At 35.7% G+C, this 72,089-nt stretch overlaps 4 protein-coding genes and 2 non-coding genes across 9 annotated transcripts; 2 read left to right on the forward strand and 4 right to left on the reverse strand.

Moving 5' to 3' along the window:
* Positions 1 to 599: 599 nt before the first annotated feature.
* On the reverse strand, positions 600 to 671 carry TRNAT-CGU (transfer RNA threonine (anticodon CGU)). Its single transcript has one exon. It is a non-coding gene; the product is annotated as a tRNA-Thr (tRNA).
* On the forward strand, positions 659 to 4,301 carry LOC145041251 (Asparagine synthase family protein). Its single transcript, XM_078989256.1, has 13 exons — positions 659 to 909; positions 1,194 to 1,476; positions 1,577 to 1,761; positions 1,872 to 2,199; positions 2,276 to 2,352; positions 2,451 to 2,538; positions 2,634 to 2,739; positions 2,829 to 2,922; positions 3,011 to 3,198; positions 3,297 to 3,396; positions 3,508 to 3,624; positions 3,766 to 3,822; positions 3,933 to 4,301. Exons 1-13 carry the CDS (start codon positions 748 to 750, stop codon positions 4,032 to 4,034), a joined length of 1,887 nt encoding a protein of 628 aa, XP_078845382.1. The 5' UTR covers positions 659 to 747; the 3' UTR covers positions 4,035 to 4,301.
* A 2,179-nt stretch (positions 4,302 to 6,480) lies between these two features.
* CDC48B (cell division cycle 48B) lies at positions 6,481 to 9,796 on the forward strand. 2 transcript variants are annotated; one of them, XM_078989257.1, is made up of 12 exons: positions 6,481 to 6,703; positions 6,780 to 6,824; positions 7,080 to 7,135; positions 7,234 to 7,383; positions 7,490 to 7,594; positions 7,779 to 7,878; positions 7,965 to 8,249; positions 8,335 to 8,504; positions 8,584 to 8,712; positions 8,797 to 8,884; positions 8,967 to 9,044; positions 9,117 to 9,796. In XM_078989257.1, the coding sequence occupies exons 1-12, from the start codon at positions 6,557 to 6,559 to the stop codon at positions 9,603 to 9,605; spliced, it is 1,842 nt and encodes a 613-aa protein (XP_078845383.1). In that variant the 5' UTR covers positions 6,481 to 6,556; the 3' UTR covers positions 9,606 to 9,796. The 2 variants fall into 2 exon arrangements, with proteins under 2 accessions (XP_078845383.1, XP_078845384.1); XM_078989258.1 differs by having other exon boundaries at positions 7,493 to 7,594.
* A 5,290-nt stretch (positions 9,797 to 15,086) lies between these two features.
* On the reverse strand, positions 15,087 to 21,391 carry LOC145041253 (DNA binding protein). Of its 3 annotated transcripts, none has more exons than XM_078989260.1 (15): positions 21,174 to 21,391; positions 20,162 to 20,269; positions 19,924 to 20,058; positions 19,246 to 19,800; positions 18,995 to 19,145; positions 18,794 to 18,883; positions 18,399 to 18,716; positions 17,916 to 18,317; positions 16,698 to 17,077; positions 16,528 to 16,595; positions 16,204 to 16,422; positions 15,979 to 16,107; positions 15,597 to 15,887; positions 15,413 to 15,525; positions 15,087 to 15,334 (listed from the first exon to the last, which is right to left on the reverse strand). In XM_078989260.1, exons 1-15 carry the CDS (start codon positions 21,276 to 21,278, stop codon positions 15,240 to 15,242), a joined length of 3,159 nt encoding a protein of 1,052 aa, XP_078845386.1. In that variant the 5' UTR covers positions 21,279 to 21,391; the 3' UTR covers positions 15,087 to 15,239. The 3 variants fall into 3 exon arrangements, with proteins under 3 accessions (XP_078845386.1, XP_078845385.1, XP_078845387.1); XM_078989259.1 differs by having other exon boundaries at positions 15,413 to 15,528; XM_078989261.1 differs by lacking the exons at positions 15,087 to 15,334; positions 15,413 to 15,525 and having other exon boundaries at positions 15,829 to 15,912.
* A 90-nt stretch (positions 21,392 to 21,481) lies between these two features.
* TRNAD-GUC (transfer RNA aspartic acid (anticodon GUC)) lies at positions 21,482 to 21,553 on the reverse strand. Its single transcript has one exon. It is a non-coding gene; the product is annotated as a tRNA-Asp (tRNA).
* An 18,399-nt stretch (positions 21,554 to 39,952) lies between these two features.
* On the reverse strand, positions 39,953 to 41,343 carry LOC145041255 (protein BIG GRAIN 1-like E). The gene has a single exon (XM_078989262.1). The coding sequence runs from the start codon at positions 41,183 to 41,185 to the stop codon at positions 40,199 to 40,201; it is 987 nt and encodes a 328-aa protein (XP_078845388.1). The 5' UTR covers positions 41,186 to 41,343; the 3' UTR covers positions 39,953 to 40,198.
* Between the last annotated feature and the right edge of the window lie 30,746 nt (positions 41,344 to 72,089).

Below are 72,089 nucleotides of genomic sequence, written 5' to 3' on the forward strand. Positions count from 1 at the left end.
GTAACTTTAAAAATCAAATCATTTTGAAACAAAATTCATTATTATGAATTCAAACAATTTGTTAGTTTGTTTGATACGCTAGAATCAGTTCAACATACTTTTTTATTAAATAAATATAAATTCAAGAGTCAAACAATAGGATTATATATCGAGACATATACAATAGATATTTTAAGATGATACGTATAACTCTTTGAATTTAACTGTCAAATGCAAAATTTTGTATAAATTCATCAAATTCCATCACAAAGTTCTGGTAAGAGGGTGTTTGGATTAATTTATTAGCTTATTAGCTTATTTATTAAAATTAATTTATTTAGTTTATTTTTAACACAATAAACTGGTTTTTAAAATTTTTATCAAAACACTTAAACTTAACTTATTGTTATGGAAAAAACAATAAACACTTTTTGTTTCGATCCAAGCACCCGTAAATTTAATATAGATCTGTCATTAATATTTTTGTTTAGCGACGGAAACGCGTTCAAAAATATATTAATTGTGAATCTTGGTTTCTCTTTTGTGTCCGCCACTAACACCCTTTCTCGGAGACTCTTGATATTTTTTCTCTATTACGAGAAAAATAAAATTACTATTATAGCCCCCGGCGAGGATCGAACTCGCGACCTTTCGCTTACGAAGCGAACGCACTACCACTATGCTACGGAGGCCTAGGACGCTCTGAATCAAGAATCAAGGAATGTATACTGAATATATAAATACAACAGAATTAGAACGACTGTTGTCATGTCAAAACCCCCATCTTCATCCCTAGGGTTTAGACAAAGACGCAAAGAGCACCAAGATATGTGTGGAATATTGATAATTATCTCTGGTGTTCGTATCGATTTATCGTCTCTTCTTCCAGATTCAACCATTTGCTCATCTCTTTCTGGAGAAACTGCAAATGTAAGCAATTTGTAAACATTAACTGTTTTTTTATGATTCAAGTTCAAGGGTGTAATAAATTGGGTTTTTTTTTTTTTTTTTTTTTTGTGATTTGATAAATGCACGAAAAAAGCATATTTGATTGTTGGTCGTCGTAGACTATATCCCAGATAGTTTGCTATATTTTCATATCAGTATTTCAAGAACACTTTGCAGAATTGTAAATACGACCACATGGTTCTGACAAGTTTCATTTGATCGAAATGTAAATACATTCTTATTTGAGTTCACTGGTGGAGCTCCAGTTTTTATTTTCTGTAGATGATATCAAAGCAGCTCTGAGGAGAAGGGGCCCTGATAGCTTAGGTAGCAAATCGATATTCCTTCATGCAGATGAGGAAAGGACTCTTCAATCTTCAGTAGAAGAAGAAAATGCAATTGAAGAATCCCACTTTATAGACATTCCTGTATTGAATAATACTTCATTTGGAAAACTTATATTTGTTGGTGCTACATTGCAATTACGAGGAGTATATCCCATCACTCAACCTTTGGTGGACAAATCTGGCAATATCCTTATCTATAATGGTGCGCTTTCTTATGATCTTATCATCTACTACATGATCATCTAATTTCTTGGTTATTCAAATTATATTGATGATTGTCAATTACTTATTGTACCTCATAGGTGAAGTGTTTGGAGGAATTGAGCTCAATAGTGATACCAATGACACTGAAGTTCTCATGAAGTCTCTTAAGGAATGCTGCAATTGCCTTTCTCATGAACATGAAGACACATGTAGGAATGGGAAATATTCTGTTCCAGAATTTCTTTCAAAAATCAAGGGCCCATGGGCTTTAATCTACTGGCAGGTAACTTTTGAGTGGTAAGTTCCATTTGTGTTAATTAGTACTGAAAGATGTAGTTTATGCCTTCATCTGACTAATACTTCATAAATTCTTTCTTGAATTTTCGCATCCAGGAAAACTCAAAGACAATATGGTTTGGTAGAGATGCATTTGGAAGGCGAAGTCTTCTTGTTCATTGGCCTAGTATAAAAGACTTGCGGTTCATGCTTTCTTCTGTTTCACCACCTTCTGCCATTGATGAACTTAACTTTTGGGAAGAGCTGCCATGTGGGGTCTACAGTATGGCCATGAGTGCTTCAAAAATGGATGGAAATCTAGTGGGTGAAGTGAAAAGACATAATTGGACTGATCCCTTGCTGGAAGAACTGATTGAATGGGAGAGAACTTTTGTTGAACCCAAACCTGAAGATTTAACTAAAATGTTTTCTAGTGAACAACGAGGTAAAAAGTAGATTTATTTATTTTCATTTTTTACATTGAAAATGCTTCCAAACTTGAGTCAGTATCATTGCAACAGGGCATCTGCATCAGAAAGTTCTTGCTGCACTTAAAGAATCTGTGAGGCGACGAACAATATTTTCAGAAATTCATCTGGTTTGTCTATGAATATAGCTTTTTTATGTATATATTCTGGCTCACTAGGTTATTATTATGTTTCTTTTTTGTTTTTTCAATTTGCTTTTGATTTGCAGAGTAGTTCACCAGTGGCTGTGCTTTTTTCTGGTGGATTAGATTCTATGATACTTGCAGCTCTATTGGATCAGTGCCTAGATTCAAAATGTAAGTGTGATTAGCTTTCTGTTCAGTATGAAAAGAACTGTTCTTTTTATATTTTATTCACCATGCTTGATATCTTATGATACCTCTTTTGGCAGTTGAAATTGATCTGTTGAATGTAAGTTTTGATGGTGAATTAGCTCCTGATAGAATTTCTGCTATGGCTGGTGTGAAAGAGCTGAGAAAAATCGTCCCTTTGAGAAGGTAATTGGCATTTTTGACTTTTTTTCTATTACCCTCTGACTTTGACTTTCTTGTAGTTCCTTCATAATACAAACAGCTTATGAATGCAGATGGAATCTAGTAGAGATAGATGCAGAATTGTCGAAATTGACCACGGAGACAAAACGTGTTTTGTCACTTATTTATCCTTCAAACACATACATGGTACACTGATCTGTTAATTTCACACTTTTTTAGTTTAATATTATTGTAAGGTTTCATGAAAGTGTTTAACTTATTTTTGGTGTTACAGGACCTTAATATTGGGATTGCCTTGTGGTTGGCAGCTGGTGGTGATGGGTGTGTGAGTGAAGAAATAAATGGAAATAATCATTCAAAGATTAAATACAAGTCTGATTCAAGGATCCTATTGGTTGGTTCTGGTGCAGATGAGCAATGTGGTGGCTATGGGCGCCATAGAACTAAGTTCAGAGAAAGCAGGTTACTTCTTAGTTCCTATCAGTATCTCATACTGTAAAACAAGCTAGGTAGATAAAATAGTGAAGTAAGTTTTGATGATTATTTGTTGATGTGTTTAGTTGGGGTGGACTGAATGAGGAAATGAAGTTAGATATGCAGAGAATATGGAAGAGAAACCTAGGTAGAGATGATAGATGCATTGCTGATAATGGCAAAGAGGTACCACTTGCTTCTTTGTTAAGTCGTTGAGTTGTTTATGTATCAAGTCAAAAAGAAACACATTTACTTGAAACTGAATTTGAATGGACATGTTTGGTTTGTGGACTTCAGGCTAGATTTCCTTTTCTGGATGAAAATGTAATAAGGATACTGCTTGATATTCCATTATGGGAGATTGCAGACCTTCGCCAACCAAGTGGAGTTGGTGATAAGAAGATATTGAGAGAGGTATAAGTGTTTTGCTAATTTAATCAGAGATCTTATGGAGTCAAGTCTATAATGTGTTTATATTCTCATTTCATGTAAAATAAAAGTCTTGTAAAGTTCCCTATTTCTGAACCATTAACTTGTTTGTTTTGTTTCATGAAGGTTGCAAGAATGCTCCATTTGAATACAGCAGCTGTTCTACCTAAAAGAGCTATTCAGGTAGGTTGTGCTGTGTTGTGTTTGACAGATTAGTTGAAAAGCTATCTATCTATCTCAAACAGCTGGTGCTAGATTCTAAGATACTTAATGATATTGTGTTTGCTTTATAGTTTGGGTCGAGAATTGCACGGGAATCGAACCGCAAGAATTATGGAAGTAATCGTGCTGCAAATCAAGCTTCAGCTGGAAGTGCATTCATTCACCCCATCTGAACTCTCATGTTTGTGGTTTTTTAATATTATTAAACATGGCCATCATGCATTTTGGAGGTTTCAAGATTCAAAACTTTTTGTATACATGTATAATTTATTCCATCCTATCTTATACATTATTAATATTTTTCAGCAAAGCTCGAATCGAGTTTGATTTATTGATTTTAGTTTTGTATATTTTGGTTGTTTGAGTCTGGAACTTGAGTCAAACTGAGGTCGACCTTACATTGTCACATTATCAAATTAATTCTATTGGTTTCTTTGTCAGCATCATATGAAAAGGATGTTAATTCGTTTGTTGGTTGAAATCCTATAACTTTGGAGGAAGTTCGGTCAAGTTTGCACTTTTAGGGAGCTAAGCTCATGGTATCCAAGAGTGCTCCATTGTCTCAACCAAGTGGGGATGAATGTTTTGAGTCTCGTCGTATGTTTGTCCGAAAAGAAGGAATGAAAAGTCAATATCTCATGGTAAAAGGCGAAACATGTGATATGTTTTTCCCCATGTTTTGAAAACCGGATTGGACCGGCCGGTTTGACTGGTTTAACCGGGAACCGGTCCCGGATCCGGTTCATAAAGGTCAAAAAACCGGTATTTGTTTGAACCGGTGAAAACCAGTCGAATCGGTAAAAACCGGTCCGGTTGAGCTGGTAAAACCGGTCAAAATTGGAAATTTTAAAAAATATTTATCTTTTTCATTTTTTGTATTTTTTATATAATTTACTATAATTAGGATATCATCCGGTTTTTCCGGTTTTTAAGACCGGTCTTGAACCATCGAATCACTCGTAAGGAGACAAAAAATAATAATAATACAAAGAGAAAGAAATTAAAAATGTGTTGGGTATTTAGAAATCAAGTAATTGCACTATAATTTGACCAACTAATAATACCAAGGTTCTCTTTCTTTGCGTGGATCCATAAATGAGATGGGATTTGAACTTCTCCGACTAAAGATGCATGATTCTTATCGTCTAAGGTCGGTGGGTACAGCCTAAACCGCACACTACAATGGTTGATGCGGCGTCGTAGTGTGCGGTGCATACTATCAAGGGTCTTACACTTTATGTTACATCCTACTAATATTTATTTTATGTCACCTTTTACACATTACATCCTACCAACACTTTACAATAATTAATCTACCGACAATAATAACAACAAATCCCCCCCCCCCCCCCCCCACACACACACACACACAATTGCCATTTGGCCATCTCACCACAAGCCCTTACCACCCTTCTTTTGTTCCGTTTTGTAACCGTTGGCCAGTTGTGACCAATTAGAAAAAAAAATGGAGTAAAGGTGTGGTATAATACCCACCAATTTTGTGGAGTGATAGAAAAAAATAACGTGACACTGTAAGAGTTTGGTAACTATGACATGACACCCTATGACCTAATGTGTGGATCTTTCGGTTCCAAAACTTTCATATGACCCAAGGGACTACCGCCATAATTGTTTCGTGAGTTTTGGACAATTTTTTGTTGCCATTAATCCATGACTTGCAATTAAGTATGGCAAAACTAGCCATGGGAAGAACAAGTGTCTAAAGAACAAGCGACATAAGAACTCCTATGAAATTCGCATGACCCCCCGACAGCCGTTGACATTTCACCGCCACCGACACCAGAAGTCACTGACTACAACTTACCATCAAAATCACCACACACTCTCTCTCTCTCTCTCTCCTATCCTATCTCTAAACTCTGCCACCTCCCTCTCTTTCGGCACTATCGCTTATCACCGATAGCACCTTCTAAATCTTGTAATCAACACCAAAACCTCAAAGTGAAAATCGATCATGAAACATGTGTTGGATTGGTACTATTATGATCCAAAATTTGAATGATAATAGTATTAATAAAAATAAATTTCTTATTATAATAATAGTACTAATTAATATCACCATAAATTTGGATTTTACTATGCTAACTATTTTAAAGAAAAGAGTAAATTTCACGAAAGGTCCCTATGGTTTAGGGTAATTTGCATGTTTGGTCACTAACTTACTTTTTTAACTCGAAAGGTCTTTGTTGTTTGTTTTTGTTAAGCGTTTGGTCTTTGTATTACTTAAAAAGACTATTTTACCCTTAATTTTTTAATTTATTTTAATAAACAAACCCCAACCCCACCCCCTTAATTTATCTTACTTATCCTACCAGTTTTCTCTATTTAAATAATAGTCTTTTTATGTAAGATATGGACTAAGTGTGTAACAAAAACAAACAACATGGACCAAGTGCGTAACAAAAACAAACAATATAGATCTCCGGGGTTAAAAAATTAGTTAGGGATCAAGCATGTAAATTGCCCAAACAACAGGGATCATTCGTGTAATTTACTCTAAAGAAAATGGTATTTTATGTCAATTTCTCAAAGACACTGGATCTTATACAAAATATTTAAAAAGTTTGTTCTTAAAGTATAAACCCTCGCTCCGTCGACCTTGTGAACTTAACTCTCTCGCGCGCTCTATCTCTGCCACCGTCCGTAGTTTCTCCACTGCCTCAGTCTCCGGTGGATGGAGAGTAGTTGTAGCACTAACGATGTCGGAGAGTGGAAGGCGGAAGAGGCCATAGCTGGTAATGCTGAAGCTCTTCAAGCTCTTCGAGAACTCATAACATATCCTCTTCTCTACTCTCGCGAATCCAAACAGCTTGGCCTTAAGGTATATCTATACTCTACAAACACACTTACACGAAGTTCTTCCTATCTATGATCACTGTTTATTCTCTTTCATGTAGTGGCCTCGCGGTTTGCTGCTTTACGGTCCTCCTGGCACTGGAAAGGTATTCAAAATTCTGTACTATGAGAGTTTTTAGGGTTATTTTTCTACAAATTGATTTATGATCGATCCTCCTTCTTTAAGTGCACAATAATTTTCTATCAAACAGCTAATTAACAATTTCAGAAGATAACAATCCTAACATTTTCAATGAACACTACGTCAAAATCTACAACAAATAAGGAAGCCTACTTCCGTCAAATTGGAAGGAGGTAGCTTTTTATTTTCATTGATTTGCGATTTTTTTTGTTGATGCAAGACTAGCTTAGTTCGAGCAGTTGTTCGTGAATGTGATGCACACCTGATAGTTCTCAGGTATTTCCGTTGACATATATAGAATCATGTTCTGAGACCATAGGATAAGATGTGTTTGATTAAACTTATACACCTTTTGGTTGTGAAATTTATTGCAGTCCACACTCTGTTCATAGAGCCCATGCTGGTGAAAGTGAGAAAATTTTGAGGGATGCTTTTGCAGAAGCATCTTCACATATCAAATTGAGAAAACCTTCTGTTATTTTCATAGATGAAATTGATGCTATCTGTCCTCGTCGTGATTCTAGGTACATCAGTAGTTTTATACTTCTTGTGTCCCACAAGAATTTCAACTTTTTGTTTCTTGATTATCCCTCAAGAATCACAACTTTTCTTTTTTGTCTCAAAACACAGAAGACAGCAAGATATCCGTATATCATCTCAGCTTATCATGCTTATGGACTCAAGTGCCACATCATCATCAGGGACAAAAGTTGTAGTGGTGGCATCAACCAACAGGTGATAGCCTTCATCAACTCACTTGCTTTCTTTTAGTGGTTCCATTGAGTTTTCAACATATCAAAATCTTGTACTCTTAAACTCTTCTTTCTTTCTTTCTTTCTTTCTTTCTTTCACATAAACAGTTTTAGAAAACACCTTTTTTTAACACACATGATCATTTATACAAACCAATATCTGCCAGGGTGGATGCAGTTGACCCTGCACTAAGAAGGTCAGGTCGATTTGATGCTGAAATCGAAGTCACAACTCCAAGTGAACAAGAACGACTTCAAATTCTCAGGGTAATAATGTAAATATGTAATATAAACACTACTTTTGTTATCTTGTTGTGAGATATTAAGAAAATGGTGTTCATTTGTATCTTCAGCTATATACAAAGAAAGTTCCCCTGGATCCCAGTGTCAAATTGGAAACAATAGCATCATTATGCAATGGCTATGTAGGAGCTGATTTAGAAGCATTATGTCGCGAGGCTACAATGTGTGCACTAAAAAGATCTTCAAATGGGATCAATGAAGATAATGTTTGTAGCTTATTAATGGATGATTGGAAGGCTGCTAGATCCATTGTGGGCCCCAGCATAACACGAGGGGTAACTGTGGAAATTCCCAAAGTTTCTTGGGATGATATTGGTGGACTAAACGATTTAAAGGTCTGTATTCTGTAAAGATACTACACTGCCATAACTGTGTTTTGCCGATTATTAACAAATAACAATGCCTTGTTGCATTCATCAGAAAAAACTGAAACAAGCTGTGGAATGGCCTTTGAAACATTCTGATGCCTTTTCAAGATTGGGTGTGTCGCCAATGCGTGGGATTCTTCTTCATGGACCTCCAGGATGCTCTAAAACTACTCTTGCTAAAGCTGCAGCTCATGCTGCTCAAGCCTCTTTCTTTTCTTTAAGGTTTGACCGTGTTTTATTCAAAACATTGACCATTCTTACAATTTAATTTAATTACTTATTTTTTTTTATTATGTTTCAGTGGAGCAGAATTATTTTCAATGTATGTTGGAGAAGGTGAAGCTTTGTTACGTAATACGTTTCGTAGGGCCCGCCTTGTTGCACCAAGCATCATCTTCTTCGATGAAGCCGATGTCATTGCAGCTAAACGGTAACTTTTTAAAAGAAATAAAAAATAATAAAACTAAACACTGAAAAATTGTTTTATTTTTTAAAAAAATTGTGAAATAAACAGAGGAACGGGTTCGAGCGGGAGTACAACAGTTGGAGAGAGACTTCTATCTACTTTACTCACTGAAATGGATGGTTTAGAAGAGGCTAAAGTATGTCGTTATTTTTGTTTCATAAATATTTATCAACAGCATTTGAATAATTTTTGCTTTTTTTGTTCTTCCCATTTTACAGGGAATACTCGTTTTGGCTGCCACGAATCGACCACATGCGATCGATGCTGCCCTCATGCGACCTGGACGATTCGATCTCGTAAGTCTGTCACTGTCACTGTCACTGTCAGTCTGTTACTGTCAGTGTTAAAATTAACTTTTAAGTTTAAAGGTTTTATATGTACCGCCACCGGACGTGGAAGCGCGATACGAGATCCTCCGCGTGCATACACGTGGTATGAAAGTTGGGAATGATGTTGAATTAAGACAAATAGCAGAAGAAACCGAAAACTTCACAGGAGCAGAATTAGAGGGTCTATGTAGAGAAGCCGGGATTGTAGCCCTAAGAGAAAACATAACTGCCACCACCATACATGATCGGCATTTTCAAACTGTTAAAAGCTCGTTAAAGCCAGCATTGAGTAAAGAAGAAATAGATTCATATGCATCTTATATGAAAAAACAAACACGGAGGTCTAAATCTGATCACCCGCGTGCATCCACAGGTGATAAAAACCACAAGCACATGAACAGCTGGTTGTTAGGGTTGTTAGTTTCTGTTACGATTGGTGTCATGGGCATCACTGTACTTTCGGGTCCGAGAGATTATCTTACACATTTCTTGCAAATCCTGCCTTCCGAGACATTGGTGAGCACATAACATTACTTTCAAGTGAAAGCGATATGTTTTTTTTTTTTTATATTATTAAATTTTGTTTCATTAAATTGTTTAGGTTTGATGAAGTATTGATTAGATACCATTCATAATTCATGTCACCAAATTTATGCTTTTTTAACGTTGTTTACTACTGTAAAATGTGCATGTTTGTTCCCATCATTTCATACGCATAATTCATGTCATCAAATCACAAATATAAAAAACTTCACATACATTGGGTTAATACTTAATAGCTCTTGATCATTACAATGGATGGTATTGTTGATCCTGAATCATCATCAACACACCAACTTTCAGGAGCTCATTGATGTCTTCTGTTTCACGGGGCTCTCAAGTATATGCTCGGTCTTCTGGTTTATTAATGGAAAAAAAAAATATCAATTTTTTTACACAGGAATTCTCTACTTATTGGTCATCATGCCACTATACTTCCTCCCATCAGTCACAACACTCAAACGCATCTTCTTTTATAATGCATCTTTGTCATTTTACAGTTTATTTGTATAACCTCCAACATAAATCTTGTACACACGAGTGTTTATTTTGGGGTCCACGTTCATGATCATTGGTGTTACGGGTATTTCTCTTTTTGTGATAATCGTTTACGGGCGGAGGAAGTGGTATCAAGGGCATTATGGTAATGTTTTGTTCGTGGATCGGATGGTTATGGGTATTTTAAATGTTTTATGTATTATTTTGGTCGATGGATACACAATGTTGTGTGAGTGGTGTCTAAAACAAGCGAGACATGTTTGGCGAATATTGGGTATTGTGCTTATTGGAGTTTAAGGTTTTTCGACCACAATATGTTGCATTTCGCAACTCATTGTGAGGTGGCAAGGGTATCATAAAAGCCAGGTTCGTGTACAAGCAATAACCAACTCAATTGAAGCAGCTTGATTTTAGGAGCAAGTAGCAAAATTTTGGGACATGGAATTCAAGATTCTTTCCTAAAAGTTTCTTAAAAAAAAAGAGTGCATGCATCAATACATTTATCATCGACGGGAACGAGACTCCGTCAAACCGATGTGGAACTATAATATGTTCTTGAGACAGATGTTCAATGAATGAGGCTAGATTGGTATTAATTCAGGAGACTGGACTAAATTGGTATGATTAAGGTGGAAACCTGAATCTTCACTTTTAGTCGGATTTGTGTTTGCAACAATATTAATAAACTTTAAATTTTAAATTAACCAATATTTGGTATTTTACATTATATAAGTCTTATATCACAAGTTTGTTTGGATAAAGGGTGTCTATCATTAGTTATATTAGTTATAGGACATGGTAACGTAATTGTGTAATGTTGTATTGTAAACAAGACTAATGAGGTTTGGAATTTGCTTATTTAGAACAACTTATCTTTTTTTAACAAAAATGTTTAATAGTTTATCCGGTGCCAAAACAGAGTTTTATAGATCAATCATCCTTACTATGTGAACTTGTGTCTTCATTTGCTTCACTATTGCTATCACATCCTTAATATCAAACGTCAATTTGAAAATTAAGATTTGTGTTACGCCTTGTCATATGTTTCGTCAAAACTACCTAATATAATTATGAATCGACATTGATGCTAACACAATCTACAATTGTGTCTTGTGGGTGCAATTTACATGTCATATATTTTAATATCGTCCACCTAGCATTTCATACTCTAAAACTCCATTCAATAACATTTATTAATGATAAGTGATAATAGTTGGATATCTCTTTTACTCCATTGGGAGCATCGTACAATATAAACTCATTAAACATATTATGATCCCAAATAGTTTTTTTTTTTGGATCCGAGGAGAAATATCATTAAAAAAGGCAGATGCCTAGCTAGGATCTAGACACCGAAAAAGCAAAGATAAAAATATATGCAAAGATAAAAATATATACAACTGAAAGGGAAAATGTTTGTGATTTTAGTATCATCAGGTCATTTTTTGTAATTGAAACTTACATGTAATCTAAGGAGATTCATAATTTGTACTCTAATATATATTTGGGTATATGCGGAGTGCATGCATTTATAAGATCGAATTGAAAACCGATTCAACGACAGATCGGGGTCTGAGGGCAGCGCCCCTGGGTCCGGGGTTTCCAAAAGGGCAACGCCCCTTTGGCAAGGTCTAGGGGCAGCACCCCTAGCGGGGTCCCACTTATCATTTTCTATATAAACGACTCTCCTTTTGAGGGTGATTATGATAAAACTGACTAAGATCATGAATTTTGGAAACCATTGATTTCCTCATTAGTTCTGGATTCCATTGACTTGTTTCCAAAGCAACCCATGATGGTCAACCCTACTTATCGTTTTCTATATAAACAACTCTCCTCTTGAGGAGAAGACACGACCTTTTTAGCTCTCGTTTCTTCATACGAACTCAAAATCTTTTAGCAATTAAGTTTATGTTTTTTGTGCCTAGATTCGTAAGTGTTCCCTTAGGATTATCTTAGACTAAGTTTCTTGTAACCCGATCATAGGGTAGAAATATCAGTTCAGAAAGTGTTTACACGATCCAAAGAATAACCAAATCTTCACTATAACACTACCCAGTTTTCTAAAAGGAGATACACAATCTATCCGAGTTAATGTTTTCATTCATCCCCTTATGCTTCATCCACATGAACACCAAAGAAATTTTGTTGTAAAAAATCATCGAGGGGAGGGGGTGTATTCTTTTAAAAACAGAATCGTTTCTCGCCTTCCAAATACTCCAAAATACACCATAACAAATTGCCTTCAGAGTTTTCCTCTAAAATTTTTTAGGACATCTACCCAAGTAAATATGGAACAGTAAGAAACAAAATATGCATGTGGCCAAAATTGAATCAAAATTGTTCGTGTGAAAGTCATCACTATGAAAAAAAAGTGTTTACGAAAGTTATTTATAATTTAAACAAGAATTTACAAAAGTTTATTTAACAATTTACAAGTGTTTACAAAAATAAAAAAATTATAACGCCATAATTTCTTAAGATAAAATTATAATAAAGTTATGTTGGAAAATAATAAAAATTAATTGAATTTAACTTTTAATACTTTTACACTATCACTGTTATTGAATTTATATAAATAAAAGTACGTAACCTATAATTATATTACGTTATTTAACTCCTTAAAGTAATGAAAAAAATATCCTTCTAAAGAAATGTAAATCAACCTAGGAAAAAAACTATATTTTGTTAGAAACAGTTCATTTTATTTAGGTGGCAAACAAAAGATTTGTTCATTTCACGATACTTTGCAATTCCATTGGAATTTTGGCATATTTTTTCTTTTATTTAGCTAGTTTAGATTTTTTTTATTGGAATTGGTTAATATATTATAAAAGAAAAACCACCCAAACTTAGCTAGTTCAGAATTGATTTATATTTCTTAAAAAATTACTAGAAGCTCGATACGAGATACTCAGTGACACGTACGAGGCATGAAAGTTGACAATGATCTTGACTTAGAGACAGACAGCACAGAAAAACAAATCTTCACATGGGCGTAATCAGAGGGTTAAACCTAGGGATGAGCAAAAACCAAACCGAAAACCGAAAAACCGAAAAAAACCGACATAACCGAAACCGAAAAACCGAAACCAAAGCAATAAACGACGGTTTAGGTTTGAATTTTACAAAAACCGAAAAATAACGGTTTGGTTCGGTTTTGACGTATAAAACCGCCCATAAAAACCGAACCGACCCACATATATATTATTTATATTATGATTTAAACTTTTAGTTTTAGATTTTAAACTTTATCTATTTAATACTTTATATTTATTTTCAACAAACTGTTAATGGTGTTAAACTTTGATCTTTTGAACACTTTTATGCTTTTATAATATTATAATTCATACTCTTTATTTTAGTATATTTAAAGTGATACAATACTATTTATCGCAATGTATTTTCACAAGGTTTGAACCCAAAAACTAGAAAAACAAACAGGAGCTCATAAACCCACGGTTTAAAACCGAAAACCCATAAACCCAACCCGTAAAACCGAAAAACCGACCCATGTAAAACCGAACCTATATGGTTTTAAAAACGAAAAAACCGAATTTCTACGGTTTGGTTTGGTTTTAGCAAAAAACCGACCCAAATCGAACCATGCTCATCCCTAGTTAAACTTAAACCAGTAGATAATTTATTTTTGTTAATTAAAATGTTAATGTAATTTCATTAATGTGTTTAGGATAATTAAACCAGTACGTAGATACCATCTATAATTCATGTCACCAGATTTATGCTCTTTTAACGCCATTCATTTCCTTATGCATGATTGATTCATGGTACAAATATCTTATACCAAATAAGCACACAGCAAATTAAGAACTTCATATATATACATATGATTTAGTTAATAATATATATCTCGTAGCTAATTAATTACAATGAATGATACTAATGTTGATGCCGGATCATCCTCGTCAGAAACAAACTTGAAAGAGCTGGTTGATGTGTTTTGTTTCACAGGGCTTTCAAACGTAAACTCAGCCGTTTGGTTTATTTATGGCAGAAAATACCAATTCTTATACATAGGAAACCTCTATCTATTCGGCAGCTTCTGGTTCATCATGCGACTATACTCCTTACCACTGACCACACTACTCGAATTCCTGTTTGTTGTTTTACAAAAAATCTATGTAACCTCCAACATAAACCTTGTACCATTACCCATGTTTATTTTGGGCTCCGTATTCATCATCATTGGTGTTATGGGTATTTCTGTCATTTACGTGTGGAAACGTGGTAAGATTTTTGTCCCCGATGATGAGGGTGAGATGATGTTTAAGGAGATTTTACATTTTTTATGCATAATTTTGGTGAATGGGTACACGATGTTGTGCAAGGGGTTTTTAAAAGAAGCAAACTATGTATGGCAAATATCGGGTGTTGTGCTTATTGGGGTTTTAGGGATTGTGGCTATAATATGTTGTATTTCACAACTCCTTGGGCGATGGAAAGAATATCGAAGGAATCAGGTTCGTGTAGTAGCCATGAGTGAAGTGGCTTCTTCATGATTTTGGAATTCTGGATTTTCTTTCCATACAAAAAAAGAGTATATAGACTCTTAACATACATTGAAATGAAACTGTATCGAGATGATATATTGTATTAGTTGGTTTGTTTGGTGTGTCGTGCTTTGTAACGCATGTACTTTGTAATTTCGTCTATCATCTTTTTAGTTTTTTTAATATATTTGCCTTTCAAAAAAAATTAGCTGATATATATAATGTATTTTCAAAAAGTATACCTAGAAACCAAACTTGAAACTGCAAAAAAAAAAAAAATGATTTATAATAGTCGTTATACAATCTAGTATAACGATCAATCTTATACGAACTATATCTATAATAAAGAATAATCTGGTTCATGCAATTTAGTATGATATTCAACTAATTCAATTTTTTTAATATTTTTCATCATATCTATGCTTTATCATTCGTCTGATATCCCAACAGATGTCGGGTGTTGTTTGATTATATACATTTATTTATGATTCTTGACGACACATTAATCCAGGAGCAAAGGCAAAGGACTGTGACCACTGAATTTTGCTTCGTTTAAGCATCATATCTTACAAGGACAAAATATTCTACTCCATATATTTTGGTTTTTATTTTCTCATGTTCCAAGAGCATATACCTGCAGCTGGCTCCCATCCACAGCCACTGCAAATACACCAGAATCATCCCCCACCAAACATGACACTGTGGCTCCTGATTCCACAAACATTAAAAAAGATATTTATAGAAATATTTCAGTTAGTTATTAGGCAAAAAAGGAAATATACATACCTGTGCAATGGGTGAGATAACCAAGCTTAGCACCTGAAGACAATTCCCATATGTACACAGAGCCCTCACATGTACACATGATTCCATACCCTGCTGATACACCTGCTACGGTGCTACTGCACACCACACAATTACTTACATCTCATTCTTACTAATCAAAACAACTTGTTACACAAAAATGTACCTTGCATCCAAATCATTCAGCAGAATCAGCTTGTTTTTGGCCAGCAATGCTAGACTCCAGCATCTACAATCTTTTAATGCTTTTTCGCCATTAACATGCTGATTTGAGACGGATGAAACAAGAAGAACGAGTGACACATCTTCGTTATCATGATTGTCTGTATGTGTTTCCTCCTGTTTCTTTTTACAACCACTTTTTTTTGGACACCTGAATGTATTAATTGGAAGGAAAGAAAGAAATGAAGTTCCTGGAGCTGAAAACTTTGATACCAGGATTTTTCTTGTTAGATCCCTGTAAAATCAAAAAATCAAAATGTCTGGTTCGATTCAACTTCATTTCAGGGAAGGAAAATAACACGTTAAAATTGAAGCTGCTTGCTTACCACAAGCAAAAATCTCCAAATGCAGTATGACCAACAGCCAGACCTGGGAAATTTGGTATTTTTTTCATAGAAACTACACAACTAGACATGCAATCAGATGTTGGTAAATACCCGTGTTCTGTTGCTGCACTAGAAGAGTGAAAAAAACACCAAAACAAATATGCAAATCATTCCTTGAATTTATATTTGTAAGTCATATCTAAAATATCATATAAAGAAACATACCTCCATGTTGAGTTCATGGTCCATAAATTCATTCTTCCAGTTTCTTCAGCAACAAGGAGGTAATTAGGTTCACAAACTAACATGCAGCATACATTGTTACTTGTTTTCAGTTTGCATACTACATGAACATAGCCTAGTTTTACTTGCACGATTTTAACTGCATTCTTCTCAAAGCTATCTGGTATACAGGCTGAAAACTGACACTTCACACCACCCTCCCTAAGAGTATTATTTATTATATTTAAAATAATATATATATTTTTTTTATGTCAGTTACCAATCATCAAACAATTGAAATATGTACATGAGCAATATCTAGCAAACCTGCAGTAAGGAGATGTGATGTTGTTCAGTAAAACAAGGCATTTGCCATCTGGAGTAAACTGCATGATCTAATGAGAGAAAAAAAAAAAAAAAAAAAAAACTTGTTATATTGGTGAATTGAAAATGAATCTACTCTAGACTATAGATATGGAAGGAATAGTTTGACTTACTTGGTCACCAGATGCGTTTCTTGAAATTGGTGAGATAATTCTTGTGTGACCAATGAAAGAAGGGTGTCCTTTCTTTTGGCCTTTAATAGATGCCTTGTAAACAAAAAGTGTCCTGTCTTTTTCCATCAGATACCCACATAAAACACATATCAAGACCTCATTCCCTTTTCTTCTCAACATTACCATTGAGATTGGGGTTGGATGCATATAGCAACCTACAACCTCAAATACATTCTGTAGTTCATCATCATTGTGAAACTTATTTAAGCATGACTCATCTTTCACTTCTGCTTCATTATCCACCATTTTAGTCATCTCGCACTGAGTTGAAATCGAACTCAGTGGCCGTGTGGACTTAGCATCAACTGCAGTGGCCGTTCCTGAAACAATTCATTAAAATAATGGATGCTTTACATGGTTGTACTGTACCTTACAGAAAGTATGATGGTGAATAAGGATGTCATGCTTTATGATGCATTCCATCAACAACATAACTTCCCAACTGAACACACACAAACACAAACAAACCTTGAAAGTCTCAAACTTGGAACTTAGATCAGATTCGGAGGAAATTTACAATTCTTGGAAAGAATCTAACAACATTTCAGGCATACTTCTCAACTCCAATAGCAATTTGTACAAAAAATGATATCTTGAAGGATTAATTAGGGCTTCTAAGTATTAATATGCTTGTTGGATTTTTGTATTGGAAACTGCTAAGGATATCAGAAGATGATTTATAAAGATCGTTCCTGTTGTGAGATGATGATGATGATGATTCTAAGACCTTTGACTTTGGTTTGTGTAATATATTAAAGAAACGTGAATAAGATGACGAAATTGGTTCAAGATACGTTTACTGTTGATGACTATAAGTTGGACTTGATAGAATGGAACCAAAATGTCAACAACTTCGAAGTACATTGGTTAAATAGTAACTTGTCAAACTAAGTTTATGCAAATAATGATGAAAAAGTTGATGGAGCCCATTAAGTTGGTTAATTGTCAAAACAAATTTGGATGAAGATTTGAAGAGCATATGAATGTCGACATTTTGGTAAATAGTCAACTTCCTATTATGGTACCAAATGTAAAAAATGTTAAAGATTTGCCATGAGAAAAACATTAAGTTAAAGGATATATATATATATATATATATATATATATATATATATATATATATATATATATATATAAGAATTGGCTCCAGAACACTACCTTCTATGTGACAAGGAGAGATTTTGACATCTGTTATCTTGGGATCCTTCCTGCTTGGAGATATGTTGCCCAAATCATAAGTATCCATGATTCTGCCACCCCTTTGCAGACTCTTCTCCAAAACCAACTCTACATCTTCATCAGACTTAGTTTTTCTGGTAGTTTCCTCAACATGACATGTATCTTCACTATTAGAAGAAACACGGTGCCCTTCATGGATGCATGATAAATCTACACCAGAAGTACTTTCATTTCCATCAGCTCTATCAGCATCTTGAAATTGTCTGGCCTGAGAGGACTCCATGGGTTCACATTGATGATTCTCAAAACTATCAGGTGCAATAGCTGTTGAATCTTCTACACCTTGATGATTCTCCAGTTGAAGTTCCTCAAAAGATTTGGCTGCCAATTAAGTAAAAAAAATCTTGATAAACTGACACTACATGTAAGTTAAAATTTTAATTGTGCAGATGTAATGCTGACCTGGAGGTTCATCTTTCGGGCATTGATTAGTTCCCTTTCTTTCCTCTTGGGACATTTTATAAAGATTTTTCTTTTTCTTTCTTGAATAAGTCTTAAGCAGAGGAAGAGCCCGCGGAAGCAGTAAAGTCATCATTGAATTGGTTATCTCATGTCCAACTGAATCTGAATCACTCTTGTAAGAATTATCACTCCCAATACCAATACCAATAACCATCTCATCTTTTGCCTCTGACTCTGTTACACCTTTTTCAGAAACTAAAATCCAGGCACCATTTAACTTTTCATTTATAGAACAGTTGGTTTCTTCAGGGATCACCTCTGCATAGAAAATTCTTGTCATCTACTACACAAACAGCCAAAAATATGGTAATAAGATTGTCAATGTATGTCAATACCTAAGGCTGAATCCAAAGTATCAGGTGCACGGAGGTCCACATCATCTAACATCTGTGAATCTTTTTTAGCTGGTGGGTCACCCTTTTCATCTGTGGTTTTCATAATGTTGTTATTTACTAGACAAGGCTTAAGAATAAGCATTCGATTAAAACACCAACAGCCAAATATATGGTAACAAAATTAGCAAAGAATATAAATACCTAAGGCTGGATCCAAAGTATCAGGTGCATAGAGGTCCACATTATCCATCATCTGTGAGTGTGAGCCTTTATGAACTGGTGGGTCTCCCTTTTCATCTGCTGTTTTCGAGGAAGTGAGCTCTCTTTTACAGGTAGATATCAATACATCAAGCTGTGAAAAAGCATTTCTGTGCAACATTAACTAACTACCAGTGAAATTATGTGTAATCCACCAAATTAGAGCAGAGATAACTGGTTAGGATGACACTTACATTTTCCTGCTTTTTGAACAAGTTGATACCTTCTTTGGAACCAATAGAATTGCTTGCTTCTAGGACAGCAGGACACTTCTCTTTTTCAAGATTTTCAGAAGAAATAGAGGAATCGAGCTGCAGTCCATCTTCTGTTGATATTAAATGAGATTTATTATCTCCTTTGCAATCCATCTTTTCCAGGCCTGGTTTATTTTCATTTGAATTCAACAAATGCAAAGGAATCCTATTGTTATGATTCTCATGGCCAGTTTGTGTCAGATCTTGAGGTCGCTCTCTTTTATGTTGGGTCCCACTGACTGATTTCAAATGAGCTTCTTTACGTTTCTTACTTCTTTTCTCTTTACCCTCGGTTTTAACCAAGTTGATTTGCAAATCAGGGTCTTTACATGTCTCTGCAGAATGCACAGTGCCTTGAGTATGATGTTCATGTGTTCCTTCAGACTGCTCATTGCCAAAGCAAGAAGATGGTAAACTTTTCTCAACAATTGGGCTGGCATTTGCCTTCAATCCCCTCAGTAACCTTGCAACAAGTGGGTTTTTGAATCCAAAAAGCTGCATTGTTAGAAGAAAGGAATTGCAGTTAGCACAATATGATTAATCACTTAAGAAGAATATATACCAAAGTTAGCACTATGATATACACTACACTAGAAGAAACCAGAATAGTTAAACTACCTCTGCACCATCTATCTTGCATGAAAATCTCTTCCCTCGCCAAAATTTGATGCGAACACAGCTCTTCTTTTGAAAGCCCTCCCATGCAATATCTGGAGTTTGCCCAGAGCAAGATTCCCCATCCGTAGAACTAATCTGCAAAGTTATCTTACTTATAGATTTCATTCTTGCTTCTTTTCAGTGATGAGTGAAATTAAGGATCCTAGAAGCTGGAAATATTAATGATTTATCCACTCACCGCAAATTCAGGTCCTTTAAGTCCCTCAAGAATTGCCATCTTATAGGTATTCCCATTACACATGCGATGAGCTACATATCCAACTGGATATGGATGTCGATCTTTGCCCTGAGAATACAAGAGAGTATATATAAAATAGTGATGAAAAATACACCCCATCTCCCCAAAAACTGAACCATTTGTTAAATTAAAACATCTGTAATATGAGGAAGAGTGGAATTAACTATCTTTGTTCGTTCCAAATCCTTCTTTCTATAATATTGTACTCATTTTAGCCACTCTGATAACTTAATATAACTTTTTTTACAAAGATAACCTTTCGATATGAATGTTTTATGTCCTCTAATAGACTGCTACCTAAGAACATATTCATCAATAAAACTACTTTGAGTTAACTGTAACACTATGCAAGTTCATGCTGATTAAAACTGATTGCCCTTAGTGTTAACCATCTTTCTAAGCTCAATATGAATCAGATCCTCTAAGTTGGATATTACTAGCTCAAAATACAAGTTATACCATCATAGTTAGCACTATAGCTTATCCAACTCTCCTTGTTTACCAAAAACGGAAGAAAGAAGACCTATTCCCTTAAGGACAATATGCAAACAGTGAATCAGACATTCAATACATATACTTGCCTCTGAATCTAACTCTATCTTGTATCCAGTCATGTGATGTGGCACGAATTAGTCTGCATTCCAACAGATCATAGTCAGGGGTGGTTCGCTAGAAACTGTATTTGGTCTTCGGTTAAAATAAATCAACTATTAATAGCTTAAGATACGGTAAATTTTCATTCAGATGTACTAGATATATCTCTACTTTGTCTACATTTGCCCTAACCTAATCCAATTTGCAGCGGATTCTGCCTTAGGTCAAAATCAAATCCATTCTACGGCTTAATCATGATCGATAGCTCCAAATACAAGTCATATAATTAGCATACAACTCGCTCATAAGTAACCATACATATGAAGCGGTGAAAACGTGAAAGATGGAATTAACAAACCCTGGATGAACTCCAATACTTCTTCTCCCATGGACCTTGATATAACTTTCCGATTGAAACAATATCCAGATCGTCTGATTTCTCGTCGACGACCTGCTCCGCCATTGTATTGTGCCAAGCGAATTACTGTGTATGTTGCTCGTGCGTGTGCGTGTGTGTGTGTGTGAGAGAGAGAGAGAGAGAGAGAGAGAGAGAGAGAGTGTGTGTGTGTGTAAATGTAGCGGGAAATAAAAAGGTAAAAAATGGTGTTCGCGTTTCCCTCCCAAATAGACGAGATGGTCACACACTCACACGTGCAAAAAAAAAAACGCCGTTGCCGGGGATCGAACCCGGGTCACCCGCGTGACAGGCGGGAATACTTACCACTATACTACAACGACTTTGTTGAAAGTAAAGATATATATTTCGTAATGTTTGATAATACTTTTTATTATGGTTTTTAGTAGTCTTAACATATAGGATATACCTTAATTATATAAATATATTAAAACACATGGACTATTTCAACATGAATATTTTTGGTTTTAGAGTTTGACCACATAATTTTCAATCTTTGATAATTTTATTGTTTATTGTTTTTCAATTTCTCATATAATTTTCACTGCCTTTTCTAAAAAGAACTCTTTCAACAGAAATATTTTTTTTAGAGTTTGACCACATAATTTCAAGTTTTGATAACTTTAGGCCCCATTGTTTATTGCTTCTCAATCTCGTCACAAAACTTTCACCGTCTTTTTCTAAAAAGAATGACCTCGTATGTTGCACGAACCTTTTCCTAATTGGAATTAATTTAAAGTGATATTAAATTGCAATGATTATTCCGCATTTACTACATCCATAGTTTTAGGTTTTCTTTATAAAGAGTACTTAAGTAATATCATGTATTGTGTATATATATATATATATATATATATATATATATATATATATATATATATATATATATATATATATATATATATATATATATATATATTGTGAACAAACAACTTTTATAAACACATGAGTCTGGCAATTCACTAGATTAGAAAACAACAAGATTACATTGGTTTTCTAACCGATCGATCCAATTAACACAGCAGTTAAACATTCTAAAATAATAACAAGGATAAGAAAAAAGAATAATATTATCTATAATATTGTTCTTCCTCATACTACATTTGTCAAACAAGATTTCATTCCTAAAAAGCCATACATCCAACACGTAACAATACACACCACTTCCAATTTGGACTTCTTCCAATTAACCAAATTGATGTCATCCACCCAAGAGAGCTAATCATAGATTGACCAAACTTTGGGCACCAAAATGGCACACCATTTCTCAAATAGAATTCTACACCTCAACCGCAACAAAGCAAAGTATATATACATGATTTTACATGTATATATAATGAATGTATACATACATGATTTTATTTATGTATGTATTTTTAGAACATTCATACATTTTCTAATCTACTCTTAAGTTGCATTATTATTTCAGATGAGATTCAACCCTCGGTCATTTTGTCTTAATAACATAACACAAAATATATCACTCTCTGTAAGCATTTTGTTATTTATTTATGTAACACTCTAATTCTAGTATAAGTTACGCCCAAAATTTTATTGTATTTCATATAGTATATATATATATATATATATATATATATATATATATATATATATATATATATATATATATGGTGTATATTAGACTAACAAATGATAATGTCATATCAACAAACACTACAAAATTATATTGTTTCTCCAATAAGTGTTATATAACTATAATATCATGTGTAAGCATCTATCTTTTATGTTTTTATGTGATCTCAAAGGCAACTAACTCGTGCTACTAATATATGTACCTAGAATTATTAAACATAACAACAATGATAAGCTACAAATAGCTTAATTAGTGAGTAACATATAAAGATTATATATAATTGTTTATAAATATCTTAACAAATCAACATATGATAGCATAAACATAAACATATAAAGAGTAAAATACTTTGTACATACAGTCAACCTCGTTATGATTAATGCTTATACTAAGTCTTATGTAATCATCTCCAAATAAATCAATACGAGTACATCCCCATGTGGAGTTAATATAAGTACATCCTCATTTGGGAACAATAAAAGTGCAACAATGCATCTCTCTTTGGGACTAATAAAATGCATCCACATTTTTTGACCAATGGTAATGGTAGTATGTGACAACTATATGAATTAGGTTGTCGTTAAACGAATAGTGTTAGTCTAATCATTGTTGTAGTAGACTTAATGTGTGATAAATATATGGTTTTGTTGTTGGTGGGGAATTTTACTTTGAAATACAGAAAAAATATCAATCAAGTATTGGATTGATATGAATCCCTAATAAACGAACAATGTCATTATACATAAGGAACGGGTTAATGCATATGATTGAAAGAAATATATATGTATTAGACATTATTATGTGGTATCAATAGGCTCATCACCCAACCCATAAAAATAGGAAAAATTTAATGTAAATAACGTTAAAAACGGAGTTCGTATGCAAAACATATGATCATTTCAAGAAAACGAATAATCGGGTAACAACTCACCGCCTGATAGGTGTTGAAACACGAACTTCAAATGAAAAACGAGACATCTTAGCAAATGACTTTTCATTCCCAGGAAATTTTTCTATGGGTCTCATTTAGTTTAGGAATTTATCATGTTTCTAACTTATCATCCTGAAAATACCCCAAGTTGTTGTGGATAGGGGTGAATGGCTAAGGTCACCTTCTTCCCCAAGTAAACTTCGGATGATCTATAGACTCATTTCCAAGTTTCGTATCAAAAAGTTAGTTATATATTATAGATCAGGTTTTGATGTAGTGTTTGATTTAAGAGCTAACTTTTTCGTCTCGCGTCGTACCAACTCTTTTACGAAGTTAAAGTTCGCAATTGTAATTGGATAATGCCCAAAAATGACATTCAAACGCTTTGTTAGGATAGCTACGATATCAATCAATGACTAGAAATCAAACCGTTTTTTCTTAGTAAAACATCTATTATTTGATTTCGTAAATGTAGCACCTGATTCCTGGGACGCATTTAATTTGAACATTTCTGTATTTTCTATGGGACCTGACGAGTTGGTGGCCCAACTCGCCGAGTAGGGTCGCGATTCGCGGGCATTTTAAGTGAGCTACTCGACGAGTCGGGAGACTGACTCGGTGAGTAGGTTTTATATGAGGGAAACCCTAAATATGAGGGTTTGCACCTTATTTAAACGCCTTATTGCAGCCTCCCTTGTCCCTTATGCTCCCTGAACACCTCTTATCGAAACCCTAGCCGATTTGAGTGATCTAAGGCCATTTTTGGTGCATATGGGTGGATTGTGAAGCTTGAAAAGAGGAAGGAAGCTTGGGAGTTCGAGTTGGGGCTTGTAGATCCAGAGATCTTATTCCATCTTCAGCTCAAGCGAGGTAAATGCCCCTGTTTTGGTCTTTCTTTTGGTTGTTCATCTTTAGGGCTTAGATTTTGGGTGCATTTAGGGCTTTCTAAGCCATTTTCGGATTTGTGAAGTGATTCATGGAGTTCTACTTTCAAACATGAGTTGTTGGAGGGGTCTCATGGCAAAAAGGTGCCAACTTTATGGCCATGAGAGCCCCATTCACATTGTAGAGCACCTTTTTATGATTTTTTTTGAGCTAAAAACCCCATGCATGTGCACCAAGTTTGGATCATTACGTATAAAATGGACATTAGGAGGCCAGATATATGGTTTTGATGTGTTAAGACCATTTAAATCGACTGTATAGTAATGGTCAAGGATGGACTCGTCGAGTTGTTCTTGGGACTCGGCAAGTCGAGGCGTAATAACCGCCAAATCCATTATGCGAATGGACCAGTTGTTAGGGAGGGAAGTCCCGTGGATGTTTAGACGCGTAAAGGACCTAAGAACCATGGGTCTCGACGAGTGTATGAACAGACTCGGCGAGTCCAAGGCAATCTCCCAACCCTTGAAGATGGACTCGACGAGTTGTTCTACAACTTAGCGATTCATAGATTGGACATGTTCTTATAAAGGAGATGAACTCGCCGAGTTCAAGGAAGAACTCGGAGAGTTGGATGAAGATGGTCCTGATAGTTTGCAAGAAGAAGAACCCGTCGAGTTCTTGCTAGACTCGACGAGCGGAGGCGGCCCAACTCGGCGAGTCAGGTCAACTGGATATTGACTTTGACTGGTTATGGTATTGACCCTGGTTAGGGTCATATGGTATGTTTGATGACTTGAGAATTGTCGTGTAGGGATTGAGGAGTCGAGGGGAGCCGACCTTCATGCGGGGGGCAATTCAGACGCTACATGACATCGAGGTGAGTTAGCTTCGAGTAAGGGTGGGTCTAAGGCCACAATGTCGACCCACCAACAAGAATATTTAGTAAGTAATTGTCTTTGTGATAATTATCTGAGTTTGGATGTGTGACTTGGTCTTGAGATATGCTTACGTAATATGAACGTTGTGTTAGTGGTAGTGTCAGGGAATAATCTTTCTCTGGCATAGGTCGTTAGGACCAATGGGTAGGTCAGTACCCTGATATGTATGATTGTATGTTTATACCTTGTTACTGTATGCTAGTGGTAGGGGTGAAATAGTCCCCAGTTACCTGTTGAAAGATACCGATGGTAGTTACCGGTAGAAAGATACCGATGGCGGATACCGGTCGAAAGATACCGATGACAATTACCGGTTGAAAGATACTAACGATATGATATGGTATGCGGTATGATGGGGGAACTCGCTAAGCCTTGTGCTTACAGTTTTTAGTTGTGGTTTCAGGTACCTCTTCGTCAAAGGAGAAGGAGTCGGCGGTGTAGCAGCACATCACACACATGATTTCCGCATGGAGTTTTCTAGGATTGTACTCTGATTTGTATTACTTTCAATGATATGGTTTTCAGACACGTTGTTATGGTTTTTTTATAAATTGATATGACATTGGCAATGTTTGGTAAATTATGTTATGAATTATTTAATTTAAAATGAAATTTTTGGCCTCGATTTTTAGGATGTTACAGTAAATAAATACATTGCCACTTGAAATTTCCCGCCTACTGCTAGCCTCTGCCTCGTCAAAAAAGCGAGAACTGCAAGAACAGTCGGCTGTCGTCTCTTTTTGTAACATCCTAAAAACTCAGATTGAATTATCGCTTTTAAAATAATATAACATCTATTTTTAATAAGGTTACATTCAAAATAATCATTTGTTCATAAACCATTATTCATAAAATCAGAGTAATGACAAAGACAATATGAAATATCAAATCATAAAGCTGTTGATGTGTGTGTACAGTCACACATTCGCAATCCGATGAATACCTGCAAAATATTTAATCCATAATTGTAATCACAAAACTTAGTGAGTTCCCCAAATACCGCATATAACACAACATAACAATCAACTACGGGTTATCAGCAACCCTAGGGGCTATTTACGATGTTGTCATATTTATATTTAGGCATTATTTTAATACATTTTAAGATATATTTTGGTAAAATGAAAAGATATTTGGTACTGATTATGTTAAAATTGTATTTTTCAGCAAAAAAAAAAGATATTTTGAAAGATAAAGGACTAAAATCAACAAGACTTGGATACTTTAAGGACCGGAGTTGAACTTGGAGTTTAAAAGAAAAAAAAAGATCATGCAAAAACAAGTCCTGTGTCGTAGTCTTATAAATACCATGGCTTGGCTTAAGAAATATCTCAATTCTATACATAACAATAGGGTTCAGGACGTGACACGTTCTTTTTCACATCGTGACCACAAATTGTCCAGAAGTTTCCTACGTGGAGTACAAGTTTCCTTGTCGAATGCAGATAATCACTGAGCAACAAGTGCTGACACATGTCACAATCCGGGTGGTGAGTTAGGCGCGTCGCACAAATTATCGAGGCGCAAGTCTGCATGCAATGTATGAGCTCCGTTTACAACATGTTTTATATCCATGCAATGTATCGATGAGATGCAACTTTCGTTTAGACTCCGTTGGCTAAATTTGACTTTATTTTTAAAATTATATATTTTCACAGGCTTAGACTGTTAAAGTTCGTGAAAAAAAATAACAATTTTCTCATAAGATATCTATTCTCGGTTGTCTTTATATCGACGAATAGGTATAAACGAGATATTCGACTCTTGTTTAGATTGTTTTTCCTAATAATCGATTGATCTTAAATTAAGTCAACCCGTGCTGAAATTAATGGTCAAAGTCAAAGTCAACGGCCAACCATACTAACATATGACCCTCATGTCATGAACAGACCTTGGTCGCGTAATGAGAATGCACCACTACTTGAACCCTCCTTGGTCACGCCGTGAACACAATAGGACAAGATAGTCACATGATCATCCATCGTCATGTTGTGACACTCTCCAGGTCATGATGTGACTACTATCTGAAGCAAAATCCAAATGGTTTGAGTACTTAATTTACTATATCATTGAATCTAACTTTCTAGAAGGCTTTACCTAACCTAAATGACCATAAAAATAGTAGCTTACTAGTCATGCATGTCCAATGCATAACTTGAACACTAACAACGTTCAAATAAAGTAAAATGAGGCCAAACCCCATGATTGGAGTCTAAACCACCACTAATCCTCGGATGCGAGGCATATGCTAAATAAAAGGTCTCAATGATCCATAAAGTTGTTAACCTTATGGATCCCACGCATGCTACCCAAACCAATCATGAATAAAAGTGCATAAAACTTAGATTTAGCATGCTTAAGTGAGAAAGGAAATAACTTTAGGACTTATAAATGTAACATACCAAAAATATAGTCTAAAAATTTCGTTTTAAAAATCATTTAAGAAAACCATAACCTATCAAACATCACGATAAAATCATAAGTTATGTATCTTAAATCATCATACAAAATGTTGTATCAAAATCATGTCTCAAAATATCAGATTCTAAACATCCCAGGCTGCAAGAATGGTGTGTGCACTACAATCATCTCGAGCTATTCCCTTTACTACCGGTAGTACCTGAAACCAAAACTGAAAACTGTAAGCACGAAGCTTAGTGAGTCTCCCCAAACTACCACATACCATACACATAAACACATAATAACATGCATTGGGCCTTACCCACTACATCGGGCCCCGCTCGACATCTGACGAATTCGACATCAGGCCCCACCTGGTATCAAGCCCCACCGGCATCGGATCGAAGTCCGGTATACATATAACATATCAAGAAACATATAACATAAACACTTAACATAAACATATAAGCTAAACCTTCCTCGCGCTTGCCCCGATATCGGACTTAACATACCAAAAATATAGTCCCTGGTTCAGGTGGATGCGAGCCTTAATTACTTTGAGAGGCCGATCACGATCCTAGATCGGAAGGTGAAGGTTCTGAGGAACAAGGAAGTTCCCCTGGTTCAGGTCCAGTGGCAGCATCGAAAGGGGTCCAATTTGACTTAGGAACAGGAGTCGGAGATGCGGGAGCAGTACCCAGAGTTATTTGCAGAGCAAGACTATGAGGGCGAAGTTTGATTCTAGTAGGGGAGAATTGTAACATACATAAATTTAGGTATATCTCTTTGATCATCTTCTTTCCTCAAGTTGTCAAAAGTAGTCCTTGAAAGAAATGTTTGGCTTTTGAGTACGTTGGGCGTAAGAGAGAGTACGTTGCGCATACTCATGAGCATATTCTTGACGCAGAGTCTACCCAGTACGCTAGGCATACCATAGTGTACGATAGGTGTACTAGGTTCAGATGGAAATCCTAATTATGGGGGTGAGCTTTATATAAGGAACATTATGGCCTCACTTTTAGCCACCATTTCCAGAGAGCAAACCCTAAGAGTGCCCTAACCTTCGTTATATAGCTTGTGTGAGTGTGGTTGAGCTTGAAAGTGTTCTTGTGTGCTTTTAAATAGAAGGAGGTGTCATTGAAGGAGCTAGAGTTGGAGGGCAAGCTTTGGATCTGAACTTTCTAAGGTTGGAGCATCATTTGGAGGTAAAAAGCTTGGACTTCTCTCAATCTTTTTGATTTGTGCATTATGGACCATTTCTAAGGTTCTGGTCCCAAAGGTGGAGACTTTATGAGTAAAGGAGCTCCATAGACCTTGATATGTCCATATTCAGTGTATAAAGTGTTATAGATCCATAAAAATCCAATCTTGGATGTTAGGAGTGAGCCATGCATGAGATATGAGCTCTTTAGTGAAGGGAGTGGTGAGTTTTGGGTGATGATAACCTTTACAACCATGCAAAGGTGTAAAGTCTTCGACTTTATGTATTAGGAGGTTGTAGGGGGTCCAGATCTGTATTATGAGCCAAGGTCTTAACTGTTTAAGACCAAAAGTGAGATGATAGTAAAACTGGGACATACGTTGAGTGTAAATCCTAGTACGCGGGGCATGGGGCTCAAACAGCCCGATATCATCATAGTGGTCGAGTATGCCCAACGTAGGGATCTGGTACGCGCCGCATACTCCTCATGTTTGGCTTTTGTTGACTTTTAGGGTTTAGTCAACAATTGGACTTTTGGACCATTGAAGGGGTAGAATGGCCTTTTACCCTTCTGAGAGAGCATAGGAAGGGACTAGTCTAGCTTTTGAGAGCCTTTATTAAGTAGAGATATTTTTGTATGTGATTAGGTGGAGGCTAGATCAGTGTTTCGAGTTTGAGATCTTTCGAGTTACCCGAGGTGAGTCTTCTCACTATACTTTTCTTAGAGTGGTAGTTATGTGTGACCAGAGGGTCTTATGTGCTTGTTGAGTTATACATGATTGTGTGATATGTATTGTATGCTATATTGTTGTTGCTTAGACCGGACCGAAGGGTCCAACGTACTATGAGGCCAAAGAGTCCTCAATTAGGCCGGACCGAAGGGTCCAACGAGCTAGACCAGACCAAAGGGTCCAACGAGCTACGGGACTGGAGGGTCCCGTTGACACACACAGGTTGGAAGACCCTACGTAATATAGCCTCGAATGGAAAATTTGTTGTATGTGGTATTTTGGGGAACTCACTAAGCATTCATGCTTACCGTGTTATGTGTTATGTGTTTCAGGTACTTCTGAGGATAGCGAGAAGACACCAGCATGATTGTACACACACTCTGTACATTGAGCTATGATTGTGGAACTTGGATTTGATATAATGTTTTGAAAAGTTTGTTGACTTGGTTCCCATTTCGTTGCGTGGGAACAAGGTTACTATAGGCATGGATTGGTTGAGCCCTAATGGGGTGGTGATCGATTAGGCACAACAATTGGTTCGATTCAGGACCCCAAGTGGGGAAGAGCTGGTGATTTAGGGCGAGAAACCAGAGTGAGGACTAGTCCTTTGCTTAGCAACGAGGGCTATGTGCTACCTACAACAGGGTTGCACAGGGTATGTTGCCTACGTTATGGATACCCGGGAGGAGGGTAAGGCGACTGTAAGTGATGTGCTAGTGGTGCAAGAGTACCGATATGTATTTCCATAAGATTTTCCTGGGATACCTCCGGAGAGGAAGGTAGAGTTCATAATCAACCTAGTCCCTGGTGCGGCTCCAATAGCCAAGGTACCATATCGTTTGGCTCCTCCCGAGATGTAGGAGTTGTCTACACAGTTGCAGGGGCTGTTAGACAAGGGATTCATTAGACTGAGCAGTTCACCCTGGGGATCCCCGATCCTGTTTGTGAAGAAGTAAGACGGGTCGCATCAGATGTGTATAAACTATCGGAAGCTGAACAAGGTAATGGTGAAGAACCATTACCCACTCCCGAGATTGATGATCTCTTCGACCAGCTTCAGGGGGCGTCTTGGTTTTCCAAGATAGATTTGCGGTCAGGCTACCATCATATGAGGGTCAAGGACGAAGATGTGCAGAAGACTGCGTTTCGGACTCGCTCTGGCCACTACTAGTTTGTGGTGATGCCCTTCGGGCTCACCAATGCTCCTACCGCATTCATGGACCTCAGGAATCGTGTATGTAGGTTGATGCTGGATCGGTCTATGATAGTTTTCATTGATGTCATCTTGGTTTACTCTAAGGCGCATAAGCAACATGAGGAGCATCTGTGAGAGGTTTTGGATACCTTGAGGAGGGAGCGCTTGTATTTCAAGTTCTCCAAGTGTCAGTTATGGTTGTGTGAGGTGTAGTTTCTTGGGTACCTTGTCAACCAGAATGATATATTCGTCAACCCGGCCAAAGTGGAGGTCGTGATGAGGTGGGAGGTTCTGAAGTCTCCATCTAAGATTCAGATTTTCCTGCGATTGGCAGGCTACTACCGGAGGTTCATTCAGGACTTCTCCAAGATAGTCGTGCCCTTGACCCCGTTGACGAAGAAAGTTGTTGTATTTCGATGGGGGCCTGGGCAGCAGGTAGCGTTTGAGACTTTGAGGCGTAGATTATATGAGGCGCCGATTCTAGCCCTGTCATAGGGCGTGGTGGAGTTTGTAGTATATTGCGATGCATCCATTTCGGGCTTGGTCACAGTGTTGATGTAGAGAGGGCATGTCATTTCCTATGCCTCGAGGCAGCTGAAGCCTCACGAGGCGAATTACCCGATGCATGATTTGGACTTAGGGGCGGTTGTCTTCGCCCTTAATATTTGGTGACACTACCTCTATGGGGTCCGATGCACCATTCACATGGACCACAAGAGTTTGAGGTACCTCATGGATCAGCCGAATCTGAACATGAGGCAACGTTGGTGGCTAGATGTAGTGAAGTATTACGAGTGTGAGATCCTTTACCACCTGAGGAAGGTCAGCGTTGCGGCTGATGCGCTTAGTCTCAAGACAAACCCAATCTGATACATTTGCTTGAGGATGACGGTAGTGACTCCACTGTTGGAGCAGATCCGAGAGGCGCAGGTCGAAGGTTTGAAGGAGGAGCGTCGGAAATGTGAGCGGATCATAGGCCAGGTGGCCTCATTTGATTATGGCACTTGCGAGCTGTTGATCTTTCATGGGAAGGTTTGGGTCCCGTACGGGGAGGATTACGACAAATTTTGGTGGATGAGGCCCATAAATCCAGGTTCTCTATCCATCATGGGGCAACGAAGATGTGCAAATATCTTCGTCCTGACTACTGCTGGCCCTGCATGAAACGGAATGTAGCCTGGTACGTAGAGAGGTGCCTAACCTGCAGGAAGGTCGCCTCACGACAAGTTACAACCATTGGACATCCTCATGTGGAAATGGGAAGATATTACCATGGATTTCATCACCAAGCTTCCTAGGACCGCATGGGGGGTGGATTCCATATGGGGCATTGTGGATCAGTTGACCAAGAGTGCCCATTTCATACCGATCTAAGAGAGCATTTCGACCGAGAAGCTGGTCAATATCTATATTCGAGAGGTTGTAGCCCAACATGGAGTGCTAGTCTCCATGATTTCAAATAGAGACATACGGTTTACTTCCAGATTCTAGAAGAAATTTCATGATGAGTTGGGTACTTGTTTGCACTTTAGCACCACGTTTCACCTAAAGACGGATGGTCAGAGTGAGCAGACCATCCAAACCTTGGAGGATATGTTGCAGGCGTGTGTATTGGATATCGGTGGTATCTGGGATACATACATCCCATTTGCTAATTTCTCCTACAACAACATCTACCACGCGAGTATCGGTCGTCCTCCCTTTGAGACGTTGTATGGGGGAAAGTGCATGACCCCGATATGCTAGGGTGAGGTTGGGCAGAGAGTTATGAGGAGTACCGAAGTGGTACTCAAGACGAAGGAGAGGATCCAGCAGGTCATGAGTATGCTTTAGACTGCTTAGAGTCGGTAGAAAAGTTATGCCGACAAGCGCCGTTCGGACCTGGAATTCCAAGTCGGGGATATGGTTCTCCTGAAGGTGTCACCTTGGAAATATGTCATCCGGTTCAGGAAGCGTGGAAAGTTGGGCCCCATGTACATTATCCCTTTCAGGGTTGCAGCCCAGGTGGCGTATAGGCTGGATCTGCCAGCCGAGCTTAGCCAGATTCACAGTACTTTCCACGTCTCCGGCTGCGGAAGTCCCTGATAGACGACTCTGCGGTGGTGCCTCTCGAGGATATTCAGGTGGATGACAGCCTAAACTACATCGAGCGACCGATAGCCATTCTAGATAGGAAGACGAAGGCACTGAGGAACAAGGAGGTAGAGCCGGTAAAGGTGCAAGGGCAGTACCACAAGGTTTCGGAATGGACATGGTAGCCAGAGGATGAGATGAGGGAGCACTACCCCGAGTTATTTTCAGCAGCAACAACGGACTTTGAGGACGAAGTCTAATTTAAGTGGGGGAGATTTGTAACATCCGAGATTTGTAGGTATTAATATTATTTATTTTAGTGAATAATGGGTTGTTGTTGGTTTGGGCTAGGATAGTTGGGCCTTAATCTTTGGGCTGTGAAAGGCATTACGCGATGAGTACCATTCCAGGTACACGCAATGTACTCAAAAGGATGGGGCGGGAAGGCCATGCACGTACACCCAATGTACCAAAGTGTACGCGCAACGTACGCGTGCGGGTTCTAAAACCCTAACTTTTAGGGTTTGATCCCTATTTAAACGACCTTGTGCATTTGGTCCAACCTCCCTCTCACCCTTATACAACCTCCACGAAAACCCTAACCCCTGTTTGTGTGTCCTTGTGATTTGGAAGCCATTTGAGAGTGCTTTGGTGTAGTTTTGGTGCTTTAGAAGAGAACGGAGCTTGAAGGAGACGCAAGGATCGACCAAGAGTATGTAGATCCAAGAGATTGGCATCATTTCTGACTTTTTTGAGGTATCAAGTTCCATACTTGGCCATTGTATAATTAGATTTTTTTATAGGGTTGTTTAAGGTCACTTGTGGACTCTATCGTTGAGGCTTCTTACATATTTATGATTTCAGACCATAATAGTGATAGGTTTCGAGCAAAACATCATTCTTATGGTGTAGATGCAAACCCTAATAGTTTTTGGATCTAGTTTGTCTAATGAACATGCAATTGAATATCCAAAGCCATAAACCCTAGATCTAACATATTATGAACTGAAATAAGGTTTAAGGATTACCTTTCATTGTTATATAGTAATAGCAATCAATTCCTTGGCTTCAGAAAGCTTAGTGCCTCAAGTGTTGCACCTCTAATGGAGTCACAAACACCACTAGCAATAAGGATGATGGAGGAGAAGAGAAGAGGCACCCAAAAACGTCTAGAAACCCTAAGGAATTAGTTACCTACGTTTTTGGGGCCTAAGGGGTCCTTTATATACTTGTGTGGGTTGCTAGGGTTTCAGTCAAAACCCTAATGGACAACTTAAACTCTAAGAAACCCATGGAACCTTCTGGATAAGGCCATTGACGAAAATATGATGGGCTCCTACCATAATTTCGTTCACCCCTTGTTCCTTTAGCATTTCTTAGCCCAATAACTCAATTATCCAATAATTACAATCCAGTCCCCTATATTTAATTAATCTCTTTTAGCCACAAAATTAATTATCAAATTAATTGTTGACTAATATTAATTAAACAATATGATTTCTCCTTTAATATACTATTCTTATAATATATTAATAAATCATAATCAATCCTTTCTCTCCTTAATTCATCCTACAAGTTGCTATGGTGAAGGCAACCTAAAAGGACCATGCTCACAATCGGGTCAAGTACATACCAAAATAGTTATGGACTTAGACAATAATCCAACAAATAGCTATCCTTTTGGGCTCTTGGAGGCACTAAGAGTCATAAAAATACGACCTTGATGGTTAAGCCACAACCATGCAAGTGTTAGTTGGTCTTAAAGATTGTTAAAAGGACCAAAATCATGTTTTGACCCCAACCATGCATGCAAGCACATAAAGTTTGTGACTTTATGGTTTAGGAGGTATTAAAGGACATGGATCTACATTTTGGACATAAATACTTAATGGATCAAGTCACAAGTGAAGTCCCAAGAAAGTTGGCCAATAAGCTAAGCGTACACCCTGGTACGTTGCGTGTACTGGGTCAACTCCCCGTTTTGGTCAAGCCCAGCATACGCTGGCTGTACATGTCAGGTATGCTGCGCGTACGCATGCAGAGTGGCTATATTAGGCTTTGGGCCTGGACTGTTGGGCCCCGTGACCCACTGTAGAGTATATTTCTGGGCCTGGAATTTGGAATTAGAAGCATTGGGCCTTTTGGGCCGTATTGGGCCACTCAAGATTATTTCATTTTGGGCTAAGGACTTATGAGAATTGTGAAAAGGCCCATTTGAAGGGTTGGGACCAATTTACAAAATTAGGCCATTAGTGGGCCCTTAGGGAGCATTGATGGCCCATGGGTGCATTGGATTTAATAAGTTAGAATTGGACCTTAAGAATATTTTAAGTTATGACAAGGGGATAAAATGGTCATTTTACCCTAAGTAATGTTATAAATTATGATTGAGTGTTATTATGATTACGGTAGCCGGGAGTCATCAGAGCAGCTGTTAGACATTACTTTTCGTGAGATTCGACACTCAGCTTTACGAGGTGAGTTTCCTTCCAGTAGAAGTAGGTCGAAGGCACCAATGTCGGCCCACTAGTAGTTGATTGTAGTTGAGATAATTGTCTCCGTGATAATTGTCTGGTTTGTCACTATCTGTTATGTTTATGTGCTACAATGATATGATGTATGTGATAGTGGTAGTAGAAGGAATAGTCCCCATATCCGGTTGATAGGGCCAGGGGGTAGGTTAGGCACCCCGGTATGCCTGACAGTATGATTATGTTATGCTTTTATGTGGTAGTAATATGGGGTGAAATAGTGCCTGTAACCGGTTGAGATAGACCGGAGGGGTAGGTCGGACACCCCGGTATGTCTGACAGGGGTAGGTTAGGCACCCTGGTATGCCTAGCAGGGGTAGGTTGAGCACCCCAGTATGCTCAACAGAGTAGGTCTGGCACCCATATATGTCTGGCAGTATGTGTTATGATGGGGGAACTCACCAAGCTTCATGCTTACAATTTTCATTTTTGTTTCAGGTACCTCTTCAACAAAGGGGAAAGAGCCAGCGTGGTAGCTGCACATCACACGCATACCATATTTTCGCATTATGAGATTCTTGGGATTGTACTCTGACATTATTATTATTTCACGACATGTTTTATGACATCTGACTTATGGGATTATAAATTGATATGATATTGATGATGTTTTTCAGTAAACTATTTTACAAGCAACATAATTAAAATAAAAATTTTGGCTTTGAAAACTGGGATATTACAAAGCTCAAAGTATAGTACAGGATCAACTGTTCTCTTCCAAGTGATTGAGAAAATTGATGTTAAAAATATAGTAACACCTTATTCAAATGTGTGCCCAATAAAACAGTTATAATATATGATTAAAAAAAAGTGACTAAAAATGGTTTAGCAGAGTATATGAATATTATGAAAATGTTTATTTTTATTTTTTAATACCGATAAAACAAATTTACACATACTATAAACATGTCAATTTTGGAATACTAGTTATCACTAACAGTAAATCACACTAAAAGAGAAAAAAGTTTTATGTTATTTTATTATATATGAGAGATAAACCTCTTTATTATCAATTTATAAAGTATCTAGAACTAAAAAGCCTGCATAATTTTGAGGTTGCCAATAAAATGAACACCTTTGACCAGTCAAACTGGAACTAAGAGTACTCCATCTCAGTTTCCTTAGCAAGACAGATGCTGATATTGATTTCCACTTATTGATGAAATTCATAAGTTATTAATAAATTATTGTAGTAGTGTATATAGTCCAATACTTGAACTCATCATTTTAATCAATCTCAACACCCACTATGGTAAAAAAAAAATTATGGATGGATTTATTGAGAAGCTAAATTTATACACATGTGTTGATGAACATTTCCCTTAAAATATGTGAAAGTTAAATGTGATATTTTTACTAGACTCACTAATCTTTAATGAAAGAAAATATCATGATTCATGAGTTATGTTATTATTTAAAATTATTAGTTATTAATTCTTGTAAAATATGTTGTTATTTTTTGTATTATGGGCTCTCTTATTCATATGATCTTGTGACATTGTAGGATTTATTGGGACTGATGATCCTTATGAACTTCCTTTGAATTGTGAGGTACATTTTGCAATGCCGTTTTGGTCATTTCCGTGCATTTTTCAGTATTACTACACGTTGTACTTCTCTATGCAAGAAATGACAATGTACTTTTATTGATTTTTTATTATAGCTTCCTACTTTTCAAACCATAGTTTTCTTGATGAATTAGAAATTGAACACACACTACTATAATTGGGTAGATTTTTTAACAATGATGTAACAGAAAGAAATGTAAGTAAGACGTTATAATATACAAATAATGAAAGTACGTTGCTATTTCTTGTATTTCTCTTATTACATTTCTTGGTCTTGTAGTATAATTACATTGATTAGGTTGGAGGACAATGTTTGTTGTTCTTGAACTTGAAAAGGGAGTTAAACTTCTTCATTCACTAATCAATTTTTTTTGTCATAGATAGTTGGTGAAATATATATATCTGGTGACATATAAAGCAATAGAGTTTGTTGGTTCAACTATCCAAAGTCTAACAGTAAGTTTTTAACCAATTTATATAGTCATATGTTGCTTTTAATGTAAAGAGGATATCATTTTTTAATTTTATACAGACGTTTTTGGAAAAAGATTGGCTTGTTTTGGGGCATCTATTTTGGCACGAACTTAAGCTTATATTACTTATGCTTAAAAAAGTTTCTGTTAAGCTTTTATGAGTTTTGTGTTTTTCTATTATATATTTGCTCATTTAATGTAAAAGAATGGATTTTTATGTAATTATTATTTTTAAATAAAATTGCTACTTAGTGATGGCTTAATGGATGTTGAATATTGAAATTTTTTATTTTATATTTGTTGGTTTTAAAATATAGATTTTATGTATGTTTTAATATTTTTTGTGTTTAATATGTAATTATTTTTATTTTTTCATAAATTTATAATTGTTTTTGATAATGTCAAAATCCGTTGCTAATCTGTTACAAAATCTGTCAGTAATTCGTTAGTGAATTATTTTGAGATTCCGTCGGTAATCCGTTGCAGAGTTATTCCGTCGATAACCTGTTACAAACACATTCGTCGGTAATCCGTTGCAAACTATTCCCTTGGTGATCGGTTACTAGTTACTGACAAAAAATTATGTCACTAAAAATTTGGTGTGGCGTCGGAAATCTGTTACAAACGATTAGCGACAAGAATATACTGACGGATTTTGGTATGTTGAAATTCTGTCGGTAAATAACGACGGATTAGCGACGGCTTTAGCTGTCGGTAATGCTAATTTTTTAGTAGTGTAATAAAGGTGTAAAGACGGTGTTATTTCCGTCTGTTTTGTACTAATTATGATGTTTGTTGGAACTTTTTTTTGGTAAATGAATTAGAGAGTATGCTAAAAAGGGAAGTAAAGTAACAGGAGGAAATGGAAGTCCATGTTGAAAAATAGTTGAAATTACGAAAAAATTGAAGATGGAAGTTCGTCTCCATGGAAAAATGCTTGAAATTGTGAAGCAATTCATCCAAAGCAGTAAACCATACGACTCTTGATAACTGTTTTGTGTTTGTGGAATATGAAACCGTTTAGTCTTATGTTTATTGTTTTGTGGAATGCTAGAAATTTATGGATTTTTGTTTAATGTTTGTCAAAAATGTTTTTGAGCTTATTAGTTTTCTTTTTATTGGTTTTAAAATCTAGATATTTTGTGTATATTGTTTTAGATTTTTGTGTTTTCATATATAAAAATTAAAAAGTTATGGATTCTTATGAAATTTAAAATGAATTATATATTTTTACCGACAGTCTAATGATGGAAATAAACTCCGTAATTAATATCGGCCAGTTAAAAATCTGTTCCATTGGTATTTCTGTCCTCAACTACCAAAGTTTGTCAATAATCCATTACTAATTACACACGTCAACACCACATTTTTGCAATTTTTTTTAAAACTGATGGAATCATACCACACCTTACCACAATATACACCATTATGCACAACGTACCACCTTTGAGGGTTATACCGTGTGGTGAAATCATAACGTGCGGTAAACTTACCGCAGTGGAGCAAAGGGGATCGGTGCAGTGTTTACCGCACACCATACTTCCACCTCACACACCGCTGTGTGCGGTATCATGTGCACAAGGGCCTAAACATTACCAACACGATTTTATTAACAGATCTGGATCCGCACACGTTTCGTTAGTAAACCCATTGCTTAGACCATCTGGGGAAGGGCCCTAGATTGTAGTATTGGCATTTCAAGGATGAACACCCTATAATCGATTTTTTAAAGACAACCCACTTTTGAGGATCATTGCTTCAAATCTTTTAAGAGAGAAAGGGCCGGACAAAGAGACTAAAAGTAGAGAGGAATAATTAAATGTTGAGAGGTGTCGTTTCTTAAAGAAGGGGGGACTATATATGCTCATGTGTGTGAATAGAAAGTAATACTAGGCTAGCTTTAGCTTTAGATAGAGTGGGGTGAGGCAGTTGGCGTGAAGGAGGGGAGGGGAGGGGTGGGGTGGGGTACTGGCGTAGGTTGGTGTAACCCGTATATTAATATAAAAAATAAAAAATAAAAAATTTAATAAAATTATGGATAACATATTCGAGACGACCAAAGCCAAAATTAAATAGTACCACTAAAACAAAACAGACGGACAAATTTGATACAAAACCGAAACTTAAACCAAAGCATTATTAAACTAAAACTGTATAGCATATATATGATCACTTAAATGTAAAATTAACTCAAAAAGTCAATAATAAAATAATGGGATCAAACTTTTGAATTGCTAAAACTAAAATGAAAACATTCCTCTTTGAATTTTCTCTTGCTCACTGAATATCCAAACAAAATATTTCATGATCAATAATTAAGAAACAAAAATGAAATCATAATTGAAAACTTAAAAAAAACTACCTATGAAATATTAACTTAAAAATGTAGCACCTTGATTTTAAGTTCTCAATTATGAAGGTTTAATTTACCTTCGACTTCTATATAGGTTAGCTAGAGATCGGTGTACCCCTCTTGATGCTATCCATATGCGTGGTTTCAAAAACCGGCAAACCACTTGAATAATAACCCAAATCACAGTTTGTTAACTCAAAAAGATCAGAGCTTGAATCACTATCTCCATCATCATCAAGAACGAATCTCTTGAATTCTCTAATCTCCACCGTTGGATCATACTTCTGATTATGATCATCATGTTTTACATCACAAACCCTAACTTTCTCCACTGACACATTTTCAGGACTTCTGTTTTTTCTGTCAGAAAACCCACTCTTGATCTTGAGGTTTTCATTCTTGTTGTAGTTTTCATTAAAGGGTACTTTGGTAACTTCACATGTAGGCTTGTGGTCTGAATAGCTTCTGAGATCTTTATAGCTTGTCCTCTTTGTGGGTGCCTGTGGCATGTGATCATCACATGCATGTGGTGTTGTTGAGTAATTAGCAGGTTTTGTTTCACTTGCAATATTGCTGGTATTACTATTCCCACTCCTGAATAGGCTGATGCTACTCCTCCTCTTTCTTCTCCATCCACTAGGACTCTCATCTTCATCTTTAATAGATTGTGTCGATGTGGTTGACTTTGACTTCGACTTGGACTTCTTGGAAGATGTTTGGTTGAAAAGCGAATTCAAGAAATGAGCCAACTTCCCTCCTGGTGAGCTTGGTTGCTTGTACTTCTTCTCGTTCTTGATCATCATATGGTTCGGATCCATCATCATAGCTTTTAAAGGTATCGAGTTTCTTCCGTTCTCCATCATCATGGCTTGTAAAGGAATATTATTGGAGTTTCTTCTATTGTTCTGGATATCAAGACTCAGTCTTCCAATACTTTCTCTCATGTAATTCTTATGAGAGAGGGTGGTGTTCGTGTCTTCAAAGTAACGGGAGGCTTCAAAGACATTGGTCTCGTCTGAACTGTTCCTCTGATGGAACGGTTTCTTGTTCTCCTGTAGAGGTGGATTAATGGTTTTGGGCATGGTTGAAGTTAAAACAAGAAGATTAGTGTTTGATGAGTGTTAAACCCTAGAAAGTGAAATGCAAAGAAGAGAGTTTTCATGAAATAATTGAGCGTGATAGATGGTTGGATTGTTGATCAAGTGAGAGAAGGCATGTCTATTTATAGTAATCATTCTCTTCCATTTGTTTTCATACGTATAGTTATACAATTTTTATTGCATAAAATACAAGTTAATATAACTCGAGTTGGTAACCGAAAAACTAAAAGTTGTTTGGCAATGATGGTTTTTTGGTTAACATGATGGTTTTTGGTTAGAGAAAAGACATCCCATATAAGTGGAATTAATATCATGAGTTAGTGCATAAATATATTTCAATAGTCACCTAAATGAAAGTAAATTTGGATTTTGTGAAACATTATTTAAAAAATTTAGAGTAAATAGATCTAGAAATAAGATCAAAAAGCACAAACTTCAATCATAGCTCTTTGTGTAGTGGTATATGAAGGCCATAAGTTTGTGCTAGGTGTTGTGGGGTCAAAGGGTTTTATTTTCATAGGATTCTAGTTACATTTTCAAATTTCTACTTCTATGTCGAGGACTCGCTTTCAAAGGTGGATGTTGGCCATGCATTGTGTCAATAATTCCCCTTTAGAAAATCTTGATAAATTTATTAAAAAAAAGTGGGAGATTTGGATCTTCTTGACCTACTTTTTTCAAAGCTAAAATTTTATAATCAAAACAGTATTTTGTTTATTATTGGGATAATAATACTTTGTTTTTATTCGGTTAATAGCACAGTATTATTTTGGATTCATAAATCACTTACTCCAAAGGAGATTAAATAACTTCGTTTGAGATAGAATCTTTATGGAAAATGGGAGATTTTGGTCCTATCCTGTGTCCCAAAGAATATGAAGTTTGCATACCTTTCTCCCTACAAATTTTCCAAAAGCAACAATTTCAACAAATTAAGAAAGTCGAGTATATACTATATATAGCATTATATACTGATAATAAGATAACTGACAATACTATAAGCCATAATTTAATCTTATATAATTTTTAAAACTTACAACGCTTTTCAAAATGCTTGCTATCTATCTACCTAGTAGTCTAGTACCTAGCTTGCGGATGATATGGCTTGCCCGTGTGGCCATAATCCTTTTAATATTTGCAAATGGTTTTACAAATCATCCACTCTAACCCTTCTAATATTATTTTATTCTATCTAACTATATTTTTAATCAGTTATATTTAGTAAATTATTTAATTACTTTGTCTAATATTTATCAATATAAAGTATTCGTTATTTATTACACTGTTACTGATAGCCCTTTTCAAAATAAAAAACTATCGGTTACACTGATTATAAAATTCTAATGTATGACAATTAAAACTTTAGTGGGATTAATTACATTAATATGGATGGTATAACAATCACCAATTTGCTACTTGGTAAGCTTTTCCTCATAAATGACTCAAAATCTCGGGGCCTTCTTCAGCCATGGATGGCCAGAAGGAAGCAACACGACGTCATTTGCAAAGCAAGATAAATCTAACCCGTATCTTCACTAAATTATGGACCACAATCGAAGAAGTCTGCTTTCTAAATGGAGATGTTCATTTTAAAATAAAAAAATATACATATGGATTATCACAAAGTTGAAATTGGGGTCATATAAACTTTATAATAGGTGCTTTATTACTTTCTAATAATTAAAATCACCTAGTACACAAAGTATGCATTCTTAAACAAATAAATGAATTATTAGGGCGACCCTTTAATTATACCAATAATCATGGAATGGCATGTTTCAAGCATAAAAAAAGATTAAAATTGAAGTATTATGGTATGAAAAATTGTATATTGTAATTCAATTAAGGATTATCTATTTATTTATATAATAGTAGCCCTGCAATGGGAGCTAATAACGATATAGACACCGTCTTGTAGAGGGCTAATAATAGAAATGACAAAATGGAAAGGGGTGGTAACATATTACGTATACCACACCACACTTCATTTCTTATTATAAGACAAAATTTGTGTATATCGTGATAGCTATACCAATTGGTAAATTATCAAAATAGTAGGTTATTGACGTCAACAATAATGTAAAAATAACATATAACAATAATTTGAAATGAAGTTCGGTAAGAACATAAATTGAATTTTAAACATTATTCTGGACCAAAATCATGAACCTTTCTCATCCATGGATTGTGTGTTCTTTCTTTTAATGAATTTTTATGTAAATTTGAGCCTAAAAACCTTCTTCTTCTTTGTCAAGAAAAAAAAAGTCTTAAAGCAGCATTGTTCACAATATACAAAGGATTTCTCACCACATTCAATCTATATGGTGAGTTTCAAATTATATTTTCTTTTTTTCAACTTATACGATTAGATAAATCAAATCAACAGATTCTAATTAGTACCACGTTTTAAGTCTAGCTTCATTCGTTAAAGTTAAAGTTGATTCGTCTTGCTTATAAAATTTTCTGTTATCATATTCAGTATTACAAATTTTCCATTATAAAAAATGGACGACGTAAAAACCATACAATATTAAATTGTTGTCTGGAATTGGAGCGGTAACCGTTTGTGATGGTTGGAAAATATATGTTGTTGGAAAAATGATTGGATTTGGAACGGGAATAAAAACTCTCATTTCTACCGAAAAAGTATGATAAAAGTAATATTGAAAGATGATACATCTAGAATAAAAAGTGTATGAATTTAGTTTTAAGAATGTTTGAATTTATGGAGATAAAGTTTAATATTTCGTAAACAAAATAAAATATCAAGAGCTGTTTGTGAAACGTTACCTCTTTTTTAATTTGTTACTACCAAACTTGATCGACTTGTGCAAACTCCAAATGAAGCACCATGTCGTCGTCATAACAACTTGCAAGAAATGTTTCTTTCGTTTTGAGAGGTTTTATAGATTATTTCAATAAAAAAATGGAAATATAAAATTAAAGTTATATATCACAAGGTCATTCTTAATTTCTCACAATATGAGTGATATCTTGTAATGTTCTAAGAGATATGACATGGATTCGTCAAATCGTGCCATGGTAGCAAAACTTGTCTCCGGCCACACGTTATTAAATATTGTCTGAAGTCAGAATATGTATATGAAAATTTGGATTAAAATAGAAAATGTTTATATGTGATTAGAAGTTATTTCAATAAAAAGTTTTATAAAATATTGTGGGTTCGTCATGATTCATAAAATATGAAACTCCACATCACAGCCACGATCATACTTCACGTATTTTAACATCTATATCTATATATTATAAAAAATTATTGAAATATGATAATTTTGTGAAATGTTTTATATTTAATTGATTGGCCCATTTTGTTTTGATGGGAGACAGGGGTAAATTAGTCAAAGTAGAAATTTCTAAAGAAGATCTGTCTCATCAACCCAGATCACTTTAGGGTTTTGGGCTTTGATGTTTGTATTTAGTACGTGGGTTGTGTCGCTACGTGCACCAACACGTGGAGTGCATTGTAATGCTTTTTGGATACACTTTCTTTTTCTTATTTGTTATTTTGTCAAGAAAAAAGAGAAGTAAATTTTGAATTTCCAGGTTATTTTTTTGGCTAACGATATTTTGCAACAATTTTAATTTATAATAAAATGATTTTGTAGGGAAATATATACAACCAACGTACTGAGCACTGCTTCATTCGAAGAACAAATTATGTAGAAATTTAACAAGAAATATTTATTTTCTCTTTTTACAACTTACATAAATATGAAAGCATGTTTAAAATTTTGCGAGACATAAAAAATACGAAACGTCATATGAACAACCATGATATATATATATATATATATATATATATATATATATATATATATATATATATATATATATATATATATATATATATATATATATATATATATATATATATATATATATCCAGTAAAAAAAAATTTAGAAGTTTTTGTTCTACATAGTTTTTTGATGAACCAAAAAAAATGAATCACTAGATGATTTTTGTAAGATGATTCACAAGAAAAAATTCTCAAAAAATATCTTTATGATTAATTTTTAAGTAAATTAAGAAAAAATTCACTTTTATGATCATTTTAGTGAATAACAACAAAATCATTATATAAATGAATAATCTAGATGTTTTTTGAGAATTTTTTCTTGTGAATCATCTTACAAATGAATCATCTAATGATTCATTTTGTTTGTTCGCGAAAAAAATATGTAGAAAAAAAATTTCTTACCTTCCTACCAATATATATATATATATATATATATATATATATATATATATGTATGTATGTATGTATGTATGTATGTATGTATGTATGTATGTAAGAAGAATTATTTGAAAACCTATATTTTTTCGAGAACCCAAGAACTAAAAGTGGAACGTTACAATTTAGCGCTGTCAAATTGGGCAGTCGTGTCGTATTTTTGTCTGACACGGCACGACACGACAAGGTTTTGGATGACACGAACACGACACGACACGATGTCGTGTTTTTTTTTCATTAACACGAAAACGAACCAATTAAAACACGACAACACGACACGACACGACAAAGATAATATTACATAACTATTAATGTATTTCATTCATACTTAAAGATATATAACACGACAAAAACGAAAAACACGACAACCATATGCTTAATCGTGTCAATTTCGTGTCGATTTATGAACACAAACACGACACGACATCGTGTTTTTTAATCTTGACACGAACACGACACGAACATGAATTTGAATTTTGATTTCGTCCCAATTTCGTTTCGTTTTGTGTATTTTTGTTGTGCCGTGTCATAAATTGACACCCCTACATTACATCAAAACTTTTAATGACCTACATAAAAAATGACATATATGTAAATATGATCAACTTTAATGGTATATTAGGATTTTAGAATATTATCATACAGGCAAATCGAGTATATGAAAATTTTATCCCAAAAATCATTTAAAACACTCTTTCTCTCTCTTCTTCTCTCACTACACAAACCCTAGATCAGCTCCAATCGTCTTCACCTACGATCAATGAGAGCCTCCTCCCCCTTTCATTCGTCGGCCCCCTCTACCTCTCCCCGTCGACTTTATTCTCACCGTCTCATGTCAACTTACAACATCACATCTCTATCGTTTGCTCTCACGTCGGCTCTTTCCCCACTCGTCACCGTATGCCGGCGTAATCTCTGTGAAGCGACAACATCACATCTCTATCGTCGACTCTTTCCTTGCTCGCCACTGTATGCCGGTGCAATCCCCGTGAGGCGACAAGACGAAGACCTTCGACCGGACGGGACTTCAAATGATTCGTCTTCTTCCTCCATATCCCCTCATTCATCTCCTTCTTCCGTTGTCTATGTCAATCTATACGAAAAATGTTGCCAGCTTGCCAAAGTTCACGTGCTCGATTGAGATTAGCTTGCTACAGTTTATATAAATCAACAACATTAGTCTTTTCAATATGATTCTCTGTTTTCAACTTCAATTTGTGCATGTTATTGGAAAAGATCAGTTTATGTTTTTAAAATTTGAAGAAAAAAAAGTAAGAAGAAATATTGACTTGTAACTTACATTGGTTGAATATGAAAGATTTTTGTTGCTCCAACGACCTAGCTCATTCCCATGGAAACTTCGCTTGTTACCCCAACCTAAAAATGTGTTATGCCTTTGGTTTTCAAATATTTCTTTAATGGCAGCATTGCCTTCAACTAATTCAGAAGGCTGATTAGGATCATGACTTTTGGAAACTGAGCATACCTTTATATCCAACTTAATATCTGAATCGTTTGCGATTGTTGCAAGACCTTTCAGAATTGCACGCTTTTTTCCATATTTCATGACTACGTCCATGGCGAAGAACTCATTGTCCAGTTTTCTTGTCATAACTGAAAGTGGAAGGACCGATCTAAAACTATCCCAAACACCATCAGGACCAAGTCCCACCTAGAATCCTACATTGTTGTCTGCATCTTTCTCCTCTTCATTTTGCAGGGGTGAACCTGTATTCATTTCAAAATAGGATGTAGAGGCTACCAGACACCCTTGCAAAGGCAAATCATCGGTATTTTGTTGACCCTAATGTGATAACATCATGAGTTGCAAATTATTAGATATCAAATGTTTAAAACAAATAAAAATATGAAAATCACAAATCACTAACCCTTGTCATTTGAAGGTTTGTGGTGGCTTTCTGACCTCAGTTTCCTCTTGCAACATTCTAGTTGAGGCTAACTTTCTCAAGGGATTTTCACCATGTCCAACTAAGATTATTGAAGCACCCACAACTTCACCTGGATATAAAAAAACAAAATAATATCAGCTTGTGGATATATTGAAAACCACAATATAGATATATCATATTTCAATTCTAAAAGATAGTTATCTTTTCCTGCTTTAGCTCCAAGATTAGCCACCTCAACATCCAACCTAGCCATCCCCTATAACAATACAAAATGACATTTTCGAGGATTATTAACAAATAATTTCTATAAGTTATGAAATTTCAACATACCTTGCGAGGAACTTAAAAGATAAAAAGTTCATCCCATGTGGCATTTCCAAGATCATTAGCTATGGAAATCAATGGTTATACGCATCTGGTCCTTACACTATGTTATTCTTTTTACCCATATAGTTTCAATATAAATTTTATCATGTTTCTTGTTATTTATATATTTAATCCAAATTGTTAGTCAATTGTTGGTTTGGTTGAAAATTATGCATGATCCTAGAGCACTATACAAGTTATTTTTGTTAGATGAGAGTAGCAGTGGATGACTTTCTACTAAAAGTCAACTTATGGTGAGTCATGTTGTATTCTCTTGGCTTTTAATATCTTATTTAAAACTGGTTTATAACTTTGAAAGTAGATTTGAATATTTGATCTCTATTTTCTTTCTTAATACAACTCATGGACATATTTCTTTTTTACTTAATGGGCATAATGAGTTCAACACTTAAATTTGGACAACTATGGTTGTTTCTTTTTTACTTAGCATATACGGATGAATCATATATGGATTATATGTGATTCGCATGTAATTCATATATGAATCACATGTAATTCACATATGCATTACATATGATTCAAATGTAAATCACATGTAATTCACTTATGAATTACATTTGATTCACATGTAATTCACATATGAATTACATGTGAGTTTAAAGTCAAATTTTGAAGAAAAGCTCAACTGCTTAAGATGAAGTTATTCATTGAAGATTCATCAAGTTCATCTTGAAGTCGTGAAGAATTTGAAGATTAATGTTGAATCCAAGCTCCCAATGAAGATTAAGAAGAAATGCCAACTATCTTTTTAGGGGGAGTTTGTTGTCTCAATTAGAAAAGAAAGCTATAAACCAAGATGGAGATTGGTAGGTCTAAAATTATGGTTTATACTTTGCTTTTCTAGAAAAAATGTATTTTATGTCTAGGACCGTAAACAACTCAGTGTTTACGACTATATATGTGTTTACGGTCATGTGTAAGGTCGTACACAAGTTTACGACCGTAAACCAGTGTACAACCATCTGTGTCATATATATTGGGTTAGGAGTGCTTGAGATAAAGGGGGCTAGAGAAGGAGAGCATTTTGTAGAGAGAGAGAGAGAAACTAGAGAGAAGATTAGTGTGTGTGTGTGAGAGAGAATCTAATGTGTATGGAGCATCACTCATATCTTTGAATACATCATAGATTCAAGTTATTTTTCTTCTCCTTCTCTTCTATTTTGATCTGGCATCATCCGTTTGATTGGGATTCCGCACCATCAAACGGATCTGATTGATACACAAGCAGACTGGGGACTTACATAAATCTCAACCGATTTTAAATTTAACAGCATGAGAAGATTATACTGTTAAATGACTACATAGAATTCATAACTTCCACATACAGACTCCGTATTAATCTGTATATTTATCGTTGAGCTCCTATTAATGAAACATTCAATTCTCATTTAGGTTGTGTTGGCCAAAAATGGATCGATCTAAAATTAGAATTCCGGGTTGTACACTACTATCCCAAATCTTAGAAAAATCATAAATTCCTCATACGAAGTTAGATTTGGGCGTTATTTTTATGCACGCTCTGGGTTTGACGTATACTACAACTTTCATTTAGATCTCTAAGACTAAAAAGTAGTTTATCAAAAATTCACTTTTTACGTTACGCGGTGAAGTGCCGGTTTTGCCGTAAAACTTCAATGGGCCATAACTTCTTAGTTATAATTCGGTCGGCGTTCTTTATATGTATGGAACCCTTGTGACATATACTTTAACTTGGGTAAGATTATTCATTCAAAATAATCTTCCATCAAAAAGTCATTTCTGACGGTTATTGTCTCTAATTTGACTAGCCGAATCTGCGGGCGTTACAATTATCTCTCCCCTTAGGATGATTATGTCCCGGAATCATCACCAAAACAGGGCTTGTATAATGATTCCATACGTTATCTCTTCATCCTCGGTAATAATCATAGCTTCTATATTCCTTCGATTCAGTATCTATCTCTTAGACTTATTGACTGCAAGCAGTACTCGATCGTGCATCCACTCTCTATCTCACGTTAGTCTTCCAATCATGACCTTCGAATCACAATATCGATTCCTTATTGGATACTCTTTCTTCTTAACAAACTTAAGATAATTTCTTTGATTATCACCATGGACCAATGGTTCATGTTCTAATGACCTCTCATCGTATGATGCGACGCTTAGATTCAGGTCTTTTAGAGTCAAATTCCAGAACATAGTATACCTTCCTTCATGTTCTAATGTGATATAATCACATTATAGCATATAGCACTTCTATCTACAATCTTCTTACTTTGACAACGTTCGCGGTACTTTTATTGATCGCTTCGTTTATCCTTTATTTCAATCTTTTGTCTTAAGTCAGACGCGACATCGAACTTGGTTTTCTAGACCATTTAACATACTCATCTTAGTCGGACTTAATTTGGTATGACCACTTGGGTCGGAACAACAATCATCTTTTTAGTCATTACCAAAACGATGGTAACGACATACTTGAACAAAACGAAATCAATTACTAGCTTCTTGGTAACCTTGTGACTTTCCCTGATCCAAGTGCAAGTCATGTACTTCCGGTTGTATAGGCCTCTATTACCTTTCACACCTACTCATACTCGTCCCAAGTATTGTCCTGCAGTTCTCTAAGGTGCTGTTTGTTTTTTGGAAAAAACCTCTTCAAACCTCTTACTGCTGCGCGGCGCAGCACACGCGCAGCACTTTTCATCTCGCAGCTGTTTGTTTTTTAGAAGTCTTCTGAGTTAAAAACTTTTGCGCGTGTTCTGTTTGGCGCAGCACTTGTACTGCCTCTTCCAACCTCTTCCAACCTCTTCTTCTTCTTCTTTTATTGCTGAAATTTTGATTATATGTTATTAAAATTTTATTTCACATTTTTTTCCCTTTTTTTTCGTTTATTCTTATTGAATTTATTTTTCATTTTTTTTATATTCAATAATGATAATTTCTTGATGAAATATTATTATTTTTTACTGAAAATATATTTATTTTTTTGTTGAAATATCATTCTTTTTTACTGAAATATCATTAATTTTTACCGAAATGTTATACATTATTAAATTTTACGTATTAAAAAGTTATTTTCGGTTTATAAAATTAGTTTATTTTAATTTTTTAATATCTGCAGCAGTATGCAGATGTTAGAAAAACAAACACGCTTCTTATTATAGTCTGCAGCCGTTTAGTCCACCTCTTCTACTGCAGAGGGTTGCAGAGGTGGTCCGCAGACTTCATGAATTTTTGCTTCAGAAAATCAAACAGCACCTAAGTCATTATCACAAAAACAATGATATAATTTTCCCTAGACTCTACTAGGGAAAATCCTACTCATACTCGTCCCAAGTATGTCTCGCAGTTCTTTGAGACATCGGGAAAGCCACTGTTTGGCTTCTCACTGTTTGGTTTGGTAGTGGTGTCTGAAGAACCATTGGTGTTTCTCCCACCATATGGGTTATCGAAGGTGTTTGGAAAACCACTGGCTGAGCTCCTGCCAACCGATTTAGCGGTGGTGGTGTCTGGAAAACCACCGGTTGTGCACCTGCCATCTGGTATGGCAGTAGTGGTGTTTGGAAAACCATCGGTTGAGCGCCTGCCATCTGGTTTGGCGGTTGTTGATGGAAGAAACTCGGTGTGGTGCTAACTGTAACGCCCGTAGATCCGGGCAAGTTAATTTAGAGGCAATATGGGTCGAAAACGACTTTTCGGCAAAAGATTATTTAGAATAAATAATTTTAACCAAGTTATAGTATATGTCACAAGGTTTTCATACATATAAAGAACGCCGAAATCTGAGTTATAACGAAGAAGTTATGGCCCGTCGAAGTTTTACGGCAAAACCGGCACGGCACCGGGAAGCGTAAAAAGTGAATTTATGATAGAAGACTTTTTAGCCTTAGTTATCTAAACCAAATTCGTAGAGTATGTTAAAATGAGAAAATCCGTAAAAAGAACGCCCAAATCTGACTTCGTATGAGGAAGTTATGATTTTTCAAAGTTTCAGCTTAGTAGTGTACAGCCCGAAACTCGAATTTTAGTTCGAGCGGTTTTTGGCTTACGCGACCTAAATGAGAGTTAAAGATCTCAATAATAGGAACTCAACAGTAAAAAGATGGACGAAAACGGAGTTCGTATGAAAGAGTTACGAATTCTTCGCGGTCATTTAACAGTCTAAACGCCTCCTACTGTTAAATTTATGATCGGTCGAAAATTAGCCGACGGAGCCAAAATGAAAGTTGTAGATATTACTTTTACCTACGCATGGATATAAAGAACGTCGAAAAGGGAGATAGTATGAGATAGATATAGACGAAGCTTAGTCGCTACTTTTCGAGCGCGGCGAATTCGATACAGTTTTGTAAATCCGAAATAGAATGGGAATTAGCCAACGAGGTCTAAATGAGAGTTGAAGATCTCATTAATAGGAACTCAACGGTAAAAAGACAGACAAAAATGGAGCTCGTATGCGAAAGTTATGGACGAAGCTTAGTCCCTACTTTTCGAGCGCGACGAATTCGATACAGTTTTGTAAATCCGAGATAGAATGAGAATTAGCTAACGAGGTCTAAACGAAAGTTGAAGATCTCATTAATAGGATTTCAACGGTAAAAAGACAGACAAAAATGGAGCTCGTATGCAAAAGTTACGGACGAAGCTTAGAGGCTACTTTACTATAAAATTCCTATAAATACAATGGTGAACTCCTCATATTTTCTTCACACCATAAGCCTCTCTTTCTCTCTCTAATTTCTCTCTAGCCTCCCTAAACCCTTCCCAAGTCTACGGAACCTCCCTATCACGAGAAGAAAGCCCCGGAGCGCCCGACGGCTCCGAGAAGAAAAGCTTTCGGCTCGGAAACGCTGCTCCAACGAAGTCCGGTTTTTAATAAAAACCCATTGTAAGTGAGTTATGCCTATACTATATTTAATATAGCTTTTATTTAATTATAGTAACATTATTAGGACCTTAAAATAATTATTTGGGCTATTATTATGAGTTATATTGAGTGTTATTTAATGCTTATATAATAGTAATAATAGCTAGACTATTAATTAGTCGTGGTTAACGTTAAAAACTAAACCCTAGTGGTATTGATACTAGGTTTTGTCGAGGAAAATTGTTTTGAGATAACGAAGTGCTGTCTGAGTTCGGAATCACCACCTAATCAGGTGGGTGCATAGTCCCTTTCATCTTACACATAGATATGAAGTATTTAATATAAACTACGTGCTATGTTTGCATATTATCTGAATACTTGCTGTCTATGTTGGATGAACGTTTTATACATGTTTTAAAGGATTTAAACTGTATACGTATTTTATATATACGAATATGTGGGGTATGATGATGGGTAGATAGATGATGAGAGATAGAAGATGACGTGAGTATACATTGGCAGCTATAGACTTAGTGCCTATGGGACAAACACCGGTAGCTATGGACTTAGTACATGTCAGACGTTGGTAGCTATGGATTTAGTACCTGTTAGAAATTGGTAGCTATGGACTTAGTACCTATTAGTTAGACACTGGTAGCTATGGATTTAGTACCTGTAGGAATTGGTAGCTATGGACTTAGTACCTGTTGAACGCTGGTAGCTATGGATTTAGTACCCGATGAGTAGGATATAGCAGCTATGGAATTAGTGCTTTACGAACTAACATCGGCAGCTATGGATTTAGTGCCAGTCCTATAACCCTGGAAGTAAGGGACTTCGGAATAAACAAATGCAGGATAGACGACTCTTAGGTTAAATCCTTAAGAGTAAAGAAGATAACGGGGATGGATAATGGGGTTAATTGTTTGATGATTAAACATAACAATTATATTATTGTGGGTTGAAAACCCTATGTACTCACCAGGTTTCCCAACCTGACCCACTCAGTTTATGGATATCACAGGTGTTGATATGAAGTCACTTTACACTGAGAGATTTAAAGAGATGTAGATCACTAGTGTAAAAAAATGTAAGTTCTGTTTATGCATTAACGATGACATCCCAAACGTTTTAAGATGAATAAAAATACGTTTCTTTGAAAATGTTTTAATAACGTATTTATCGTGTTTTTCTGAGAACAAATTCCACAACCTTTTTATAAAACGAAGTACTCTGATTTTTATAAAGCATAAACAAAATCGGTCTTTTCTGGCCGTGATTTTGGGGATGTCACACTAACGTCCTCCACTGTTGGATGTGTTGTACTGCTTAATATCATTATTAGTTGGGATGCTTGTTCCAGAGTGATTTGTGTTGACACGGCGGCGAAAGAAGTTTGTCCTCCATCGACCAGTTGCTATGGCACGGTTGTTGGTGTAGCAGTTATCGTTGAGTTGCCTTCTTGTGACATTTCTCCGACGATTAATGTGGGAATCAGGGTGATGGTTTGTTCTAGTGACATTATAGGCCTAATGGGGCTGGTTTGCATTCTACCGGTACCGCTGGTATCGCTTGATGCCATTTTTCACCGATGAAGAGTGTGCTTTTAATTTGGTTTTTATCACACTATGGATGGTGCCAAATGATGTGACCTGAGTCCGGTTCGTCTGTTCTCTTCCTCGTGGGTGGTTCCAGCGAACCTGTGGTCACAATAAGAAAGGGCCGTTAGCCGCTCTCCAGGAGGAGGCTCCCGATAAAACGCTCTAATGGTAAAGTTAATAGATAACATAAAGTTGTATTGCGAGTAAACTGAGAGAGAATCACTTACTTCCCAATGCACATGGAGTAGCCTTTTATACTAGACCCTTATGCTAGTCCGTATGTGGCAAGGGCGTCAAACCCGACAAGATCGGGGACGCTGATTGGTGGATCGTACTCCTGAATCTGTCAGAGCCAATGATTGGTTCAAATGGTAATGCTCTGAGCATCTGCCTTGTCGCTTGAGACAATTACATTTGTCCCAAAGTGGAAGGTGCCCCTGGTGGGGCCGACCCTTTCTCTGCAAGCACCCTGCTCTTAGGGGTGCTAGGGGTGTTCACGGGGCGGTTCGGTTCGGATAGTAATAAAATTATGAACCATGACCACGGGGCGGGTACCTCATGTGCTCTAACCAAAACCGAACCGAATTGGCCAAAAAATCGAACCAAACCGAACCGTGTGAAGGCGGGTAACCACGGTTCGGTTCACGGATACCCGCTAAATAAAAAAAAACAAATTTAATCAAAACTATAAACACTATTTCGACCAATTCTTTTTTTTTTCTAATTGTAACTCACGAGGTCAAAAAGAAAATATAAAGTTCAAATATCATTTATTAAATTTATATAATAAATATAATAATAAAATTAATAAGAAAAAAAATGAATGTAGAACGTGAAACTGAAAATTGTCAATTAATTTTGTTTTGGCCACTGCGCAGTATCACAGGGATCATTCCAAACAATGTTGATTAGTATTTTATTTACTTATATATATATATATATATATATATATATATATATATATATATATATATATACACGCCGGTTCGGTTCGGGTATCCACGGATATCTAAATATCGAAACCGAAACCGACCCGTAGAGAGTCGGTTTTTACGGTTTCGGTTTTTTCGGTTACGTTTTTTTTTCGGTTTCGGTTTTTTCGGTTTCGGATTGACCGGATCGGATCGGTTTTTCGGTTTTGCGGTTTTTTTGCACACCCCTAAGGGGCGCTGTCGGGTGCTAGGTTCCGTCAGGCTTAGCCTATCCGGTGCGACATGCCTTTGGGCATTCTCTGGCACAACTGGGCATAGTTTCTTTGTGCACACTAGGGAATGTCATCATCGACATATACAATAACAATCAATAAACATCAATACAGGTAATCATGCATATTTACTAATCTAACGCTTACTCAGTGAACACAGGTAATCATACAGATATTCCAATCTATCATATAACCACCATAACATCAATCCAATATATCGGGATACATAATCTAGTGGACCGGCGTTGGTGCCTTCGACCCACAAGTACAGTGAGGAAAACTCATCTTATAATCTAAAAAGATAGTTGAACAAATCACAACTCCAACTGTTGACTCTACAATGACATAGTCTTAAACACTGCTCAAAATACCTATAATACCTCTAAGTTAAACTTGGTCAAAATCCTAGTCAAAGTCAAGTAAAAAAGTTAAAGATTCCTTCTAGGCTGAGTACGCCCTGCATACTTCCCTTTACGCCCAGCATAGAGGGTGCCTTTTCAAGCACGAGTTCGATCCCTGGTACGCCCAACGTACTAGAGCTAAATCCCAAATTTTCCATTAAGTTGTTATTTCATTAAGCCAAAGAACCAAACTTCTGATCCAGATAAAAAGATATCTCTTAATAGATAAAGTCTCTGACTTTATCAATTTGCATGCATACAAGAGGGTAAAAACTCAAACCCTTGGTCCAAAAGTCATCCAAAGTCCCAAAACTCTTACATGGCTTAACAAGAGTGTCCAAGCTCTCATTTTTATGATTCTAAGAGCTCAAAACTATAGGAAACTACGTTTGAAGGACCTGTAGTAGATCATACTCCATTAGATCAAAACCACGGGACCAAAAATGCACACAAACTCTAGACTAGCAATATCTAAGCAAATAACACATCAAGATCCAAGCTTTATACCTTCAAATGATGCTTGAGGGTGACATACTTCTAAATCCAAAATACCTTGAGCTTCCTAGATGGTTCCATTTCTTTATTTTTCCTTTAAGAAAACAAAAAATGCACTCTCAAGCCCAAAATTCTCACAAAATGGATTAAGGTTTGCAAGGGACGATTTGGGAGATGGAGGATGATGAGGGGAAAGGTCTTGAGAATATAATGAGGCTTAAATAGGGCTCAACCCCTAAAAATTAGGGGTTGACCCCCCAACCACATATGCCCTGCATACGCTTAGGTACACCCAATGTAATTTCCATTTATACCCTTAGTATGAAATATGATTCTTTGAAAGTTGTCATTTATGGGTATAATGCAAAACATGTAACCCTATGTGTGCATGTAATCCTATAGAATTTGATCTATGTTTTCTCTAATTAAACATACAACTTGAACAAAAAAATAGACAACCCTAGCTAATAACATATATTCAAAATACACAAAATAAGGGCTATATGAATCATACCTTGATTGTTATGTAGTAATAACAATTCAAATACTTGTGTTGACGAACCTTTTAGAGAAACCATCACAAATGTCATGCCTCTGAGGTTCACACCCAACACTAGCAATGGATAATGATTGAGAAAGAGGACAAGGGCTTCAATTTTGGCTAGCTCTTCAAGAGAATGAGTGGTCGAAAATTAGAGGGTTTAGGCTGTTTATATAGCTCGGTCAGGAAACCCTAAATAACCCCTAATTCAAGATAATCTTAAATCAGGCAGTTATCAACCTTCCTGTTTATCCACCAAAGACCAATATAGAAATCCTTAAGCTCCAAGAAACCATCCATGGCTTCATGGAGGGTTCTAGATTGCATCTTGCTCAACTATTGAACAATTACACTTTAGTCCCTACACTTTCAATTAATTCTTTAAATCCCAAAATTAATTTCAGTTAATTTCTGATTAAATATTAATTAAATGTTACTATTTCTAATTAATATATTATTTTCATAATATATTAATAAATCTTTTATTTCAACTTATTAATCAAATAATAAATCAACATCTTTCTTTAAAATCATTCTGTCTAGTTGCTAGTCTTGAGGGCAACACAAAAGGAATATGCTATTATCAATTTAAGCACATTCAAATTATAGTTATGTGCTTAGAGACCTAATCCAACAGCCTCCCACTTTCTATAAGTATATTCTTCAAAACTGATTAGCAAATTGTAGTTCTCAAAAGCTGCTGACGAACTCTGACCTAGTCAGTCACGTGTCCTAAGATAAGTGATCATATAATCCTCCGTTCTGCCAGATATCATGTGGACATGCAACATGGAACAAAATCAATCTCAAAGTCCAATCTTTTTGTTTCTCGGCTTCTGGTTTGTAATGATAAAGAACTATAAATCAAACACATCAGTTTTAGTCATAGTCGGGCCCGACTCTATAAGTCAACACCAAATCATTGAAGGACCCAAATATATCACATTTTCCCCCTAAGGACAAAAAGGAACATATAAACTTTGACTTACATGCTTGTGCTATTTACTCACCAAATCACGCACAACAATATGTTTTATAACATCAATTTACTGATGTGTTTACATATTATTAATGCACAATTGATTTGTAAACCACGAATCACATATCTCCGTTTAAAGATTATAATATATTATCGTCTTAGAATTACTCGTGATAAATTCCATGAAGTAATTCTTTGTGCATGGGTTAATCTAGTACTTATATTATCTATTTCAAAGTACTCACGAAGATTGCAACAATACCATTGCTATGTCTAAAACGCTTTAGACAATCTTCAATTTAATTCATGACAATCTTGATCCACTACTTACTTCCAAAAGTATAATCGAGTGTGGATGTTTGAACAATCTAATTATTCGGGAAGTAAAACATGCAAAATGAAACACAAAATAAATAGTAGACATAAGGTAGTAATCCAACTCATAAATAAATCTCCATTATTTAATCATCAAAAGTCAATTACATTTATTTCATTACACGTTTCGAAACTAACTATCTAACTACTAAAACTAATATCATCCTTCAAATCAATGCTCTTGGCATGCTGAATGTGCTTGAACCTACTTAGACCCTTTGTTTGGGGATGAAACGACCCAAAAATACGACCCAAAAATTTCGTTTTTAATACCATCAAAACTATAATCAGAGTATCATATAAATAAACCATGCGTGATATGTCCCAAAATATAATAAAGTACTGTGCGGAAACTGTAACATACTATATCCAAAAACAACAACTAAATCAAATCCAGACTAAAGCTGAAACGGTGGTGTGTGCGATGCCGTCATCCAGAGCTCTTCCCTTTGCTTGCGGAAGTACCTGAAACCAAAACTGAAACTGTAAGCACGAAGCTTAGTGAGCTCCCCCAACTTACCACATACCATACAACAACATATAAACACATATTGGGCCTTGCCCACTGCATCGGGCCGGGGCCCGGAAACTGCATCGGACCGAAGTCCGGAACTGACTGGGACCTTGTCCCCTGCATCGGACCAAAGTCTGGAACTAACTGCATCGGACCGGAGTCCGAAACTAACTGCATCGGACCGGAGTCCGGAACTGACTGCATCGGACCGAAGTCCGGAACTGGCTGCATCGGACCGAAGTCCGGAACTGACTGCATCGGACCGAAGTCCGGAACTGACTGAGCATAGCATAGCATATCATAACAAACATATTGCATACTGCATCGGGCCGCAACCCGGAACATAAAACACATAACACATAGCACATGAATTATGTCTGAACCACGAAGGCATCAAACATACTAACTACTACATCGGACCGAAGTCCGGAAACTACTATTAACTGGACGGGCCGGCATTGTGGCCTTAGACCCGCCCCTACGGGAAGGAAACTCACCTCGTAAGCTAGCGGATGAGTGTGCGGCTCGGAAAGCTAACGGCTGCTGCTCCTGAATCTCCTCGGCTACAAATCCATAAACACACTCAATCAATCACTAGCACTACACTCAGGGTAAAATGACTCTTTTACCCTTGGTCAAAGTTGACTTACTCAGGGCTGACTCGCCGAGTCGGGATATCCGACTCGCCGAGTCCTAGACTCTCCGCTCAACTCTTACATGCTGTTACTCGTCGAGTGTGGCATCGACTCGACGAGTACCCTCTGGATCCAAGAACTCAGATGATCTTCATCCGACTCGCCGAGTCAGATGAACAGACTCGACGAGTTGTTCTTAATCCTCAAGAAGATTGCCTTGGACTCGCCGAGTTGTATGAACAAACTCGCCGAGTCCCTCCATCACTGAGTCTACTCTTAACTCGCTGAGTCCACTCCCTAACTCACCTCGTCCACTCGACACTGAAGAAACTGAAGAACTCGGGACTCGCGACCTGACTCGTCGAGTCGTTCTTCCGACTCGCCGAGTCGCCGCCATGCAACATATTTTTACTCGATTTCTCTTGAATCCAACACATGCAAATGATAGATCTAGGTCCATTAAGCTGTTTTACCACGTAAAGTTTCCAACTTTACGTGCACAACCACATGGATGAGGGAAATAAGACTAAAATATGCACAATAAGGGTAGATCCATGGCTAATAAGCAATGTAACTCTAAAAAGACAGTGGATCTGGACTCTACAACACCCCAACACTCAGATCCAAAGGTATTTCGGCTTAATAACACATTCAAGCAAGCATAAAGCTTGGAACAAGCATCAAATAGCCCTTAAAAGAGCTCTAATGGAAGTTTAAGCATGAAACCAGAAGAGAACTCCGAAAATACCTCAATAAGTTCACACTTGATCTTGGATCTTGGCACTAGAACTCGTTTCCTTGCTTCCTTCTTCTTCTCCTTCTTCACCCCTTCACAAAATGGAACAAGATCACTTATAAGCTCACAAGAGGGAGGTTTAGGGTTTCTCACAGTGCTCTCAGGGGGAAAGTGACGAGATGGAGGCTATAATGGGGTTTAAATAGCGAGCAAACCCGGGGAGTTAGGGTTTCACCCAGACGGACGGACTCGCCGAGTCCAGGGTATGGACTCGCCGAGTCGCCGGCTCCCGCGTGCACAAGATGCGCGACCCGACTCGGCGAGTCAGGCTAGAACTCGCCGAGTCCCTCTTGAAAACTTAGCCCAAATCAAATTAATTAACATACCGGAAACGGGTCGTTACAGGGGATCTGCAAGATTCTCTTCTGACGATACCCTCTTCATGACGAGGTATTCTTCTTCTACTCTATGTCTGATGAAATGGTATTTTCTATCGATATGTCTTGATCTGCCATGATCTCTTGGTTCCTTTATTAAGGCAACCGCTCTTTCATTATCACATAAAATTTCATTGGTTCCTTGATAGATGAGACAATTTCAAGAACTTCAATGAAGTTTGTTAACCAAATCGTCTCCTTTGATGCATCTCTCGATGCTATGTACTCTAATTTACAGGTAGAATCAACCATTGTCTCTTGTTTGGATGTTTTCCAGGTTACCGCTCCTCCATTTAAGGTAAACACGCTGCCAGATTGAGAACGAAAGTTATATTTGTCTGTCTGAAAGTTGGCGTCACTATACCTAGTTACTCTTAGGTTATCACTGCCACCAAGCAAAAGGACCCAGTCCTTACTTCTTCGCAGATACTAAAGAATATTCTTAACTGCTATCTAGTGAGCTCTACCTGGATATCCCTGATAACGACTGACCATGCTCAAAGAAAAAGCCACATCAGGACGAGTACATGTCATAACGTATATGACAGATCCAACGGCGGAAGCATATGAAACCATACTTATTTCTGCTATCTCTGCATCAATATTCGGACTCTGAGTCTTACTTAGTTTGGTTGCTTTGTATAGGCAGTTCTCATTTCTTGGAATTTTGCATACTAAAACACTTCAGTACTTTCCAAATACATACTTTAACTAAGTCCAATTAGCCTTTTGGTCCTTTCTCTCAAAATCCTTATCCGTAGAATATAAGCAACCACTCCTAGATCCTTCATAGCGAAACACTTTCCAAGCTAATAATTAACCTCTTGCAAATTTGGAATGTCATTTCCTATAAGAAGTATGTCATCAACATACAAAACCAGGAAGGTTACTATAATCCCACTAGCTTTGACATATACACAAGATTCATCTTCACTTCTAAAGAAACCCAACTCTTTGACCTTCTCATTAAAGCAAAGATACCCTCTGCAAGAAGCTTGCTTCAATCCATAGATTGATTTCTCAAGCTTACACACTCCATCAGGGTACTTAGCATCTACAAAAGCGTTTGTCTGACTCATGTAAACATCCTCAACCAACTTCTCATTAAGAAAAGCAGTTAGGATATTCATTTGCTAAATTTCATAATCATGAAATACAGTTATGGCAAGCATTACCCTAATAGATTTTTATCTTGGCCACTCGTAAGAAAGTCTTGCCGTAATCAACCCTTGGGGTTTGAGTAAAGCCTTTCGCAACCAGTCATGCCTTGAAAGTGTGTACCTTTCCATCCATATTGGTCTTCTTCTTGAAGATCCATTTCCACCCAACTGTCTTACGACCTGGTACATTATCAAGCAAATTCCAAACTTCGTTGTCATACATGGACTTGATCTCGCTGTCAATTGCCTCTTTCCATTTGGCAGACTCAGTACCTGCCATGGCTTTCTTATAGTTAGAAGGTTCATCTAAATTTACCAGTGTACTATTACTGATAAACGTTTCACCATCTGTAGTAACATGGAAACCATAAAAATCAGGTGGCATTCTAACTCTACTAGAACACCTAAGAGGTAATGACTCTTAAAGTGAGTCAACTGGAATTTCTTCCTCAGGTTGAGCGTTAGCATTTTCAAAGGTCCCTTCATCATTTGACTCTTGAATTTCTTCAAGATCAATTGTACTCCTACTGTCCTCTTCGCATATGAGCTCACTCTCACGAAAGACTCCCCTTCGTTCTACGAAGACCATGTTCTCACTAGGTTTGTAGAACAAATATCAAAAGGACTTATGTGGGTAGCTGATGAAAATACATCTCTCACTTCGAGGTTCAAGCTTCCCGTGAGTCTCTCGTCTAATGAAAGCTTCACAACCCTAAACCTTGATATGTGCAAATGATGGAACCTTCCCTGTCCACATCTCGTGAGGTGTTTTGGCAACCTTCTTAGTTGGGACTATATTAAGAATGTGGGCTGCAGTCTCTAAGGCACACCCCCATGATGAGATTGGAAGTGAAGCTTGACTCATCATGGAACGAACCATGTCCAAAAAGGTCTGATTTCGCCTCTTAACCACACCATTAAGTTGTGGTGTCCTAGGAGGTGTTAATTATGAAACTATTCCACATTCCTTGAGGTAGTTGGGAATTCGATACTAAGATACTCACCACCTCTATCAGATCTGAGCATCTTGATCTTCCTGCCCAATTGGTTATCAACTTCTTGTTTGAACTCTTCGAATTTTTCAAAGGTTTCTGACTTATGTTTGATCAAGTAGATATAGCCTTATATGCTATAATCATCAGTAAAAGTCACATAGAAGCGATTTGCATCCCTTGTGGTGCATCTGAAGGGCCCACACACATCTGTGTGTATGAGATCCGATAATCCTTCACCTCTTTCGCAAGAACCAATGAAAGATGATTTTGTCATCTTTCCTAGTAAACAAGACTCGCATGTATCATCTAGCCTTAAGTCAAATGATTCCAACACTCCATCCTTTTGGAGTTGGGCCATGCATTTCTTTTTAACATGTCTAATAAGACAATGCCACAAGCACGCTTTAAGGTGCTCCAATGGTGGAATATTTGAAGTGATGTCTGCCGAACGTAACTCCCAAGGTAAATGTTGAGCCAAATGACAAAAATACCCCTAACTGTCCAACTGTGTGGATGACCATGCAAATTTACGTGGGTGAGACCCCACCTTCGCAAATGATGCTAAAATACTATTAGCTTTTTTCTTCCACTACTCCAACCCACTACTCAAGATTTCCTTTGTCCCCTTTACACCTCTCATGATTCAAATTTGACCAATCATCTTTAAGCTTCAAAATGGATAGTCCAAGCCCAATAGCAAGAGTCCATGACCCATCTTCATAAGTCCATCTCATCCAAGTTTTCAACATGCCAAACCCAATTCTTCCAATATGGATTTGTAAAGCCTAATAACTATTTGGAAGCCCACCAAGCCCAGCAACAAGCTAATCTGCAACTGTAACGAGATTTCAAAAACCTACAAAATACCTTATGCAAAAGAGAAAGTATCCGATATGATCCAAGATAAAGAATAAGATAGAATATGCAATCCAATAATAACAAAAATGCTAAAATAAACTATAAAAAAGAAGGAAATAACACAAACTATCAATAATAGGAAAATATAACATCACTATATTTGAAAAAGAAACCAGACCCAACAAATTGTATATAGACAAAAAGAGAAGAAAATTACGAGTTGCTTGTTATAATTACGAAAAATGCATTATTTTACGGATAAATTTGCAAATATTTTCAAATTTAATAAACAAATATTTATTATTTGACATTATCTATACAACAAACCAACAACTTGCAACAGGTTGTCTCAAAATCAATGTCTTGGTTCAATCAATGGGTTTCATGGTCAATTTGTGTAGCCACATGAATCATATTTGTCTCACCATGACATCAAGATGAGCCAATGATCCTCCAACACCCACATTGGTGCACAAGTTCAATGTCTATATACCATCCAATTATGTCTAATCTTAGAGAGACATAAAAAATACATGTTGCACGCATATATCAACCAAGTAATCCATTCGTGGTTGATTTCTTTTGCTCTATATGTTTTTATATGCATATTTAAAGTTTCATTAATAATTAACAATTCCTCTAAAAGACATTAAAAAACATCAATATAATCTGCAAAACCTTTTATATCCGGTTACAATATTTGTTTTTCAAAGTGTCGATTTCAAATCAGAAAAGCAATTTATCGATAGGTGGTTAAACCAAAAATAAGAAATAAAAAAAAATCCCGAACTATAATGCTTACCAAGAAACCCTTATATCTGGTTATAGTGGTTTGTTTGAAAAAAATATAAATGACTCGGCGGGTAAATATATATACAAAATAATAATAATAATAATAATAATAATAATAATAATAAATCTTTGAATGGTTAAACTGATTTTTTTTTCAGACTATAATGTTTTTTTTATGAAATTTAGCCAAATAATTGTTAATTTATTCCACGTATATTTATACTAAAAGTTAAGTAACAATAGTTGGGCCATAATCAAGCACAAATATTACAAGTTAAAACAGAAACACGTCAAATGTTTGAAACACGGTTTAAATTTGGGAATCAATATGTGTTATACTATACACATGTCCACATAGCACATTCAGTAATATTGTGTTAAATATCTTATCATGTGAAGGACAATTACTTGTACGATGTATGTATGTATGTATAGTTAATTAGATCTAGAGATGAACATCAAATTCGTTCCAGTCTACCTGATCCTGACTAAACGAAATCGGATAATTCATTATATCGGATCAAAATTGGTTTGGCCTTTCAGATTTAGAAACAGATTCGATCCCAGGCCGTAAACTGAATTTGGCCAAAATCGGACCCAAAACTAGACTAAAGCATCCCGAAACTATTAGAGAAAATCTGGTCAAAACTAGAGCTGACAATTCTCAACACGACTCGCGACACGACATGAAATAAAATGGGTTTGGGTTGAGTTTTTTAACATGTCAACACGCTAACCCATTTATTAAACGAGTCATATATGAGTTTCTCAAAAAATAAACGGGTTGACCCGCCAATCCGTTTATATTTTTAATAAAAAGAATTATTTTATTTTTAAATGTACGTATGTATCAAATATTAATATTTAATAAGTATTATATAATATATACTATTGATTCATAGACCATTTAACTGTTTTGACATTTTGACTCGTGGTGGATGGTCTAAGGTCGTAAGTCGTAACCTGTAAGGCTAAGTCTGTAACTATTTTTCCCATTTGCCCTAATTAATAATCTCAAGATCAAATCGCGTATGAGCGTATCTCCCTCTTCCAGACTTCTAGTTTCCCGGTCTCCCACAGTCTCACTCTCCCCTCTGTCACTCTGTGATCGAAATTAGGTATCAAAATCAAATCGTGTATCGAAATCACAAACAACGTTGACGCCTGAAGGCTGAAGCGGTGTATCCCTGAACATGAGTCGCCAATACAATCTTCTGGTATGTTTCTTAAGTTGTTCTTTTGTCTTAAGTTTCCAATTACAAGATACATTCCTTAGTTCTTTACAGATTTGGTTTTTAATCAGTAGGTTAAGTGTGTATGAGTGGTTATAATAGGATTGTGAGAAGTGAGATTGTCGATGACCTAATAGGCTGATAACACATATACATAACTATTGTTTCTACTTGAAGGTTGAAGTCAATCATAAAGAATAAAATGGTGTTGGATTTGTTTTTTGGGAGAAAAAAAATGGGAATTGTGGCTATTACTTTAGCACTTGGATTATCTATGTTTGTATTAATGTTAAGTTTGAACATGTTTCTATGAATGTTTTTAATTTTCATTTGGATGTTTAAGACTTAAGTGTCTAAAATTCGGATATGTTTGCATCGACCATCAAGAATTTATTTATGTTTAATTGTCAATTTTATCAATGGAATCTGACCCACGAACTCAAATCTGACACACAAACTCGCCAACCTGTGAACCCGTATAAATAAATGGGTTGGCGGGTCATATATGAGTTTGTGTTTCAAACCTGCCAACCGTTGACCTGTATATTTAAATGGGTCATGTTTGGGTTGACATATTTTGACCCGCTAACGCGCAGCACGCCAACCCGAACTCGACATGATTGCTAGACCTAGTCAAATCCATATTCAAACTGGATCGGATCATCGTCAGACCGGATTGTGGATGACGTCAAAACCGAATTGTATTAACATTTCGTGCATCTCTAGTTAAAACCTCAAATACTTTTTTCTACTATTTTCTAAATAATTAATATATTAACTTTGATTAAAAAGCAACATTATTACAACAATAAAATACTTCATTTAACAAATCAATTGAATTAGACGACCCACTATCACATCCTTGTCAATATAGCTTCCTTTTAGGGTTCACTAGGGGCTAAGACTTCTATCGATTAGGGACCAAATAACCCAATCTCATAATGTCGAGACATTGGGGGGGTTCATGATTCATGTCGTTTTCAACCGACGTTAGTTTTAACTTATTTACATGCAAACGAAAACAAATTTAATTTGACTTATATATATAAAATAATTTTTATTTATAGAACAAATATGCCACTGCCAAATGATTAGAAGTTGTCCATAGAGTGAATTAGTAACTGAATCATAAATTGTTTTGTTAATAAAAAATAATACTTATTTTTATGATCATTTATAAATATGAATTACATATGAAATTTAGAGATGGAAAAAAAAACGTTTATAGGACGACACGATATGGCCCAACTTTATTCCATTTTTTTTCTATCGTTACCACTCTATTTACATATCCATCACTTTGCCAGATAATAAAAAGATTGTTTTCGCAGACGCCTTACAGTGTTTAAAATCCTTGTTGAACCTTTTAATAAGAGTCGTTGATTTTTTTAGTAAATATATTCATATGAGTGTTATAAACGATAATTTATTTGATATCAAAATTTATAAATACGACCATTAATAAAGATACCTTATAAAAATAGCTTATTAATATTCAATTTTAAATATGGTTGTGGTGACTTGGTAAGGCATGTAGAAGATATGGTGGATAACCTATTGACCCATGTTCAAATCCTGTGAAGGTTCGCATGCAGTGACTCCAGGACATGAGACAAAGCCTCATTTTTGCAGCGGGGATTAATCGGTGTGCGAAAACTGACCTGGAAACCCTCGTTAGGGAAATTCTCTTTCCAAAAAAAAAAAAAAAAAAAAAAAAAACCCTAGGGATCAAATCGTACTAGGGCCATATATAAGCAAAGTATTTTTAAGATAAATATGCTAGAGGTTGTAATATGGATGGAATGGGTTGTTAACGAATCGGGTTGTATTGATCAACAAAAAGTATTCTGTTACTTATCGAAAATTTAATAAATAATCAAAATATTAAAGTATGTTTTATTAAAACTATATTATTAGGGCCATGAATTGATGATGTACCTATATTGGGGACAATGTTACATCTACCAAGAAAAATATTACTTTAAAAACATTTTAGTAAGATTAAAATCTTAATTAACAGTCATAATATTTAAAAGTAAAATTGAGAAAACTTATAAAAGGAAATTAAGTTATTTTCTGTAATTAGTCCATATTTTATATTTTTCTTTCACGTATTTTACATTCATTATATGTTATGTCACTGTAAGATCAGTATACTATATTGATTAAAAAAAATGTTTAATATTACGATGTAAACTTTAAACATTTTTTAAAATAAAATTTTAAGTAAATAGAAATGAAATAACAAATAAATAAATCAAAACAATACTAATAAAAAATTATTCATACATTTTAAATAATTGTTCAACATTAGTCCTTGCATTATAAGTCAATGTTGGATATGTTGTACATGTTCCTTACACATATACACTATATCTACACATACAAAACAACAAATAAATATATTTGAGTTCATGAAGTATAATAAAGTTACACATACACACGTATTCATATCTAATGCACACTACAAAACTGAAAACACAATACATACATTTACATGCCTAATGCACACTACAAAAAACACAATACATACATTTACATGCCTAATGCACACTAGAAAAAACAGTACAGATAATCAAACATAATTTGCTCAAAATATACACACGCTAATAGGGGTGAGCGCGGTGCGGTTCGGTGCGGTTATTAGCTAAAACCTCACCACTAACCGTAAATGCGGTTAATCCATTTTGAAAACCGCATAGTGCGGTTATTTTTGCGGTGCGGTTAGGCGGTTATTTTTGCGGTGCGGTTTTGTTTTTTCTGTGTTGCGGTTATTAACCGCATGGATTTAGTGCGGTTATTTTGTGTGGTTTTTAACCACAATTTAGAGCTCAAACGGTTTTAAAAGTTCAAACATATTACTTGTAATAATAAAAAAACCATAAAGTATAAGACAATTAACTTAAATTACAAACAACTAATATCTTAAAAACGTTAAATCAATAGTAATTTACAAAAAATATCTTAAAATTGTCGAATTTCACCATTTTTCAAAGTTAAACATAACAAAACACCAATATTTTGGTCTTCTAATATTTTATCCATCTTTCATCCATGAAACTTATGTTATTTTTAGTATTTAATATATTAATAAATAATTAAAAAAATTGTATATAACATATGCGGTGCGGTGCGGTTTTTTTGCGGTTTTTGAAAACTAATAACCGCATCGCACCGCAAATTTGCGGTTTTTCAAAAACAGAAAACCTCATCATCGGTTTTAATTGCGGTTGCGGTTTATGCGGTTTTTGCGGTTAAATTTAATTGCGGTGCGGTTTTTGCTCACCCCTACACGCTAACACAAAATTAGAAAACAAAAAAAATATATTTTACTGCATAATGTATATTCAGGTGGGACAAAAAACGGGCACATAAAGGTATGCACATTCACAACAACATTTTTCAAGATTTCCCATAATACAAATGGTCATCTCATATCCGCTTACATTATTGTGTATTAATGTAAAAAAAATAAAATAACAATCTTCTATTTTAATAAACGAAAATCATTTTGATCTATGATACTTCTTCAAAACTTTTGTCAAATGTCATTATATAAGCTTTTTGAATTACTAAAATTTATAATGTCATTATATGATATTTTTATTTTTTTTTAATAAAAAATTAATCAATTCCACGAACTAATATATATATATATATATATATATATATATATATATATATATATATATATATATATTGAAACATATATTATTTAATATCAATATATTATAATATGAATATAATTATAAATAACTTGTATTTTTCTAACACTAAAAACATCTATTATGATTTTTTTACATGAATTAAAATATATAAAACAGTATTATCAAATTTGAGATATAATAATTTTAGTGGTGACTTCTAGGATTTTTAATTTTCTCTAGCTAATTCGCTTTTAATCTTGTTAAACTTTAAGATGATGTAGACATAAGTAAAAATTTGTCACTGTCCCGTTATTATAAATCTCTGATTTTGCTAAGTATTTTATCTATCTATAATATATATTTTTATATGTTACATGGCAATTACATTGTATATAGAATTTATAGGGATAACGACTTAAAATGGTAATGTATTTTTCGATTTGTACACATTTGGTCACTGAGTTTTTTCGTCCATAGTTATCCCTTCAACTTGTTAAACTGTACATATTTAGTCCTTATGACCGACTATTGTAGGTTAGCCGGTAAAAATGACTTAATGGGGTAATATATTTCTCACTTTGTACACATTTAGTCCTTAATATTTTTGTACACAATTAGTCCTTAATGTATATTTTTTTGCAAAATAATTCATTTTTGTTTTTTTACTTATTCATACCGATGAATGATTTCTTCAAGTTTTTCTCACGACATCTTATATGGGACAATCATTAATGGGGCGTTTGGGGATTTTGATGTTTATGTCCATTGCGATCTCGACTACTTGGTAGCTTAGATCATGTGTTCCGAACGTCATAACTTCTTCATACGATCTCATATTTTAACGATTTTTATATCCATGCGTTCGTAGTTTAGTCTACCACAACTTTCTTTTAGATTACTCAAGTTAAAAGTAATATATTTTTACTTACGCTCTTTAAATCCATAAGTTTTTTATGAACGCATGTATGGATTTTTTTTTATAAAATCGTAAATAAAAATATATTACATTTTAATGGGGGTAATCTTAAAGAAAGTTGTAGTAGACTCAAAAAACGAACATGTGGATATAAAGATCGTTAAAATTTGATATCGTATGAAGAAGTTATGGTGTTCAGATAACAAGACTTAAGCCAAACCACAATACCTAAGTAACCAAGTATTTAAGGTCGTGATGGATATAAGAATCAACAATCCCAAACACCTCATCAATGATTGTCTCACGTAAGATGTCATGAGAAAAACCTAAAGAAATTATTCATAAGTATTGAATAAGTACAAAAACAAAAAAGACTTATTTTGAAATAAAAAATATTAAGTATTAAATGCGTACAAAAATATTAAGGACTAAATGTGTATAAAATGAGAAATATATTACCCTATTAAATATTTTTTCCCGACTAACCTGGAGTAATCGGTCATAATGACTGAATGTGTACAATTTAACAAGTTGAAGGGGTAAATATGGACGAAAGAAAAACTCAGTGACCAAATGTGTACAAATCGAAAAATATATTACCCTTTTAAGTCATTATCCATAATTTATATTTTATACATGTAATACAACTACAAACAAAGAAAAAAATTCATTTTTTAGTTTACGCTTAGGTCATGTAAAAACACATTTTGATATATTAACATTATTTTTATATAGCTACACGTTTAAATTTATAATATTTTCATTTTACTAATAATTTTTTTTAATTATATAACATTTTTTTATTATAGTTTTATGCATTCAGACGACTGTAAAGATAGGTGCAAACATATAAAATTATATATGGATAAAAGAAAATTTAGTATTATGTCCATTATGTTAATTGGCAATGTAACTTCCCAAAAAATTTAGTAAATTAAAACTTTTCAAAACAATCCATTTATTAACAAAAGTGTTTACAAAAACATTATCTCCAAAGCATGATTTAAAATCAGAGTCTCCCAAGATTCAATCTGTTGTAAAACCAAGGATGTGTATGGTGACGCCTTTGCCTTGCCATGAATCATCTAAAGAACCTGAAACCATAAAGAAAACTATAAGCACAAAGCTTAGCGAGTTCCCCCAAAGTACCAACACACAAACGAATAACACATATACAACAACAACATGTATTGGGTCAACAACTAAAAGACTGGATTACCCATGAGCCCACAGTATGAGTTTGGCTTGCCTATTGGGCCCAAAGCTCATATATAGCCTACTCTTGAGCCTACAAAATAAGTCTGGCTTGCCCTGGGGGCCTACAACTTATGTCTGCCTTGCTCCCAACCTAAGCGGTCATCGGACTAGCATACCAATGTTCAACTCTCAGTATGAGTCTGGTATACCAACCGGTCCTCAGCTCGTATCTGGAATGCTACTAAGCCCTCAGTATGAGTTTGGCATGCCCTAACTGTCCCTTAGCTCATATCTGGATTGCTCCAATACCCTCAAGCCCTTAGTACGAGTCTGGCATACCAACAGGGTCCTTAGCTTGTATCCGGAATGCACCTGAGCCCTCAGTATGAGTCTGGCGAGCCCTACCCGACCCTCAGCTCATATCTGGAATGCTTTAGGGTTTGTTTTCTACAACACAAAGCAGTACAACCTCAACCTAACACAATACGCCGACAACTAACAAACATATATAGGTAATCATGTAGACAGAAACACATGTAGTCCTACTGATCTACCAGACTAGCATATCAAGACTAGCATGCATATCCATTCCATACTCAACATATCAACAATATCTGGTTATCCGAACAATGGGCCGACCTTGGTGCATTCGACCCGAAAGTATAGTGAGGAAAACTCACCTAGCACCGCCGAATCATACAGATGATCCCAGGCTGTTGGTTGACAGATCCCCAAATTACCAATATCGAGATAACACCCCATTAATAAT

The sequence above is a fragment of the Lactuca saligna genome, chromosome 4, assembly GCF_052625555.1.
Source record: "Lactuca saligna cultivar CGN05327 chromosome 4, ASM5262555v1, whole genome shotgun sequence".
In the NCBI taxonomy this organism is placed as follows: domain Eukaryota; kingdom Viridiplantae; phylum Streptophyta; class Magnoliopsida; order Asterales; family Asteraceae; genus Lactuca; species Lactuca saligna.

Coding starts and splice junctions, on each gene's coding strand:
- LOC145041251 (XM_078989256.1), top strand. CDS start 748: ATGTCAAAACCCCCATCTTCATCCCTAGGGTTTAGACAAAGACGCAAA. Junction 3,199..3,296: donor ACTAAGTTCAGAGAAAGCAG/GTTACTTCTTAG, acceptor TGATGTGTTTAG/TTGGGGTGGACTGAATGAGG. Junction 3,625..3,765: donor ATAAGAAGATATTGAGAGAG/GTATAAGTGTTT, acceptor TGTTTCATGAAG/GTTGCAAGAATGCTCCATTT.
- CDC48B (XM_078989257.1), top strand. CDS start 6,557: ATGGAGAGTAGTTGTAGCACTAACGATGTCGGAGAGTGGAAGGCGGAA. Junction 7,136..7,233: donor GCACACCTGATAGTTCTCAG/GTATTTCCGTTG, acceptor AATTTATTGCAG/TCCACACTCTGTTCATAGAG. Junction 7,595..7,778: donor GTGGTGGCATCAACCAACAG/GTGATAGCCTTC, acceptor AATATCTGCCAG/GGTGGATGCAGTTGACCCTG.
- LOC145041253 (XM_078989259.1), bottom strand. CDS start 21,278: ATGGCGGAGCAGGTCGTCGACGAGAAATCAGACGATCTGGATATTGTT. Junction 19,801..19,923: donor GCAAGATAGATGGTGCAGAG/GTAGTTTAACTA, acceptor CTAACAATGCAG/CTTTTTGGATTCAAAAACCC. Junction 15,529..15,596: donor CTGAATGATTTGGATGCAAG/GTACATTTTTGT, acceptor TGTGGTGTGCAG/TAGCACCGTAGCAGGTGTAT.
- LOC145041255 (XM_078989262.1), bottom strand. CDS start 41,185: ATGCCCAAAACCATTAATCCACCTCTACAGGAGAACAAGAAACCGTTC.